Source organism: Mus caroli, unplaced genomic scaffold (genome assembly GCF_978045245.1).
Source record: "Mus caroli unplaced genomic scaffold, Mus_caroli_1 scaffold_17, whole genome shotgun sequence".
NCBI classification, from domain to species: domain Eukaryota; kingdom Metazoa; phylum Chordata; class Mammalia; order Rodentia; family Muridae; genus Mus; species Mus caroli.
In genome coordinates, this window is record NW_028227272.1 from 54,024,475 (window position 1) to 54,096,563 (window position 72,089).

The 72,089-nt window shown below is 40.1% G+C and overlaps 1 protein-coding gene and 1 pseudogene across 1 annotated transcript; both read right to left on the bottom strand.

The window, feature by feature from the left end:
* Positions 1-5,846: 5,846 nt before the first annotated feature.
* On the bottom strand, positions 5,847-35,543 carry LOC110312113 (transmembrane protein 45A-like). The gene is made up of 7 exons (XM_021185658.3): positions 35,428-35,543; positions 35,114-35,279; positions 17,292-17,484; positions 13,840-14,046; positions 12,353-12,540; positions 7,865-8,010; positions 5,847-6,271 (listed from the first exon to the last, which is right to left on the bottom strand). Exons 2-7 carry the CDS (start codon positions 35,153-35,155, stop codon positions 6,178-6,180), a joined length of 870 nt encoding a protein of 289 aa, XP_021041317.1. The 5' UTR covers positions 35,156-35,279; positions 35,428-35,543; the 3' UTR covers positions 5,847-6,177.
* Positions 35,544-63,021: 27,478 nt separating this feature from the next.
* Positions 63,022-63,140, bottom strand: LOC115029674 (5S ribosomal RNA; annotated as a pseudogene).
* Between the last annotated feature and the right edge of the window lie 8,949 nt (positions 63,141-72,089).

Genomic DNA, 72,089 nt, shown 5'->3' on the forward strand with positions numbered 1-72,089 from the left:
TATTCTTCTGTTCACAACCAAATCTGAAACCTTTTCTGAAAAGTTTTGAATTTTTTACTCTGTTTACATGCCAAAAATATCCCGTCTAAGATATTATCTTCGCTCTTCATAAGAATACCTGTGGGAGAATTAATAGAAGGCAAAATGACTAAGATACAATCAGTGCTTTAAATCCAAGTGACTGACATGTGCATCCTATCATCTCTTTTCTACTAGAGCCAATTATCTCTCAAATTTAGCTGATAATTATCTTGGATTATTTAAATCCAAATCACCTTGTAAAGTTTGAAATAAATTACTTAGCTCTTAAATGCTTAATCCAGTGGTGGAGCATAGCCAGTTAAAATCTCCTGGCAATTTTTGAAAATCATTAGGAGTTTGCAATCTCTCTCTTCTGATCTGTACTTTTTTGTGGATGAATTTTCTGTGGACCTATCTTATACTCTAGATTATTCCTAGAGTTTCTTCCCTGTATTTTTTCAGGAGCAATTTTAAATCCTTAACAAGGCAATACAGAAATAACTGTTTTATTGTATTGTATTATTCAATACAATAATTGTATAATAATTGTATTATCCAATGGTTGTTGTACAAAATATTGACACAATGTGGGACTCTTTAACACTCCTTGTGATAAGACCTTTCACTGGTATCTTTTAATAGGCTGTCTATGGTTGAATATAGGGATATTGAAAAAAACAATCTTTTAAATCAATCACTATATTAAGCCATGACTCAGGTAACAAAGAATTTAAAGGGATTCTCAACCAAAGAGTTCCTTATAATTAATAATTAAATATTTAATCATTATAAACACCTTACTATTTGCTTGTAAACCATTTATAATACTCCATTTTCCAGATTTTTCTCTAATGATAAATTAGGAGAATTCCATGGGCTGGTGGACTCTTCTATTTGTTGAGCCTCTAGTGGTTCTTGAACCAGCTGTTCAAAGGCCTGTAACTTTTCCCTACTTAAGAACAATTGCTCCATGCAAACAGGTGGGCAGTTGACCCTCCTTATAAATTTGGAGGGCCAACACCTGCTGTGTCCTGCCGTTGGACAGCCTGTGTGGTCTGTAACTGTTTTTCATAACAATTTTTAATATCTTTATTGGACACATCTTCTATTTCATAGCTTGTCCATGAAGTTGAAGGATGCTAATCTGTTTCTCATTGTTGAAATATGTAGATCTCTTCCCCATAAATTTATGGCTATATCTGTCACTTACAGCCTTCATCTCCCTATCAGACCTTCTGGGCCTATACATTTAATCTATTTTAGATTTTTGTTTTACCTGAGACAATGCCCCCAATCCCTAGGAGCTGGGTAGATACTTTTCAAAATAGTCAAGTAGGATACCAAAATCTTGTGAAATTATTGTTCCATCTTTCCAGGTATCCACTTGGCCTTCAATCTTAATTACATGTAATTGTAATTTAAACTTTGGTCTCTGTCTTACTTAGATTTTTTACTGCTGTGAACAGACACCATGACCAAGGCAAGTCTTATAAAAACAACATTTAATTGGGACTAGCTTACAGGTTCAGAGATTCAGTCCATTATCATCAAGGTGGGAGCATGGCAGTATCCAGGCAGGCATGGCACAGGCAGAGCTGAGAGTTCTACATTTTCATCCAAAGGCTGGTAGTGGAAGACTGACTTCCAGGCTACTAGGGTGAGGATCTTAAGCCCACACCCACAGTGACACACCTATTCCAACAAGGCCACACCTCCAGATGGTGCCACTCCCTGGTCCAAGAATATACAAATCATCACATTCCACTCCCTAACCCCCATAGACTTGTTCAAAAACATGAGTCTATGGGGGGGCCATACTTAAACAGAGCATAATGCAAAATGCATTTAGTCCAACTTTCAAAGTCCTCATTGTCTATAGCAGTCTCAACAATGATAAAGTCCAAAAGGTCTCTTCTGAGATTTATCCAATCAATTAACTGTAATCCCCAAAGAAAGACAGGAAACCAACTGGGCAAACTCCAAACTCAGCATCTCCATTCCTTTTTCATCTTTGTTGACTGCAACAAACTGCTTTCTCCTGGGCTTGTTCCACTCCCTGTTAGCAGCTTTCCTCAGCATGTATTCCATGACTCTGGCATCTTGAACATCTTTGAGTCTCCAAGGCAATTTCAATGTAGCACACTAAGCTCAGGTTGATCCACTCCACTACGGCTGCTGTTCTTGGTGATCATCCCATGGTACTGACATCTCCAATACACTGGGGTGTTCCACTCCAACTAGGTTTCACCAATAGCCTCTCATAGGCTGTCTTCATGGTGCCAGGCCTCAAATCCTTTGCATGGTCCCTTCAGTCCTGGGCCATCAACTACAGCTGAGGCTACACCTTCTCCAATGGCCTTCCATGGTCTCTCACAGTGCAGAGCCTCAGCTGCTCTGCGTGACCCCTTCATGCCTTCAAAACCAGCACCACCTGGGTGACTCTTACACATTACCAAGTCCAGCCACAGCACAAGGTACAACCTTGGCTATCTCTAGAACACAGCCTCTGTGCTTTCAGAAAACACTTCCCAGAAGATGTCACCTCAATGATGCTGGTCTCTTCTTAATCACCGCTAATTTCTTAGCTCCAGGTAACCAGCATCAATAGTCTCAGTAATGCAAAGTTTTTGCTTTAGTAGTTCTGGTATCTTGCTAATCACAGCTGATTCTTCAGCCCCAGCTAACCAGAACCACAGAATCTTCACAACTAAAGTAACAATGACCCTGAAAAGAGTCTTTAATTTTCCCTCTGAAATTTCACAAGCCAGGCCTCCATCTTCTGCACTGTTTTCAACATTATCTTCCAAGCTCCTACACAACATCTGACAAAGCTCTTAACACCAAATGGAGCTTCTAGCCCAAAGTTCCAAAGTCCTTCCACAGTCTTCCCCAAAACATGACCAGGTTGTCACAGGAATACCCCACTCTGCTGGTACCAATTTGTCTCTGAAGAGAGCCTATGAGAGGCTATTGGTGAAGCCTAGTTGGAGTGGAACACCCCAGTGTATTGGAGATGTTAGTACCACGGGGTGATCACCAAGAACAGCAGCTGTAGTGGAGTGGATCAACCTGAGCTTAGAGTGCTACAGAGGGCAGAGCTGAAAAGTGATGCCAGCCCTTAGGAGGAATCCAAAAGATAAAGTGGAATCCCAGACACTGAAACAAGAAGCTGTAACATTGAAATTGCCTTGGAGACTCAAAGATGTTAAAGATGCCAGAGCCATGGGATACATGCTGAGGAAAGCTGCTAACAGGGAGTGGAACTAGCCCAAGAGAAAGTAGTTTGTTGCAGTCAACAAAGATGAAAAAGGAGTGGAGATCTGAAGACCACGTTGACATCAGCCATGGAGATGCAGTTTGGAGTTTGCCCAGCTGGTTTCCTGCCTTGCTTTGGGGATTACAGTTAATTAAGTTGAATGAATCTCAGAAGAGACCTTGAACTTTGGACTTTTAACACTGTTGCAACTGCTATAGACTATGAGGACTTTGAAAGTTGGACTAAATGCATTTTGCATTATGCTATCTTTAAGTATGGCCCCCATAGACTCATGTTTTTGAACAAGTCTATGGGAACCAGGGAGTGGAATGTGATGGTTTGTATATCCTTGGACCAGGGAGTGGCACCATCTGAAGGTGTGGCCTTGTTGGAATAGGTGTGACCTGGTTGGAATGGGTGTGTCACTGTGGGTGTGGGTATAAGATCCTCACCCTAGTTGCCTGGAAGTCAGTCTTTTAGTAGTTCTGGTATCTTGCTAATCACAGCTGATTCTTCAGCCCCAGCTAACCAGAACCACAGAATCTTCACAACTAAAGTAACAATGGCCCTGAAAATTTTGGATGAAGACATAGATCTCTCAGTTCATCCTGTGCCGTGCCTGCCTGGATACTGCCATGCTCTCACCTTGATGATAATAGACTGAACCTCTGAACCTGTAAGCCAGCCCCAATTAAATGTTGTTTTTTGCCTTGGTCATGGTGTCTGTTCACAGCAGTAAAACCCTAACTAAGACACACATCTAACAAATATTGAGTGATTGTATTTGGTATGGGCATATTGAAAAGCATTGCCTAAAGCGAATTTTCTGAAGCCAGTTTTAGAATTTAAGACATTCAATATTTGTGCTATAAAGTATTTGCATTATTTCAGAAAACTTATTGTAATACAATCTTTCATAAAGTGAAACTATCAATCATAGAAAAATTCTATTGATCAAAGGCCAAAGAAAAGTTTCTTTGCCAGTTCATAAATATGTTATAAGGTGTCTGTTTTCCTGGGGCCGTTGAAACACTGGTCACACTTTGACCAAATTAAAAAGAAAATGGTTTTATTCAAGTGGTTTGGTTGATTAAACAAAATTCTCTCTTCTTGTGAATTAGTTTTACTTTTGCTATAGCTGGTAGTCAGAAGATCCTTTAGCAGTTTTGTCCCATTGAGTCATCAGTGGGGACACTGTCATAAGTCACTTAGTGCCACTTTTTGACAATCAAGAATTTTTAAAAAATGTTCAGATAGACAGAATTCTATGGGAAAAGAATAATCTTTCATTCTGACCCAGGGATACCATGGTATTCCACCACCTTCATATGGGCTCTCCTCTTCTTGAGTACAAAGACAGAAGAACACAGGAGACTAGAAGTAAAGAAAGTCACACATGCAGGTGGAGATCATGCTTTCTCACTATTCACAGATGTGAGAGTGGTATGTAAGATGCATCTAGGATAGCAAACTTAACACTTAAATGATATGATAGTGAGTCAATTCAGTGTAAGTGACCTGTATTAGGTCTACTCAATGAAGGTCAGTGTCCAGCACCTAGCTGAAGAAATGAGGGCTATCTCAGAACCCATGAGTGAGGGCAATCCAAGAAGAAATAAAGGCTATCTCAGAATCCCAGGTGAGAGCAATACAACTAAGCTGAGACTCTGCTCTGGTGTCAGGGTCCCCCCAAGGGGATGGCAGAGAGGTCATGAGAACCTGGATGCAAAGGCAAGTGGGTGATGAAAGCATTCTTGACATCTAAAATGGTAAACTGAAAAGTAGAGGAGAGAGTCCATGCCAGGCACCAAACCATGAAAAGAGATCATTTTCCTATGAGAATCATAGAAGCTACTTTCTGAATTTGCCTGATTTCTACTATGTTTTTCAGTATGCTTTTGTTCAGTGATCATTTTTTACTTATCTAGTTTTTTTTTTCTCCAAGTTGTAAGATAGTATGTAAGAAAAAATAGCCATAGAAAAATAATGATGTAACAAGTCTAAGCTCTATTAGGACTGCCCATTTCATAAGTGTACATAGCTATATCACTCTTACCATACCCGCTCTCATCTGTCATAAATTAGCATGCACCCTGTCTTTTGGAGTGTTTATAAATCTCTAAATGCAATAAATTTTCTATTAGTTTTCTATTTTCTATTCTATTTGTAACCATACACCCCAGGGAACAACCCTCTTATCCTTCAAAGAGTTCTGGTCAGCTTTTCCTCTTGGAGAACTGAAGTAATTGAGCAAAAATAACTTTTTTGACAAAACTTAGTTTTTCTGTTTTTAGCTGCAGTTAATGTTTGTTTGTTTGTGTTTCCTATCAGCCTGCTATTAATTCTTTTCTTGCCAACTAAGAGTCTCCCAGATCCCTGGGTCTGATGACAGTCTTAGACAGAACCAAATGTTATTCTTACAAGAACTCCCCAGCTTGTATCTTGTTTGAGTGTGTGTATTTAGAGATTAGATGTTGTGATAATTCCTCCCCTTGGAAGATATAAATAATATCAGATGAGACACCAGAAATAAACCAAAGAAACCAAAGTATGGACTAAAGTCCATCCTGGAGAATGAGTTTATTGGGCTTATTTATATATTGGGGGTAAGATTTTCCTCACAGGGACTACACCAGAAGATCTTTACCCTGCATAGATGATGGCTTCTAGTATAACAAGCAGGTTTTTCATGTGTTAATCATTCACCTGCTTTAACAGTGTAGGGGCAATAGTGGCTTTCAATGCTGCGGTAGCTTTCTCCTCTTACAGACACTGCTCTGATGCTCCTTTCACAGTGTCTCAGCGTTGTTACTATACACTCCAGGAATCATTCCTCTTATCCTTTAGAGAGATGTGGTCAACTTTTTCTCTAGGAGAACTGAAGTAATTGGGGACAAAAATCACATACCATCTTCTGAGTCTTCTTGATGTTCATAATCTTTCAGAAATTGAATTTCTGATGGATAAAGCTTGCTAAGTTTCCACTTAATGAACCTGAGGGAGAAAGAAAGCTATCCATGGTTAGATGACATGAAAAATCAAACCTTAAAGCAATGTAAATCTATAATAAAGTGAACTCCAGATTATTTGTGTAACTGTGGATACAACTCCAAAAGGAAAATAATTTCTATTTGCTTTTGAGCTATTTAAAATTTGTATAGATTAAAGTAAGGTAAAAGCAAGCAGATAAATTATGGGCTTTCAAATTTATTGTATTAGGACATTATTTAGATAATTTCTAACACAAACAGGAGAATCTACAATCTGTGGAAAGCCTAGATGAAATCTCTATCAGTGGAGTTTCCACAACATCCTATGAATTACAAGAAGATGGCTGCTAACTGAAGAAAGTACATAAAGCCATTGCCTTTATTATAGTTAGCCCAAGTTAACTTTAATGCCACGTCAAGTGTAGGCTGACTTTCAACTCTTCCTTGTACCTTCAAAGAAGTACTTTTGTAAGCAGGGCACTGGCTGTTTACAGGTGACACCCATATACACAACAAATTGAGAAGTTCAGAAAGGTGTCAAGTTCCTTTCCAGTAGATGTCCAGCCTTAGAATCTATGGGTATATGAGAACCAATAAACACAGTGAGTGCGTATTTTAAAAGAAGAGGTCATGAAGTTGAGAAAAGGGGGTGTCTGGAGAGGTCTTAGAAGAATTAGAGATGAAAAAATGAAAGTGGATGGTGAAAATGCATTATATACATGTATAAAATTCTCAAAGAATAAATCTGTTTTTAAAGTAGATAGAAGTGCCCCCATCCTATGCCCAATGTTAGTAACTTTGAAATAAACTCAGATCAAGGTTTGGAGGAAATGGTGCTTACAATGTCCCAACACTCCAAGGTATGAAGCTTCTTAGTGGCAAAGTTGAGCAAGCTCTCTACTTCTATGATCCAAAGGAAAATATCAGTGTGAACCATGCACCTTTTTTCCTACATATGACTATCATAAGGGCATTGTGTACAGTGACCACATAAGTAGAACATAATTTCCATAAACCACAGAAAACTATATATAAACAAATATGGTAAATGAAATAACCAAAATCATTCTCATTTTATGAGAAACTTCTCTAAGCACCTATATCTTGATTTCAATTTTCTGCCTTCCATGGTCTGATGAAATTTGGGCCTGTCACTATGAAGGGATTAGGAATCAAATAGATCCCTAAAAAGTAGACAGACAGGGAAGAGGGACTTTAGTAGATGAATATACTTAATATTTAAGATGGCAGACTTCCCGTTTCTTCTCCATCTCCAAGACAAAAACTTGGGCCTTTTTCATCAGAGGGAACTGTTCTAGAGGACATTCAAATATCCTGCCAGGAAGGCTCAGGTAAATGTGCTGCAGGATGATGTATTTGTCAGAGGCACATCAGAGACACCTATTCCAAGTTAGAGTCAGCATTTACTGTTTTTCTGGCAATTTCTGTGCTACCAGAGAATTTTCTGCTATACTGTTTTTTTTCTTATAGAACAGTAATAGAAGAAACCAATTTGTGGTAAGGATTTAAATTTTAAGATTAACTATTCAGTAATATCTTGATGATCATATTTGATGAGTGCAAGTCATTAACTTACCAGCTAACAAGAACATAATTAAGTCCAATGATGACATAGGTTGATGCATAATAAACACCAAAGTATGTGGAAAGAATTATAGTGTTGTTGACATCATTCAGGTCCCATGCATGCTCCATATCTTTGGGATATAGAATAAAGCCAATCTGTGTTTTAAAACAAAACAAAATCACACATAAAATAACCAGGCACATTACCAAACACAGTTATTCCAAGTGTTTGACAACTAGATGATTGCCAACATATGAGAGAGCACAGATAAGTCATGCCTTTCTACCTAGTTTAGTAACATAGACAGCATCTACCTAGTCATCTTTCTAAACTCTCTTGAAAGAGTGTTAATCCCTAAATGGGTCATCATAATTCAGATGTCTTCTTGCCCTGGTTAGTATCAGTTCCAAGGCTCAGGGAACATCTTAGAAGATTAAGCAGAAGGGGTATAAGAGCCAAAGGAGAGGGAGGATTGTTGTGAAATGCTGTCTTCTGAATATGATAACATGGCTGTCCCACTCATAAAATTCAAGGAAGAAGTAGTTATATGTCCCAAACTAGCCACAAAATAAAGCCAAGGATAGTTCTGTTATAGATGAGAAAGGTTCTCTCCAGGCCCTGACATTTCCTGATGAGCTATTAAAAGTTGATAGATATGGAGAAGAAAGAGTCATTCTCTTTAGAGGACGTGGCCTGTTGTAGATTCCCCATGTTATGGATGATCCCACACTATGTGCATATGGGAAGCACTAATTTGAATTAGGTTTCAAGAAAGAAAAGATGTGAAGTTGGGAGAGATGGGTTGGGGAGGGATTCAGAGACTAAGAGAGATGAAATGAGAGAATATTATGATAAATTATATGGTCATAATTCATTGTATACATAAATGAAGTTCTCATGTATAGAGAAAATTGTTCTTTAATATGAAAATGGTCAATAGTCATACAGAAGGTGAACAACATCATTTGTAGTGTGATTTATTTTGCTTGCCTGGCCCTCTAAAAGATCCTCAGTTGTTGTTAACTGTCCCTTTGGGAATATATAGCTGTTAGAACAATTGGACCCTATGACCTTCAGTGTCGATTGCTTCTTGGACTTTTGAGAACATAAGAGGATATAAAAAGCTAGCAGAGGCTGAAAGAGAGGAGTAGAATTGGAAGAGGATGAGAGTAGGGTCCAGGTGGTGGAAGATTAGGCTCAGAGAGTAGAATTAAAGAAGATACTTGATGCAGGAAGAAAGAATAGAAGACAGTGCAGAAAAGAGTTTGAGCAGAGAGACAATAGGAGACTATTGAGTGAGGAGACTTTTGAGCCAGAGAAGATATTGTTATGAGATAGGAGAAGAGCCCACAAAGTAGCAAAAAATAAGAAAAGTTATGATAATTGGTAATTAGAGAAAGGTAAATCAAATGGCAATGGGAAACCACTTACTAGAAGGGCAATCATAATAATAAATAAAATATTGGAAATGTTGATGAAGATGCAGGGGGATTGGAATCCATAAATGTGTAAAATGAAACTAGAAAAAGGTTGACAGTTTCTCTTAGAGTCGAATTTTGAATTGCTATGTAACCAGGCAATCTACTATTAGGGATGTCTCCAAGAATTCAACAAAAATAATGTGTACAGAAAAGTTCATAGCAGCATGATAATTATCCAAAGATGAAAAAGTGAATTATTAGCATATTTAATAACATGGATAATACTTGAAGATATATTGAGTAAAAATGAGCAGAAACAGTAGACCGTGCATTGTCCACTTTAAAAAAAAAATATATCCATTATATGTGGGGTGAGGAAACAAATTAGTGCTTGGCAAAGCCTGGGAGCAAAGACAAAGGAAAATATCTGCTAATTGAGCACAGGGTTTTCTTTGTAGGCATGGGAATGTTTGGGAGGGCATTAGAGGTAGTAATGTATGGCATTTGGAATAGGATAAAGGCTGATGAATTTAATCCTTTAAAGTTGTGTGTCATAAACTTTATCCCAATAAAATGGCAGATAGTAGACTGATAGATTTCAGGTCTCTAGAGCAAAATGAAATATAACAAATCTAGATTATATCATGGATAACTATATAAATGCTATGGCAAGCTGGCCATATATTTATGGCAGTGCTTTCAAGTTCTTTCCAATGACCTCTTTGTAATGTATTATCACCTTTAATCTGTAATCTTCATTTTACAAATAATGAAATTTTATAGAAAAATATGCACTTAGTCTATATTGAGTAAAGACTTAATTTCATTTCTTTCTTAAATTTTAAATATTCTGAGTTAATCAGTAGAAACTAAGATGATTTTTTATTTATTTTTTTTGCTTAAATCACTTGCTCCGGTGTATATATTCCCTTTGGTTGAAATGAGAACTCCAACTTTTATTATCTCATATATATGACCAAGTAAAATATGCCATGTGCCAGGCAGTTTATCCTTATATATGCATAAACTGTCTGAAGTAATCTTTAGTCTTAAAAAGTAACTTCAATAAGGAGGTCTCATTATCCCTCCTATTATAAAAGGAAGTCTGGAACTCAGAAAGTTCAATAATTTTGACACCAGTCAAAATTTCTGAATGACCCAGACAGCATTCCAAAGTAAGAGTGCCTGGATTCTTCCTTCTGCTGCATTCTCCATCAATATATATTCTTGCCATGATGGTCAATATGGAAGGAATGTGCACTGAACAACCAGGTCAGTCTGGGGAATCTCAGCAGTTTGAATGATCACAGCTAAAAATGAAGTTGGACCCATGAAGATATGTTACTATGTTACCCCTAGACCACATATTTCCTATTTTGTTGGTCATGATACTGCCCCTTTCCCTTACCTGACAATGTTATTTCAAGTATTTGTATTTCACACAAGTTATAAGAAAGCATTGTCAAGTGACTTTCTGATAACTAAAAACCCCTAGGATGGCCTATTTAAGCAATGCACTGCTTCCATCCCAAATATTCTTTGCATCTTTAAGTGTATACCAAAGCACAATTTATCAGACATCATAAAGTATGTATATAATCAATCACTGATTATAATTCTGCTTTTAATAAAATATTGAGGTCAGAGAGTTGACATCATCAAATAGAGATAGCCTAAGGGTTAAAATAAGATAAATTTAGACTTAGATCCTGCTTCACTCTGTTTGTGTCACTGGATAGTTGGTTGGTTGGTTGGTTGGTTGGTTGGTTGGTTGGTTGGTTGGTTTTTAGTATAGTAGCTTTGTAAACCACAATGTAAGCCCTAGTAGCAATGTAAACCACATTGGTTCTCAACCTGTGGGTCACAACAACCCCTTGGTGGTCAACTGACCCTTGTGCGATCTGCATATCAGACATTTATATTACAATTCATAGCAGTAGTAAAATTGCAGGTATGAAGTAGCAAGAAAAGAACAATTATGGTTGGAGGTCACCACAACACAAGGAATAGCTTTAAGGAGTCACAGCATTAAGAAGGTTGAAAAACTACCCTAGAGGCAGTAAGTGACCTGAGGTAGAGGTAAGAGGCTACTGGGCTTTCTCCCTAGTCTGATGGCCGAAGTTTCGATATGGTATATATTGCATTCAACACAGAAAGATGCATAACACTGTTTTCATCCTCAGCATTTAACATTTTTCCAGGCCCCACATATATTAACAGAATGGCAAATGGATGGGGCAAAGCTGCTGGTTTGGGTGAGGGTGCATATTCATTGTTTCGACCATGTGTCAAGCATATCCACCTCTTTGACCCTATTCATCCAAGATTCCTGTTTGAGTGCCCATAATATCCTGTATGTGGTGGCATTGCCTCCATTAACATGGATGTGTGCCTCTTAAGCTAAGCTTATAAAGAAAATAATTTAACAGAGAAGTGCCTAGTTTCATTATTGTATGAACCTTGCAAAATAGCTTAATCTTCTTGATCTTCCTACTAATCCGTTGGAAATGAAAATGCCTAAATGCACATTATCATAAATTGGAAAAATTGGATGTTCATAAGAATCCAGTAAAAGATAGACATGGCATACACCTAAATTCCAGCACTAAGGATGCTGAGGCCTTGGATTCTAGGATTCTAAGTTCAAGGTCAACCTGGGATACATAATGAGATACTGTCTCAAAAATTTATTTTTCAATACAATGGCAAACAAAGTTTCTCAATAGATAACTGACTCCTGGCTTTCTTGCTTTCCATATATTTCTGGAGCTCACTACTAACTAGGCAATATGCTGTCTTATGATCAAGAATTGTTGATGACTAATATCATCAACTCAGGGTTTCTATGTAGTGGAGAGTCAGATGCATGATAACTGGCACATCCTACATCCTGCTCAGTTGCTCTACTGGTGTTCCTACTAGGAATATAATGTTATCTCCCTTAAAGATGTAAGGGCCTAAAGACCAACAGTTCCACTATAGGCAGTATGTCTCTGGAGCCTAGAGGAAAATATCTCAGCCACTAAGGAGAGAAGTCACAAGTAGAAACAAGATAAATCCAAAGGTGTCAACTCACCTGAACAAAACAAGCCCCCTGTAGCATGGTGAGACTTGACCTCAGGAGCTCCATAACCACATTGTTCTTTGTGAGGAGGAATTCTATAAAGGCAGCCAGACCAGCCAATAATGCACTGAACTTCAGCAGTTGATGCACATAGCTGTCCACCACTATCAGGCTTTTAGGGTGGTTGTGAATGAGGAAAGCTAGAAGGGTAGGGGGAAATTTGAGCTTGTTTTTTTTTTAATAAAAACAAAAGAGAATCAACTTACCACTTCTTTCTCGTGCCCTCCTTCCCTCCCTAGCCACAGAATTTTACACACCTATACAGCTGATAAGTCTCACAGCAATGCATCTTGGCTTTTTCTTTTTCAGTTACCACTGCCTATTTAGGATGGAATTATTGAGATTCAATCCTGTTTCCTTCTCTAACCTTTCTTTTCTCATTTAACATGGAATTTTCAACTAACTGATTTTAAAAGCATTATTATGCAGGCTGATGGATAATAAATACGAGCAGAGAGCTACAATTCAGTGAATATGCAGATGATTAAGCTGAAGCCAGACTTGCCTTAAATTCAGGCCCCTGAAAGAAAGTAAACACCCCCATATATCACATCTTAAGAAGTGTGACAATATTAGCAGCAGGTAGCATCTGTGATATTTCATTACATAAACATATTCCACTTTCAACTTAGTGGTTCTTATTAAGCTAGAAGAAAAGGGTGTTCATTAAAGATATGAGAACCAAGCTATTAGTTGTTGCAATTTTTTTTTCTGGTCCTTGTCCTCAGAAGGCAGCAGGCAAGAACTATTTTCTTTAGCCGAGATGAAAGGGGCAGCTGCCTCCTAGCCATTTGTAGCTTTCAGAGATTCACAATCAATCTACATTCTCACGTCTTCATTGAAGACCTCTTCCTCGCCCACCACAGTAGTTTTAGAAAGCAAATGAACAAAACTATGATTTCTTTTGCATTAATCTCTCAAAATTCGGACTTCCAACTCTAAATGATTGAATTTTACAGAATCTATTTTGCACATGCTAGCAAAGTTTTACTATATCAGTGATTTAAAAGGTAGCGGGTTGGGGGCAGAATATGTTAACAGCTGGCTACCCCATTTGAGGATTCATGCCTTCATTACTCTGGGTTTAATCTTCTTTCATTGTTAAAAATATTTTTTAAAAAGATAATTGCTAAGAAAGCAAAGGAATAACAAAGATATTAGTGATTCTTCAGGGCAAATGCGAAACACTAGTGAATGACATTAAATGGTTGTATACGCCCAATATTGCAGGATGAGTCAGGAGAGAAGAAAAGCCACTGGCATTCTACAGAGCATACCCAAATATCTTAATAAGGCTTGGATACTTTGCCCTGTCAACCAATACTAAGAAAACAAAAATATTTTATTATATAAGACTTATTATTGCCCATGTACTTACTATTAGAGACAAGTACAGAAAGAAAGGGGCGAAGCAAACAAACCTCCTCCCGCATACGAACCTTCCACAAAGAAGATATTTGACGACATTAACGTGATCAAAGAGACTGGCAGTGAGCTAATGGTGAAACATAAGATCTTGGTCACACCCAGCATTGCAAGGACCACGTACATGACGATATGTTGCCAGTTCTGCAGTTGGGCCTCCTGCATTTCTTTATGCGATGATGGTTTTATGTTTACAATCCCATAAAATTGGCCAACCATTGCTGCAAAAAAAAAAAAAAAAAAAAAAATCATGTCACAGTTTTGGCAACATTCTACATGATTTTTTACCTGGCATGCACAGACAGGAAAATATGAGCATTACTGAGTTCTGCTGTGTCCTCTTAAAACATTACTTCCCCTCTTGGTGGTTCACTAACAGCTGTGTAGAGACACCTTAGACTTCCTTAGAGGATCAAATGCTCACTAAGATAACACAGTTTAGTCTAAATCAATGCTCATGACTTTGCTTCAAGTGTCTATTCTAATCTAATGTCCAAGGTTTATGATACTGTCCTATAGTTGGTGACTGTTCATTTCTTAGCTACTAAACCTTTGGATAGCCATTAGGTAAAAGACTGGCCCTGGTTCCTGAGTTCAAAACCAAAATTAAGATTTAGCTTCCTCCAGCTGAAGATAAGCAAGACGCCCCAGCCAATATAGCATACGGTATAATCAGTTATACAAGCACTTGAACTTTCTCAGAGATGGCTTGCTTACTAACATATATAAGTTTGCAGATAAGTTATTCTCTTTGGAGACAGTGTGAATCATATTTTAAAATGTAATGGAAAATAGAAGGTTTTCTCCTTTACAACTGACAGGTTACAACGAAACTAAAAACAGACCATTTTTAGGGAATTCCCAAAAGCAATGAGAAGACCTCATAAATTATGTGGCCCAACTATTTTCTCTAATTCAAGACATTAGAAAAAAATAAAAGGGTGAGATCATAAAACAAGGCTTTCCTCAGCCTTGACTCCCCTCCATAATCTCTCAGCAACGATTTACTGAAGCTTTTAAACAACCACTTGATTATCTTTCCATCACTTGCAAATTAGTTTCTAAAAGGGTATATTCTTTCAGAGACCAGAAAAAAATTGCTATAAAATAATTTCAGAGGATCCAAACAATTTTACAAAGAAAATTCACCATGATTAAATTAGGTAAAATAAATACTACAATTAATTTATTAAGAAATAGGCCTTCCCTACTCAGCTATTAAAAAGAATGAATTTATGAAATTCCTAGCCAAATGGATGGACCTGGAGGGCATCATCTTGAGTGAAGTAACACAATCACAAAAGAACTCACACAATATGTATTCACTGATAAGTGGATATTAGCCCAAAACTTAGGATACCCAAGATATAAGATACAATTTGATAAACGCATGAAACTCAAGAAGAATGAAGACCAAAGTGTGGACACTGTGCACCTTCTTAGAATTGGGAACAAAACACCCAGGGAAGGAGTTACAGAGACAAAGTTCATAGCTGTGATGAAAGGATGGACCATTTAGAGACTGCCGTATCCAGGGATCCATCCCATAATCAGCTTCTAAACGCTGACACCATTGCATACATTAGCAAGATTTTGCTGAAAGGACCCAAATATAGCTGTCTCTTGTGAGACGATGCCGGGGCCTAGCAAACACAGGAGTGGATGTTCACAGTCAGCTATTGGATGTATCACAGGGCTCCCAATGGAGAAGCTAGAGAAAGTACCCAAGGAGCTAAAGGGATCTGCAACCCTATTGTTGGAACAACATGATGTACTAACCAGAACCCTGGAGCTCTTGTCTCTAGCTGCATATGTATCGAAAGATGGCCTAGTCGGCCATCAATGGAAAGAGAGGCCCATTGGACTTGCAAACTTTATATGCCCCAATATAGGGGAATGCCAGGGCCAAAAGAATGGGAATGGGTGGGTAGGGAAGTGGGGGGCGCTATGGGGGACTTTTGGGATAGCATTGGAAATGTAATTGAGGAAAATATGTAATAAAAATATTAAAAATCAAAAAAAAAAAGAAATGCAACGTCCCACTTAAACGAAAGAAAGAAAAAAAAAAAAAGAATACAACTCAGTATGTTTTAATATATAGTCAAAGAATTATGCATTGTAAGGGTCCGAAAACTGCTGAAAGAAGACCCCAGACTCAGTATGCAAAAACAAAGAGCATTTATTCTGCAGAAGCAACCAACATGTGGGGATCAACTGAAAGTCCCCCGAAGGGAGACCCTCACAAAAAAAAAAAAAAAGAAATAGGCCTTCCAATCAAGGACACTTGAATCTCACTTAGAAAGGGGAATAAAAGTCATAAGAGGCAGATAGAGGAAGGCATCTGGGAGGGATGGGAATGGGAAGGGGGATGGGGGGTTCAGGATCAGGTGTGGGGAAGGACAGGAGAGATGGCTAAAAGGCCATGAAAAGGAGTGGAAATCTGCAACTGACAGTGGTGAGGAGGTGGGGGGCATCTCCAGGAAGAAACAGAGCCCTGGGATAAGGGAGGCACCCAAGAATCAGTGGGGATGACTCACTATACTACACTGGGGCTATGGAACTTGAAGAGGCCAACTTGGATCCAGGCAGGAACTCTAGTGAACTTATAGAGACACCAACCCACCCAAAAATTTTCAAGAAAAAAAATTATCCTGTCTACAAGAAATTCAAGCATGAAGGATGGAACAGAGACTGAAGGAATGGCCAACCAAAAACCAGCCCAACTTGAGACCCATCCCACTGGCAAGCACTAATCCCTAATACTATTAGTGATACTCTGTTATGCTTGCAGACAGAAACATGAGAGGCACCACCCAGCAGCTGACTCAGACAGACACAGATACCCACAGCCAAACAGTGGCTGGAGCTTGGGGACTCTTATGAAAGAATTGGAAAAAGGATTGTGGGCCCCAGTGGGGATAGGAGGTCTATAGATAAACAGAGTCAACTAACCTAGACCCTTGGAGCTCTCAGAGTCTGAACCACCAACGAAAGAACGTACATGGAACATACTCTTTGCACATATGTAGTAGATGTGCAGTTTGGTCTACATGTATATCCCAAACAAGTAGAACAGGGGCTATCTCTAAGTGCCAGGGTGGGGGAATACTCAGTGGGGGACACCTGCTCAGAGGAGAAGGGGAGAGAGGATGGGGGAAGGATTATAAGAAGGGGTGACTGGGCAGTGCAGGGTACAGTGGGTGGCATGTAAAGTGAATAAGTACAATAACAATAATAATAATAACAATAATAATAACAATAATTTAACTAAAAAATAAACCTTTGTATAAACATAAAATGCCATCTTTCTACCAAATTATATTACATGGAAATTGTAATTAGAATATTTAATAAATATTTTTTAATAAGACAGTCAGCTTTGGAGTTCCTTGATTTTGTAACAAAATCTTTTTATGCATATGAAAACGACAAAATTGAGAAAATACAACACAATAAGTCAGCTTACCTATTAATACCACGACAATAATCACAATTCCCTCCAAAATTTCTGCTCGAGATAAAAATTGGGGAGTAATAAGGGAGGAAGACCTTTTTTGCTGTTTACAAATATACTTCAAAATACTCTTTGTACTCCACCAGAGACCTATGGTAACTAAAAAGAGTCCAGGAAGAATGTGGCCTCCAGCATCCCCTGAGACCTACAAAGAGAAGAATATACAGATGATAAGACATTTCACTTGTGGAACATCTCCAAATCATTTCTCATCCCCAAACAGCAGAGTGGCTCCTGATGGTTATTAGCACTTAGTAGATCATATTATAGTATCAGCTATGCCCATAGAAAGTTAAAATTCGCTCTGACACTTGATCATGCACACTGTGGGGGATGTTTTAAGTGCCATCTCTAGCCAAAGGGATTGCTATTGCATTTTCAATTGAGGTATGAGTTTACAGGAGTTAAATCACCTCCCCAGATCTCACAAGTATTAGGCAAAATTTTGTCAGTTTTAATATAAAACTCAACAAGATTTCTTTAAAAGACGGTATGCAGTTCATCAACCACTTGCTTTTTAAGCATAAAGGGAAGTCATATGAAACCTTGATCTGTTTGTTTAGAATTTGAAATGATACAAAGTTGTCTATGCTTTTTTTTTCATGTACATGATTTCAAAGTATCAAGGACCAAGTGTGTGAGAGGGGCTTTTTGCATCCATCTAACATTTGCCTGTTCTTCCACACACATTTTAAGCCCTTCATGTAGGTGGACTGGGGCTATGGTTTCAGTTCTAGCTAGCTGACTAAGCAATTAGCACATCACTGAAGGTTGAGTCACTGAAGTCTATGTGTTTCCCTCAGCTTTCTCTTCCTCAGCCCTCTCTTCTGCATTGGGAACTTTTGCATGGCCTGACTGCAACACAGAAGATTGGAAACATACTGCCTCAGATTTCCAAAGAAATAACCTTTCCTTGGTCAAAGAATTGGTCTTGAACAGTATGATTATCTATTTTGTGTGCAGCCCTTTGTTCAAATCTATTGGGACATCAACAGAACAATGATGACACATTTTAAAATCATTCTATGAATCTAACACTAGGTAAGAGCTAAACACAATGAGGAAAGAGGATTTCAGAATATCCTCTGATCAGAAAAGTAGAATTTCCCCAGTTCCGGTCAGTCCCTGTGGGTTACTGCTCTGTGGTGCTAAGGGAAGCACTGGGAGAAACCAGGAAGCCGACCTAAATACTCCAGTATAATTCCTCCAATTAAGACCCCAGATTTTCCTTTCAATGTACCCTTAAATGATACACACCATCTAACAGTCAGGCCTAGTATATCTCACAGAACTGAGCATAGGTTCTTGTCCAAACTCTGAGGAATGGCTTGAGATCTGTCTTTTGACTTCTCTTATCGGTAGTTCTTAATAATGGAGAAGTTATTCCCTGCTAATATTAAGTATAAATTGGCGCAACTTCTTTCAAAAGTAATCTGACAAGTTAGTGGAATAGTTTAGAGTTCATATACCTCACAGCACAACAATTCTGTTTGTAATACATGCCCTAGAAATTTGTTATACACGCCTTCCTCTCCTATGTATATGTGAAGAATTGCATTGCTACATCAAGAGTGGAAAATAAAACACAAGTAATATTAATATTCACCAATAGATGAATCAATAAGTAATATGTTATATCATACACATATATAAGTATAGATAATATGTTTTATAGATAAATGAATGATCCCTTCCGAGTTTGGCAGTTATGAATAAAAACTGCTGTTAACACTCATGTTCAGGCCCTGGTATGACTAAAACTGTCCTAATTTATTTGAATAAGTAAGTATATTTAGCAATATGTATTGATTCTTAATGTTAAGGGTTTTATATTTTAATATCATTTTAATTTATTTATTATTTATGTATAAATTCATTTTATTATACACTCCTAAACCCCCTTAAACTCCTTCCAGCCACTCCTATATCCACTTGGGAATCGCATGTTCCTGTTTTTAAATAGCTCATTGAGTGCAGTTACTGAAATCCTTAAATGCCTGGGTCATCCACCACCTTCATTCTAAATAACTATCTTTATATCAACAGATAAGTGTAGCACTCACCCCTCACCAAAATAAATGGGTTTTTTGGCAGCAGATGAAAACAACAGAAATTGGCAACTTATCAAAATGCAAAGAACAACTGGGTGTTCGTGGGGTGCCCACCCCTAACTGATGCCTCTACAACACAATCCCTACACCTAAGACTCATGGAGCACTGTTTTAAAAAAAAAAAAAAGCTGTAAGAGCTAAAACAACAAAAAGCACACATACACATGGAAGCTGAACAACACTCTACTCAATGATAACTTGGTCAAGGAGGAAATAAAGAAAGAAATTAAAGACTATTTAGAATTTAATGAAAATGAAGATATAACATATCCAAACTTATGGGACACAATGGGACACAAAGCTGTCTCCTAAGAGGCTCTGCCAGTGCCTGACAAATACAGAAGTGGATGCTCACAGTCATCCATTGGACAGAGCATAGAGTCCCCAGTGAAGGAGCTAGAGAAAGGATCCAAGAAGCTGAAGGGGTTTGCAACCCCATAAAAGGAACAACAATATGAACTAACCAGTATACCCTGAGCTCCCTGGGATTAAACCACCAACCAAAGAAAACACATGGTGGGACTCATGGGTCTAGCTGCATATGTAGCAGAAGATGGCCTAGTCGGTCATCATTGGGAGGAGAGGCCCTTGGTCCTTCGAAGGTTCTATGCCCCAGTATAGGGTAATGCCAGGGCCAGGAAGCTGAAGTGAGTGGGTTGGTGAGCAGGGGGAGAGGGAGGGGATAGAGGATTTTTGAAGGGGAAAGTAAGGAAGGGGATAACATTTGAAATGTAAATAAAGAAAATGTCAAATTTTTTAAAAAAGCATAGAAAGAAAGAAAGAAAGAAAGAAAGAAAGAAAGAAAGAAAGAAAGAAAGAAAGAAAGAAAGAAGTGCGAAGAGGAAAACTCATAGACTCATAGCCCTTCAAAGGATAATAAAGAGAAAACACCAACACAAGGACAGAAATTATGCCCTAGAAAAAGCAAGAAAGTAATCCTTCAACAAACCTAAAAGAAGACAGCCGCAAGAACAGAATCCCAACTCTAACAACAAAAATAACAGGAAGCAACAATTACTTTTCCTTAATATCTTTTAAAATCAATGGACTCAATTCCCCAATAAAAAGACATAGACGAACAGAGTGGCTACACAAACAGGACCCAACATTTTGCTGCTTACAGAAAACCTACCTCAGGGAAAAAGACAAACACTACCTCAGAATAAAAGGCTGGAAAAAATTTTTCCAAGCAAATGGCCAAAGAAAAAAGCTAGAGTAGCCATTCTAATATCGAATAAAATTGACTTCCAACCCAAAGTTATCAAAAAAGACAAGGAGAGGCACGTCATACTCATCAAAGGTAAACTGTTCAAAGATGAACTCTCAATCCTGAATATCTATACTCCAAATGCAAGGGCAGCCACATTCATTAAAGAAACTTTAGTAAGCTCAAAGAACACATTGCAACTCACACAATAATAGTGGGAAACTTCAACACCTCACTCTCATCACTGGACAGATCCTGGAAACAGAAACTAAACAGAGACACATGGAAAGTAACAGAAGTTGTGGAACAAATGGATTTAACTGATATCTACAGAATATTTTATCCTAAAACAAAAGGATACATCTTCTTCCCAGTATCTCATGGTACCTTGTCCAAAATTGACCATATAATTGGTCACAAAACAGGCCTCAACAGATACAAAAATTTTGAAATTATCCCTTGCATAGGATCCCATGCATCCTATCAGATCACCACGGGGAAAGGCTGATCTTCAATAACAAAATAAATAATAGAAAGCCAACATTCACGTGGAAGCTGAACAACACTCTACTCAATGATACCTTGGTCAAGGAAGAAATAAAGAAAGAAATTAAAGACTGTTTAGAGTTTAATGAAACTGAAGCCACAACATACCCAAACTTATGGGACAAAATGAAAGCAGTTCTAAGAGGAAAACTCATAGTTTTGAGTGCCCCCCAAAAGAAACTAGAGAGAGCATAAACTAGCAGCTTGACAGCACACCTAAAAGCTCTAGAACAAAAGGAAGCAAATTCACCCAAGAGAAGTAGAAGGCAGGAAATAATCAAACTAAGGGCTGAAATCAACCAAGTGGAAACAAAAAGAACTATTCAAAGAATCAACCAAACCAGGAGCTGGTTCTTTGAGAAAATCAAAAAGACAGATAAACCAGACTAACTAAACTAACTAGACTAACTAGAGGGCACAGGGACAGTATCCTAATTAACAAAATTAGAAATGAAATGGGAGACATAACAACAGAACACGAGGAACCCCAAAACATCATCAGATCGAACTTCAAAGGGCTATACTCAACAAAACTGGAAAACCTGGATAAAATGGACAACCTCCTAGACAGATACCAGGTACCAAAGTTAAATCAGGATCAGATTAATGACCTAAATAATGCCATATCCCCTAAAGAAATAGAAGTAGTCATTCAGAGTCTCCCAACCAGAAAAAGCCCAGGACCAGGTGGATTTAGTGGAAAATTCTATTAAACCTTTAAAGAAAACCCAATACCAAAACTCTTCAAACTATTCCACAAAATAGAAAAAGAAGGTGCACTACCCAACTCATTCTATGAAGCCACGATTACATTTACACCTAAACCACAAAGACAAAACAAACAAAGAGAACTTCAGACCAATCTCCCTCATGAATATTGATGCAACAATACTCAATAAAATTCTCCCTAACTGAATCTAAGAACACATCAAAATGATCATCCATCATTATCAAGTAGGCTTTTTCCCAGGGATGCAGAGATGGTTTAATATATGGAAATCCATCAACCTAATCCCCTATATAAACAAACTCAAAGACAAAACCACATGATCATTTCGTTAGATGCTGAGAAAGCATTTGACAAAATCCAACCATCATTCGTGAAAACGTCTTGGAAAGATCAGGAATTCAAGGCCCATACCTAGACATAATAAAAGCAATATACTGCAAACCAGTAGCCAATATCAAACTAAATGGAGAGAAACTCAAAGAAATTCCACTAAAATCAGGGACTAGATAAAGCTGCCCATTTTCTACCTACCTATTCAAGATAGTACTTGAAGTCCTAGCCACAATAATTACATAACAAAAGGAGATCAAGGGGATACAAATTGGAAAGGAAGAAGTCAAAATATCACTATTTGCAGATGATATGATAATATATATAAGTGACCCTAAAAATTCCACCAGAGAACTCCTAAACCTGATAAACAGCTTCAGTGAAGTAGCTGGATATAAAATTAACTCAAACAAATCAGTGGCCTTTCTTTACACAAAGGATAAACAGGTTGAGAAAGAAATTAGGGAAACAACACTCTTTACAATTGTCACAAATAATATAAAATACCTTGGTTTGACTCTAACTAAGGAAGTGAAAGATCTGTGTGATAAGAACTTCAACTCTCTGAAGAAAGAAATTAAATAAGATCTCAGAAGATGGAAAGATCTCCCATGCTCATGGATTGGCAGGATCAATATAGTAAAAATGGCTATCTTGCCAAAAGCAATCTACAGATACAATGCAATCCCCATCAAAATTCCAGCTCAATTATTCACAGAGTTAGAAAGGGCAATCTGCAAATTCATCTGAAATAACAAAAGTCCTAGGATAACAAAAAATATTCTCATTGATAAAAGAACCTCTGGGGGAATCACCATGCCTGAGCTCAAGCTGTACTACAGAGCAATTGTGATTAAAAACTTCAAGATACTGGTACAGTGACAGACAGGTAGATCAATGGGATAGAAATGAAGACCCAGTAATGAACCCACACACATATGGTCACTTGATCTTGGATAAGGGAGCTAAAACCATCCAGTGGAAAAAAGACAGCATTTTCAACAAATGGTGCTGGCACAACTGGCAGTTATCATGTAGAAGAATTCGAATTTATCCATTCTTATCTCCTTGTACAAAGCTCAAGTCAAAGTGGATCACATAAAAACAGAGACACTGAAACTTATAGAGAAGGAAGTGGGTAAAAGCCTCGAAGATATGGGCACAGGGGGAAAATTCCTGAATAGAACAGCAATGGCTTGTGCTGTAAGATCGAGAACCGACAAAGGGAACCTCATAAAATTGTGAAGCTTCTGTAAGGCAAAAGACACTGTCAATAAGACAAAAAGGCCACCAAAAGTTGGGAAAGGATCTTTACCAATCCTAAATCAGATAGGGGACTAATATCCAGTATATAGAGAGAACTCAAGAAGATGGACTCCAGAAAATCAAATAACCCTATTAAAAATGGGGTACAGAGCTAAACTCAACTGAGAAATATTGAATGACTGAGAAGCACCTGAAAAAAATGTTCAGCATTCTTAATCATCAGGGAATGCAAACCAAAACAACCCTGAGATTCCACACCAATCAGAATGGCTAAGATCAAAACTTCAGATGACAGCACATGCTGGCAAGGATGTGGAGAAAGAGGAACACTCCTCTATTGTTGCTGAGATTGCAAGCTGGTACAACCACTCGGAAAATCAGTCTGGTGGTTCCTCAGAAAATTGGATATAGTACTACTGGAAGATCCAGCAATACATTTCCTGGGCATAGACCCAGAAGATGTTCCAACATGTCATAGGTACACATGCTCCACTATGTTCATAGCAGCCTTATTTATAATAGCCAGACGCTGGAAAGAACCCAGATGTCCCTTAACAGAGGAATGGATACAGAAAATGTGGTACATTGACACAATGGAGTACTACTCAGCAATAAAAACAATGAATTTATGAAATTCTCAAGCAAATGTATGGATCTGGAGGATATCATCTTGAGTGAGGTAACCCAATCACAAAAGAAGTCACTTGATATGCACTCACTGATAAGTAGATATTAACCCAGAAACTTAGACTACCCAAGATACAATTTGCAAAACACAGGAAACTCAAGAAGAAGGAAGACCAAAGTGTGGCTACTTCATTCCTTCTTAGAATAGGGAACAAAATACCCATGGAAGGAGTTACAGAGACAAAGTTCAGAACTGAGACAGAAGGAAGGACCATGCAGAGACTGCCCCACCCAGGGATCCATCCCATATACAACCACCAAACCCAGACACTATTGCATATGCCAGAAAGATTTTGCTGACAGGAACCTGATATAGCTATCTCTTGTGAGGCTATGCCAGTGCCTGGCAAATATAGAAGTGGATGCTCATAGTCATCCATTGGATGGAACACAGGGCCCCTAAAGAAGGAGCTAGAGAAAGTACCCAAGGAGCTAAAGAGGTCAGCAACCCTAAAGGAGGATCAACAATATGAACTAACTAGTAGCCCCCAGAACTGTGTCTCTAGTTGCATATGTAGCAGAGAATGGCCTACTTGGCCATCAATGGGAGGAGAGAAGATCTTGGTCTTACGAAGATTATATATGCCAGTGCAGGGGAGTGCCAGGGCCAGGAAGCAAGAGTGGGTGGGTTGGGGAACAGGGCAGGGAGAGGGTATAGGGAACTTTGGTGATAGCATTTGAAATGTAAATGAAGAAAATATCTAATAAAAAATTTTAAAAAATTACTGCAGTGGAAACTCCCTGGAATCTATGAAAGTGACCCTAGAAAAGTCTCCAAGTAATGGAGGATATGGAACCTGAACTGGCCATCTTCTATAACCAGGCAAGGTGCATATCAGTGGGTCTGGGACTTCAACCCACCCAGAAAACCTTCTATCTCCAATCTGTCCTGATTGCAAGACATACTGGGGCAATTGTGGTTCAGAACTTGTGGGAGTGGCCTTCCCAAGATTGGTCCAACTTTGGCCCATGCCTGGAGATGGAGCCCTGTCTGACACCGCCTGGATGACTAGGAACTAAAGGCAGGACAGCTCTGAGACCCAAAACAGAACCAAACACAATTGGCATTAAAAAAAATCTCAATAAAATTCTTAATTATATTCTGCTATACTCATAAACTAGTGCCTAGCCCAATTGTCATCAGAGAAGCTTCATTCAGCAACCAATAGGAACAAAAAATACAGATCCACAACCAAACACTAGGAATAGCCAGAAGAACCCTGCAGAAGAGGAAGAGGAAGAATTTTAGAAGGCAGAATGGCCAAGGACCAAGGACAGCACAAGAATGTGGTCCACATAATCAACTAAGGAGGTCTCACAGGGCCTCACAGAGACTGACTTGACAAGCCTGGATCCTGTATGGATCAAAGCTAAGTCCTCTGCATATGCCTTATATCTGTGTAACTTGGTGCTCCTGTGGGAACTTCCAACAATGGGAAAGCGGGTATCTCTGGATTTTTTGCCTGTGCTTGGGGCCCTTTCTTCCTACTGGCTTGTCATATGTAGGCATGACATGAGAGTTTGTGCCCAGTCTTATTTCATCTTATTAGGTCATGTTCAGTGACTATCCCTGGGAGGTCTGCTCATTTTTCTTCCTCTTCTTTTATTTTGAAGGGAGACAGAGGAGAACCTGATCTGGAAGAGGTGGGGGTTGGGCTTGGGAAGAGTGGAAGGAGGAGAAACTGTGGTTGAGATGTACTGTATGAGAATAACAAAAGGTTTTTTAAAATTAAGGAAATAACTAAGCCCAGGGGTGCAGGAAAAAGCCAGAAGATTCCAGGCGCACATCTATTAATCAATGTGCAGTTTGACTCTTGTGTAAAGAGAGCTTAAGGACTAAGAATTCACTTCAAACTAGGCGCTTAAAACTTAAAATGTTTTATGTGCAGTGTCTTATCTGCCCAATTTTAAGGAATACGAATTTCTATTTGCCTCCTGCTATTCAGAGATGATGAAACAATATATTCCTGGGCATGTTTCTCAAGCGAATTTAATAGCGGAGCTCATACTTAAATCTGGTCTGATGACTCCACAGCCTAGGCTCTTGTCAGTATGTTCTCACACATTCCAGAGACAGAGTGGCAGGTTTGAGGGAAAAGGACATTTCTACATGTCTGAGCAATGCAGGATAAAAACATAAATTTGCCACGGTGGCTAGATTTTAAGTTGGGATTTAAGTCTTCTGAATGTCTGCTAACAATCTTGGTTGCAGGGTGTGTCTCTCTATAAACTGGGGAGGAAAAGTCAAAAGAATGAGAAGCACACTGTGTTCCCTCGAACTGCTCCTCAGTCAGGAAGGTATTAAGAAAAGCTTACGAGCAGAGAAGTTACATGATCCAAATGGCACTTCATCAGGACTAACTTGTCAGCCCTGCCCAGAATATATGAAAGGGAAAAAGGCCTAAAGGCAAAGATACAATTAGAAGGCTATTTTTGATGCTAATTTCGCAGATGTCAAGTATGAATTCAAAACAGGATATTGAGAACATCATAGTGCCACACGTAAATGATAGCTTAACACTCACCTATTAAAAACAATGAATTTATGAAATTCTTAAGCAAATGGATATATCTAAAGAATATCATCCTGAGTGAGGTAACCCAATCACAAAAAGAATTCACATGATATGCACTCACCGATAAATAGATATTAGCCCAGAAACTTAGAATACCCAAGATACAATTTGCAAAACACATGAAACTCAAGAAGAAGGAATACCAAAGTGTGGATACTTCATTCTTTCTTAGAATGAGGAACAAAATACCCAAGTAAGGAGTTACAGAGACAATGTTTGGAGCTGAGATGGAAGGAAGGACTATGTAGAGACTGCCCCAGCCGGGCATCCATACCATAATCAACCACCAAACGCAGACACAACTGCATATGCCAGAAAGATTTTGCCAGACCCTGATATAGCTGACTCTTGTGAAGCTATGATAGTGCCTGGCAAATACAGAAGTGGAAGCTCAGAGTCATCTATTGGATGGAACACATGGCCCCCAATGGAGGAGCTAGAGAAAGTACTCAAGGAGCTGAAGGGGTCTATAACCCTATAGGTGGAACAACAACATGAACTAATCAGTACCCCCAAAGCTCGTGTCTCTAGCTGCATATGTAGCAGAAGATGGCCTAATCTGCCATCATTGAGAGGAGAGGCTCTTGATATTGCAAAGATTATATGCCCCAGTACAGGGGAATGCCAGGGCCAAGAAGTGGGAGTGGGTGTGGGTCGGAGAGCAGGGTCGGGAGAGGGTATAAGGGACTTTTGGGATAGCATTTGCATTGTAACTGAAAAAATATCTAATTATAAAAATGTTTTTAAAAATTTAAATTTTTTTCAAAAAAAGTTTAAAAAAAAGAATGATAGCTTAACATCAAGCTCAGAGGAAGAACAGACCAGCCCTAGAAACATCTGCAATTCGAGATATTGTCATCTTTGATGGCCTGAGATGGGAGAAGAAGGGAGCAAATGCACTGATAGTCAGTGACCCTGCCTACTCCCCAAGGCACTGGCCTTATCCACCCTTCTCTGCATGAGAGCCCAAGTTCCAAAGAGTGAGGAAGCCTGCATGGACCTGTCAGCACTATGGGTTTTCCCAATGCTGAGGACAAGTGGATGTTGGGTAAGTCTGTCTCAACTTTCCTGGATACTCTGTCTAGAAGGGCTCTCTCAAGTCTCAGCACGAGTCCTTCTCAGGAGACATTCTTCTCAAGATAGTCTAAATTACATCATTCTATTTAATGTCCACAGAGACTTATCTTCATGGTATATTTTATAATACGGAATCTTTTGGTTTTTCTTTAACTTCTGTTTTTTACCTTCCTTTGCAAGACTGCCAAGCTCAGCTATGTTAGTTTTGCTTCTCACCACAGAATTCCCAGCAGTCAGAAACAAGGTACCCAGCAGAAACAAAGTGTAAACTAAAATTCTCATAACCCAGTTACCAAGATGCCTCTTGCATTCAAGTCTGGTCACCTGACTGGCCTAGGAACTGACATGGTAGGAGAGTTTAGATTCCCAAAGGCTGTCCTCTAACCCCTAAACACATGCACCATGCACATGAATGTGGGCATAAACACACAGCACACACACACAATAAAGAAATGAACAAAAATTAAATTCACCGGTCATCAAATGTAAGAAGATCACTTTTATAAGTTGTGAAATTAAGCTTAATATTTTTGTAACCAAATATTATCATAAAACAATTTTTCTTTTTTTTTTCTTTTCCACTTATTCAACATTTCCAAACTACTATGAAAAACACGACCACAGAGTAGGGAATTGAAAGCCAAACTGTCTTTCATAAAAACATCACTGCAAATTTAAACACACACACATACACAAACCAAAAACAAATGCTCACCCTCCAGAGACCGAAAAGCACATCTAACTCTGACTTTCTATAGAAAAACCCTCCACAGATGCACAGTGCTTGGCTATTCTGATTGTAGGAAGGAATTCCATGAGAATAATGGTTTGGGGATGCAACCATGTTAGTTACAAACTTGTGTGTGTATTTCACACTGAGAACACATCTCAGATGAGCTATCACACTTCAAACTCGGTGTTGGTCAGGCTCTGGCAGAGCCTCTCAGGGGACAGCTATATGAGGCACCTGTCAACAAGTGCTTCTTGGCAGCAGCAATAGTGTCTGGATTTGGTGTCTGCAGATAGGATGGATCCCCAGGTGGGCAGTCTGTGGATGGCCTTTCCTCCAGTTTCTACTCACTTGGTAGCCACATGGGGTTAATGGCTACTTGGAGATCTTATGGGTTTCCTTTACTTGTCTAATAAAGACTTGAAAGAGGAGTAGAAAGAGGAGCAGGGAAAGAGGAGTAGGGAAAGAGGAGTAGGGAGCAGAGAGTATACACTGTTCTGCTCTTTCAGAAGAGTTACACCTTCTCATTCTCATCACAACAACCCTGGTGTCGTAGGTATGAGGAACACCTTTACCTGTGCCCTGAAACTGACAGACAACTTATTCTTGGAGTGAAAGAAGGAGTCAGAATGCCGTCTTCCTTCCACATCTTCTACAACCACAGCAGCCATCCACAAGTTAACTCAAAACAACTACAGATCACACTCTGTCTTGTGGTGACACAGTCTGGCCTCATAAATAAGAAGTTGCTTTAACCTTATAGAGGCTCTCCTTCTAAAGCTTGACCATTGCAGGGTAGTGTGGGGGTCTCCTCCTGCTCCTGTTCTGATCCCTGCCTCATTCTCTGTTCTCCACTTGATAGGACAAAACAAAGTAATTCATGTATCATTCCCCAAATATGATATGCTCCTTAGTGTATCTCTCTGGCTCTACACAGTTTCCCACTGCGTAGAGCCCTTCCCTGTGTTTCTTGACCACTGACTCTTCTGTATCTTCTGCATAGCCGATAAGCATTTTTTCCCATGAAATAGTTGAATGCACTATGGGGTGCTATGGCCCTTTCTAATTTCACCTACTTAATACACATCCTATATTGGAAGGGAAAAGAAAATAGAAGAAGAAAAGAAGACAGGTCACCTCCTCTGTTTCACCCTCCAGCTGTGAGGTTAACTGATTGTTCATGATCCCAAGATACTCCCCTGTTATTTCTTGTGCATTCTATCATTACTTGTTATTCTCTTTGAATAGAGTATGGCCTCCTAGAATTGAGCCTCTCAGGGAACAGCTATATGAGGCTCCTTTGCTTTTAGAGCCTGGGACCCAACTGTTATATATGGTTTTTGTTTGTTTGTTTAATTGATTGTTGTTTGTTTTTAGGTGTTTTGGTTATTTTATTTGTTTTTGAGATTGGTCTCACTATATAGCCCATACTAACATCAAACTTGTGAGCCTCCTATCTTAGCTTTCTAGCCGATGGGTATCTGCCACCATATATGGTTCAGCATTTCCTGAACTGGAATACCTGATAAGTAAATGAATAGATGGAGAGAATGATACCTGGCTCATAGAACAATTTAAAGTTACTAAAAAGTAGTTGGTACTACATAATCCATAATCCAAAATCCCTTGCAATATCTACATCTGACTCACTTATGTTTTATGGCGTGGTTCATGGTTTATGAGCAAAAAGCATCAACTTAGCACCCCCACAACACATTCAACTATTTCATAGGAAGAAATATCATAGGCTATGCAGAAGATACAGAAGAGTCAGTGGTCGGGAACACAGGGAAATTACTAGAAACATGTCAGAAACAATACAAAGGCTTACAGCAATGGTTTTCAGCCTTCCTAATACTGAGACTAATACAGTTCCTCATGTTGTAGTGACCCCCAATTACAAAATTATTTCATTGCTATATTATAAGTGTAGTTTTGCTACTGTTATTAATTGTGATGTAAATATCTGATACATATGATATTTGATATAAAACCCCTGTGAAAGTGTTACTCAACCTTCAAGGGTGTCATGGCCCCAAAGATTGGGAACCACTGCCTTACAGCATGGTCACACAGCCAAGAAGCCTGATCTTACAAGCCTGTGCATGACAAGAAAGTTCAACTTTGATATCCATCTGATCTCCTTCCCTGCCCCCAACACACACACACATACACCCTGCAAAAGGACAGGTAGATTATACCCAGCAATGACCATGACCACAGTATTAGTTCACCCTAATTCACATCTTAGGTGAGAATATTCACCCTGGGCAATCATCAGGAAAGAAGGTTATAAAAGGGACTCTGGATTGTGTCTCAAGAGTATGGTTTGTTAACACAAGAAAACTACAAATTTAACTAACCTGGGCCAGTGGGGATACACAGAGACTGCATTGCCAAACAGGGATCCTGCATAAGACAGATCTAGGCCCTCTGCATATGTTACAGTTGTCTAGCTTAGTCTTCATGTGGGTCTCCTAACAGCAGAAGAAGGGACTGTTTGTGACTCTGTTGCTTTCATTTACAACCCTTTGCTCCAACTGAGCTGCCTCATGTAGCCTCAATAAGAGAAAATGTGCCTAGTCTTAGGACAGATTGATATCCATGCGAGGCTCCTTTTCTCTGAAGAGAAGGAGAAGAGAAGATGGGGTGAAGAGGTGGAGTGGGGAGGATTGGGAGGAGGAGAGAAGACTGTGGTGAAATGTAAAGTTAGTTAATTAATATTATGCTCTGTGCAATATCTTGGGCGAGAGTGTCTTGGCAAGGGCTTTGACTCTCCACAGTGGATAATGATGTGCCAATAGGAACTGCAGATCCTTCTAAGCCCTAGAAACAATTGGCAAAATTTGAAAGGAAGGAGGACCAGTGCTTCCTGGTTAGTACAACCCTATAATCAAAATAAAGAACGCATACAATCCCTGTACTCAAAATCAATAATACATACATAGAAGTGTTCTTTGGTGTGGAAAGGGTGTAAGGCATTGAGTTATATTTTAGAAGCTGACTGAACAGCACCAAGGAATTAGGAGTTTCAAGAAAGACTTCATTTTGCCAAGCCCAAGATAAAATGGACGTGACAGAAGCCAGGCACAGATCTAGAAACCTGGCAAGATTAAAGGCCCTTGCATATAAGCGCAGGCCAGGGCCAGCCTGTTTGTATAAGTGTTTCAATGGGCTCTATGGTGAAGGAGAGCCTAAAGTCCTTAGAACATCAAAAATAAATGAATAAATGTGTAAGATGGGGTTCTCACCATGCTTCACACCTGGAAATATCACGCCCCGTGCCCACTTTTCCCAAATACCTAACTTAGCTAGGCTCCCACCTCGACTTCGCCACCTGGTTGTGGCTCTCAAGCTCAGAACTGTCTAGAGCACAGTTCCCAGCATCACTCATCTTTGACTCCTCATCTGCTTCCCTTCCCCAATCCAGCCATCTGAAAACTGCTCACCTCCAACTCTGCCCAGGATTTGGTGACTTCTCATTATCTCCACTGATGTCACTCCTAGGAAAGCCTTGATTCTTACAATGGTCTCCCATGTGGACTCTGTTCCATCTTTGCCTCTGTCAGAATATTCTCAACCAGCAGGAGCTGGTGCTGCTCTGTTGACATGTAAGTCATTGCCAAGGCCTCAAAGGGGATCCCATGACCCCACGAAAGTTAGCCCAACACATACTTCTCCAACATCCCTTGCTCAAAGTCTCTTCTCCAACACTAGCCTTCCTGCTTCTTTTTGAAGATGCCAAACTTGCTTCCTGCTTAGGACATTAGGGCTTGCAGCTCCTCTGGCTGGCAACACTGGCTTTCTTTTCTCTCCTAAGGCTATTTGGACACTGCTTTCTAAATATGAACTTCTTGCAGTGCTTTCTGTGGACATGCCTAGATAGACAATATCTTTTTTTCCTGATTTCTTGTTTATATGAGACATTGCCTTTTAACATGCTATAGAACATACATGTTGTTGTATTTATTCTCCACTGGGAATCTTGAACCTTGAAGCAAGATTCTACTTTTCTTCACTAATTAATCTCTGGGTTTTGGAAGTATGTCTAGCATATAGTTAAGTGCTGCATAACTGCTGGATAAATGATAAATGATGGCTAATAGAGTATGTGCCAGAAAAACAGAATTATGCTGGTTTCTCCTTTGGTTTAGTCAGATACAACCCCTAATAAGCAGTCTAGGAAGACGTCTGTGGTTCTAAGAATCAGGAGTGCAACCATGCCTCTGGTGCCAAATTGTCATCACATCAGCACATGTCGTTACAAGCTTAGACACTTTTATGATACATATAAATAATGAGTTATGTAAAATTTAGTTTAAATTCAGAAGTGTCACCACTTGGATACAGTTTTCTTCCAGTTTTAACATGAACAGAAATTCTGCATCTATATTGGTTGAAAACACAATTACACACAAGAATCAGATGCATTTGTTCAAAACAAATAATTAAAATAATTAAAAAGAGAATAAAGATTTTCTTTTAAAAAATGGTTTGAAGAAAGAACATATTGACATTGCCAGGACTTTGTATTGAGACATAGAATAGCAGTTAATGTTCACAATTAGTGTTTCAGTCTGAGAAGATAATATCCCAAAGTCCCAGGCAACTAAAGAGGAGTATAAACTTAGGAATAAAAACAGAAAACCCCAGCTTTTAGAGTTGGCAAACTTAAGGTAACTTGCTGGGGTCCTTACAGAGGGTCTTCCCCAGCACAGAGAGGAAAGTCTGGGGGTTTTTGCTGACAGAGTGGCCTGCAGAGCCTATAAGGAGTCAGTTAGGGGAGGGAGCCAGGCACAAAGGTCAGGTAAATCTCTGACTTGCTAGCAATCAGGCAATTGCTTCTGCTCTGGCTAACTAGCAACCAGGTGCTTCTCTGTTTATACAAGAACCACAGAACAAAGAGAGACTGGTGATTACCCAACTGGTACAGAAATGGATTTGATTTTTCATCACATATCCGGGGTGACAAGTTCAGTCACAATTAGAAAATACAACAGAACAGATTAGTCTTATTATTATCAGCCCTTTAACTCCAATTTAAAGAACCTAAAAAAATGTCTCCTCCAAAGCAAACACATTTATTATATGACAGCCTGCTTTTAGGCTGGCAATATTTGCTGTTTGAAAGTATTCCAGACAGAAAATATCGGAACCAGTGTTTTTATGAGCAGCAGATACTAAAACCTAACTTCTTTTACTCTAAGTTTCATCATCTACACTATAAAGTAGGAAAAGTTTGTTTTAGTCAATCTACCTTACTTACTACAGTGTACCCTGTATGACTCCCTATCTATACTACATTTTTAGAGAGGCCTAAGTCTATAATAAAAAGAGACCTGGAATCTGTACCCTATTCCCCTACCCAGTCAGATTTTGTCAATTGTCTCTGTTTACTCTGCATCAATTATGCTGTTTGAGTTTGCTCAGTAGCAGACACCCCAGGAGGAGTCCTAGAGTATGTTCTCAGCTAGCTTTCCTGTGCTTAATGACCTCCAGCGCATAAAGAAGACTTCCAAATAGTGGCCAGATAATTTTAGGATTTTACTAAAAGGACTCAGACATAATTTTTCTCAGGAAAAAGACACAAAATAAGCCATAGTGAAGAAAGTCCCCAGTAACACAACACACAGAGACCAAAACCCCAAAGTGAGAGAGAGAAGGACAGGGACTGCAGCCAGCAGCTCAGCTTTGCTGAATGGTGTCCAGCAGCTGTGCTGGCTTAAGGACTCTTGCCATTTCCAGTGGATGTGGCTGTGCCACTCAACAAGTTTTATTGTGTTCAACCATGTGCCGGCCACTGTATGTTTGCTACCGTGTGGAGTACTGTATACGATTTTGATGTTTTCAGCTAACTGTGTCTCCCTTCACTTCCCCATCCCTGCTCTCATTTGCATCTTGGACTCTCTGCTTTCATGTGACATGTGTCCGTTTGTCCGCTCCCCTCTGCTAGAACCTCTTTGGACACTCTCTTTGGCTCTTTTATACATTTTTAGGCTTTAGCCATATTTATAATCACTTATAGATGGACGGGACACATATAGGTTCTGCATATGCAAGAGGACATATAGTTTTGCTCTTTGAGCCAAATTGTCTTAGGATTTTCTTTTCCAGTGCTGGAGAGTACACCAAAGAGCTTTGTGGATATTAAGTGAGCGTTCTACCAACTGAGCTATATATCCCCAGCATGACACGCACCTTTACCTAACTTTATCTCATAAAAGCCTAAGAAAATGATGTTAGTCCACCCATTTTACAAAACAGAAATGATGGCTTGTACTATGTCTCAAATACACAGCCTAGAATCAAGTCAGATCTAGAGTCCAAGTGCTTGGAAGGAAAAGGCAGAAGGAGCAAGAGTACAAGGCTAGCCTCACAAGATAGTGAGCTTGAGGCTAGCTCAGTTATATGCGACCCATCTCAAGGGGGATAGGGGGATAGGCTACAGGAAGCATTTTTTTGTTGCTCTTCCTATATTATCAAACCAAGGTTATTCCAGAAGGAGAAAACCAACCTTTGGGTGATGTGGGCCGATTCTTGCTTCCGAGCCATTCATCTTGCTTGGTACCAATAAATCAAACACTTTAGAACTGACACAACAGGGAGAAGGGAAAAAAAAGCAGCTACAGTTTTGGTTTTGTTCCTCACTTAAGTGAATTTCACTTTAAAGCTGAAATTTCCTAGAATGAAGAAGAAGGAAACAGTAAGCTGAAACTCGAAGTCTTACAGACAGCTTTACACAGCCATACACCTGTTTGCATATGCCAAAGGCAACTAGCATGCAATACTAAAACTTATCACATTTCACCTTTGCCAAATATTACTTACCAGACTTAAGCAATTTCGGATACTGCTCATGGAAAGAGAAGTCAGCTTAGCAGGCATCAGCCTTGCAACAGCCCAGAGGAGTGCTATGCTGTTCCTTTACTCTTGCCCTTTCCCCTGGAGGTTTTAACTCCGCCCAAACTACAAAAAGTCCAGGCCCACAAATTAGTGCCATTAATCATTAAAAAAAAAACTTCTCATTAATCCAGGGCTCAGATTACCTCAATTGTTTAACCTGCCAACTCTGCTATTTAGAGTGTAAGACTCTGTTGCAGAGTTGGCCCTCCCAAAATCTTGCTTCTCTCACTTGAGCCAACCTGTTACCTAAGCATCCACACTCATTTCAAAATCAAACAACAGAGCAGAAAAATACTGAAGAAACCTCTCTCACCTGAATTTCCTATAAAGCTCGAACTTAGGAAGAAATAGCCACAGTTGTGGATGCTGGCTTCAGCATTTGGGCTGAACAGCCAATGAAAATACCTATTTGTCCTTTGCTTAGAAATGAGCCCTACTGGAGAAAGGCTTTATGGCACAGGTCTTTAATCCCAGCACCTGGGATGCGGCAGAGGCAGAGGCAGAGGCAGAGGCAGAGGCAGAGGCAGAGGCAGAGGCAGAGGCAGAGGCAGAGGCAGAGGCAGAGGCAGAGGCAGAGGCAGAGGCAGAGGCAGAGGCAGAGGCAGAGGCAGAGGCAGAGGCAGAGGCAGAGGCAGAGGCAGAGGCAGAGGCAGAGGCAGAGGCAGAGGCAGAGGCAGAGGCAGAGGCAGAGGCAGAGGCAGAGGCAGAGGCAGAGGCAGAGGCAGAGGCAGAGGCAGAGGCAGAGGCAGAGGCAGAGGCAGAGGCAGAGGCAGAGGCAGAGGCAGAGGCAGAGGCAGAGGCAGAGGCAGGAGGATCTTTCTGAGTTCAATTGAAGCCAGACTGGTTTATATAGTGAATTCCATCTCAGCCCAGGTTACATAGTGAGAGTCTACCTCAACAAAGCAAAGCAAAACAAAAACAAAACACAGAAAAGCCCTAATAGAGTAAATATAGAGTACATGCATGAAATGTAAGGATGTTTGTCATGTTACCAAAAAACAGAGCAAGATATTAGAAAATGATTTCTGTTCCAGGCTTTGGTTATAGCTTAGTGAACGAGCATGTCCAGGACCTTGGCTTCACTCTCCAGCACTGGGAGAAGAAAGTGCATTAGAAAATCAACTTTTTTTAATTAGGTATTTTCTTCATTTACATTTCAAATGCTATTTCAAAAGTCCCCCGTACCCTCCCCCCACCCACCCCCCTACCCACCCTCTCCCTACTTCTTGGCCCTGGTGTTCCCCTGTACTGAGGCATATAAAGCTTGTAAGACCAAGGGGCCTCTCTTTCCACTGATGTCCAACTAGGCCATCTTCTGCTACATATGCAGCTAGAGACATGAGCTCTGGGGGTACTGGTTAGTTCATATTGTTGTTCCACCTATAGGGTTGCAGACCCCTTTAGCTCCTTGGGTATTTTCTCTAGCTCCTCCATTGGGGGCCCTGTGTTCCATCCAATAGATGACTGTGAGCATCCACTTCTGTGTTTGCCAGGCACTGGCACAGCCTCACAAGAGACAGCTATATCAGGGTTCTTTCAGCAAAATCTTGCTGGCATATGCAATGGTGTCAGCATTTGGAGGCTGATCATGGGATGGATCCCCAGATGTGGCAGTCTCTAGATGGTCCATCTTTTTGTCTCAGCATCCAGTGCAAAATAAACTTTTAAGGAGCAGTTAATAATGGATTCAAAGGGAAGGCAAGCCCAATGGGAAGGACAAAAAGATGTTCCTCTAAACCAGAGTCTTTCTTAAAATGATGCCACAAAAGACCTGCTTCCTATGGTCACCAGCATCATGATGCCTGGGTACAATGCTCAGAGGGGAGAGGAAAGGCAAGAAATGTCTTCTTTTCCAAAGAGCAGTGCCAACCCACGCTGTGAAGATGTAAACCGTTCTTTTTGTGTGGATCTCTAGTTCAGGAGCTCACTGCCTCTTCAGTTGTGCTTAGAACACCAGGAAAATGGCACACTCATCTCATCTTAATTTCTCTCTAACATCCACAGAAGTGGCCTCTACAGATTGCTTCTAAAATAATATACACTGCAACAATAAAGAATGCCAGCTTAAAAGACACCATCAATAAGACAAAAAAAACACCAACAGATTGGGAAAGGATCTTCACCTATCCTAAATCAGATAAGGGACTAATATCCAATATATATAAAGAACTCAAGAAGGTGGACTCCAGAAAGTCAAATAAACCCATTAAAAAATGGGGCTCAGAACTGAACAAAGAATTCTCACCTGAGGAATACCGAATGGCAGAGAAGCACCTGAAAAAATGTTCAACATCCTTAATCATCAGGGAAATGCAAATCAAAACAACCCTGAGATTCCACCTCACACCAGTCAGAATGGCTAAGATCAAAAATTCAGGTGACAGCAGATGCTGGCGAGGATGTGGAGAAAGAGGAACACTCCTCCATTGTTGGTGGGATTGCAAGCTTGTACAACCACTCTGGAAAACAGTCTGGCGGTTCCTCAGAAAATTGGACATAGTACTACCGGAGGATCCAGCAATACCTCTCCTGGGCATATATCCAGAAGATGTCCCAACCGGTAAAAAGAACACATGCTCCACTATGTTCATAGCAGCCCTATTTATAATAGCCAGAAGCTGGAAAGAACCCAGATGTCCCTCAACAGAGGAATGGATACAGAAATTATGGTACATTTACACAATGGAGTACTACTCAGCTATTATAAAGAATGAATTTATGAAATTCCTAGCCAAATGGATGGACCTGGAGGGCATCATCTTGAGTGAAGTAATGCAATCACAAAAGAACTCACACAATATGTATTCACTGATAAGTGGATATTAGCCCAAAACTTAGGATACCCAAGATATAAGATACAATTTGATAAACGCATGAAATTCAAGAAGAATGAAGACCAAAGTGTGGACACTGTGCACCTTCTTAGAATTGGGAACAAAACACCCAGGGAAGGAGTTACAGAGACAAAGTTCGTAGCTGTGATGAAAGGATGGACCATTTAGAGACTGCCGTATCCAGGGATCCATCCCATAATCAGCTTCTAAACGCTGACACCATTGCATACACTAGCAAGATTTTGCTGAAAGGACCCAAATATAGCTGTCTCTTGTGAGACGATGCTGGGGCCTAGCAAACACAGGAGTGGATGTTCACAGTCAGCTATTGGATGTATCACAGGGCTCCCAATGGAGAAGCTAGAGAAAGTACCCAAGGAGCTAAAGGGATCTGCAACCCTATTGTTGGAACAACATGATGTACTAACCAGAACCCCGGAGCTCTTGTCTCTAGCTGCATATGTATCGAAAGATGACCTAGTCGGCCATCAATGGAAAGAGAGGCCCATTGGACTTGCAAACTTTATATGCCCCAATATAGGGGAATGCCAGGGCCAAAAGAATGGGAATGGGTGGGTAGGGAAGTGGGGGACGCTATGGGGGACTTTTGGGATAGCATTGGAAATGTAATTGAGGAAAATATGTAATAAAAATATTAAAAATTAAAAAAAAAAAAGAATGCCAGCTTATTCTGCTCAACTATTCCTAGAACCACATGGGAGGAAAAATACAAAAGTCTTAGCTTTTGAGGATAGTGAAGAAGAGAATACTTATAAACACCATTTGCCAACTCAGGAGATAATCTGGTAGATCTTGGTGAAAGAAAGATAGTATGCTCCAAGCCTGTGGGTTCGCTTAAAAAAAAATCATTAGGAATTTTGGACTACTCTAGCCCCAAATATGGAAATATGCCAGATCAATCAACATCATCAGTGACTGATGGAACCCTGAAAGGAACATCTAGTGGCTTAATGAGGCTCATTTCTCATATGAAAGTCAATCCTATTTTCTGTAAAACAGGAGGCCAAGTTCACACAGCATAGGAGTGGGCACAACCTTCTGTTCTCTTAAGAATTAAATTAATGCCACGTTTATAATGCCTCAAAATATTCCCTCTGTTGACCTCATTCCATCACACACTTTTCAAAACCTACCCCTTTAAAAAGGCAGTATGGGGGCGGGGGACAGGGGAAAGGCTCTCTTGATTTTTGGAAAACTGAAGAATTCTTACATTATTACATAAATTGTATTTCTATGCCAAATATAAGATCCACTGATACAAGGAGCTAAAGTTGCTCATCAGAGCTTCTTCAGAATTATGTGAAATGTCTGTACCAATAAGGACCTTCAGGGATTGCTGACAGAAGGACCCTGAAAGATATTAAAACACAGCATGAGATTATAGGAAACAGAAGATCATGGAAAAGTGAAAAATACAACTGAGACAGAATAGAATGCACTCAGCGGGACTGCAATGGTTGAATGTTGTTGAGCTAATGTTCTTCTAGTTGGTAAAACGTATCTCAGATACAAATCAGTACAAAACATTCCCATCATCATCTCCCAGAAGCAGTTTCACAGTCTCCTCATGCCACCCTGTCACACATCACTGCCACAAATGAAAACAGCTACAAATATGAAGTCAATATAGTCAACAACCTCTTCTCCTTCTCCTCCTCCTCCTCCTTCTTCATCTCTTTTACCTTTTTTCTTTTTCTTCTTTTCTTCTTTAGTTTATTAAGCCCAGTGTCTGTTGCCCAAATCTCCTGGATGTGGGTCCTGCCCCAGAGTATGTTTGATCTACTAGGGCAGGGATCATGTCCTTAAAGAAAACTGACTTTATCCTGTTCCACAACCATTAAATGCCAATAACTCACCTGTCTTTTTGGAACTCCTCTGTGTCTTTCTCATTGAAAAACACAGAACAGAATCCTCTTTAGTTTGTGTTGACACCAAAAAAATAAATGAATTCACTTATTCATCTTCTATGTGGCTTTTGGTGTTTGTTGTTGTCATGAAATGTTGTAAGCTACTCTGATCCTGGAAGCCAAAGTGATGTCCAGGATAATACTGACTGAGATCTACCTTATATTCCTACATCCAGTCACCCAACCTCTAATACTCACACCTGACAATAGGGTAAAGTATTCCAGGACCATTGAGGGACAACCTTCGTCCTAGATTAAAAAAAAAAAAAAAAAACAAAACAGTGATTTGAATCAGCCTCTCTTCACATGAAAAATCAAATGAAAATGTCTCCAAACACTTTTCCAACCACATCTCCCAAAGAAAGTAAACACTTGTTAAAATAATGGTAATGATATTCTGTTATGATTTTACATAAGATCTGTAACATAAACTGATACAGATAAAATTTTTAAAGAAACTAATTCTTTTCCCGTACCCAAAAGCTTGATAAATTGCACGAAGAAATCCCATGCTGCTACATAGGCAGAGTGGGAACAGATGTCTGGATGCTTAGTACCAGCTGATTGATCCCAACACTCTGGCCACAAGTGGCTAAGATAGGCAGAACTAGAGTATCAGATGGCCCTGAGAGTTGTGGAGGTGGTGAGGCAGACCACCTCCACATACCACCATAAACATACCTATGGAGCACATTAAAATTGTCAAACTCACAGCAGAGACATGCTGGCTCAAAGTGCAGAGCTCAGTGGTGGAGCCCTGCATAACCTCTGACCTCACCTCCAGCCTCTGGGGATAAACATGACTGGGATCTTTAGCCCCTACAATAAGCTTGGTTCTCTCCACTCCTAGCATATGCCTCATGTACCTCACATGCATTCAGAAACTTCTGACTATGGACTGTGGCTTATCCAGTTTGTAAACCTGTCTGAGATTTTTTTTTCTCTCTGGTGTGGCCCTTCATGCGTTTTAATTTGGCATCATTCATTAACCTCTGAAAGATAGCACCACCTCATATATGCACTCTTCACAGTCCCATGTTCTGAATTCCATTAGAACACATCATATCACTGCATAATATTTCAGCTTGGCTTAGCTTCTTATAATTCAATATGGAGGGACCAAACATAATGAAAAACATTTTAAAATAGTAATGAGTACCAAAGTATGACCACCTAAGAGACTAAAGGAATATCAACACGGGTAATGGTTTGGCAATTTCTGGCTTGTTATATACAAAGTATTATACTGAAAGCACTGAAGAAATGATTAAAAATGCATGTGGAAGTATTTCTCCAGAACAATTTGGGGTAGTACACTTCAATTTTAATTTTCATTCACTTTTTACTAGTTAGTACAAAGTGTTTTGATCATATTCATTGCTCTCCCACAACTCTTCCCAGGCCCAGACTCTCTACTTACTAACCTAACTTTGCGTCCTGTTTTGTTTTGTTTTCTGTTTATACCATTCAAGGCCAACATGTGGTGCCCAGATATTCTAGAATATGTGATCTTCCACTGGAGAATGGTCAGTGTACTCTCAGAAAAACAACAACAACAACAACAACAAGAAAAAAACTGTCTTTTCTTCTCCCAGCAGCTAACGACTGCCAAATAGCTCCATGGTTAGGGGTAGGATTGTATGCCCAATGCCTGTTGCAGGAAACATTTAAAACATGACTGGCAAGCTTCCCACACTACTGCCCGTCACCAGCAACTCTGCCCAGTGGGGCTGACCGGCCATGCACTGGAAGGAATGGCTGATCTGTTATTATCTCATGGAGACTCTGAGTCAGAGCTCCAAAATCTCTCCACCCAGCTGGCTAGGTTCCTACAGCAGCCCCGTGCTTTAGTACCCGCCCCCCCATGGCCTTGGTGGTGCACATCGGGCAAACCCATGCTTTGCCGCCAAACCTTTCTCTCTGGAACCCAGATGAGTCACCTCGAGAAGAAAAACACCACATAAACTTAGTTCAGAAGCACCAGTAACTCAATCGCTGGGCACAACAACTAAAATCCTAATTTTGTAAGACTTATTAAATCTAAATCCTCCAGTAGCGAATCCTGACGATCTGCCATTGAAACCAGGAGACACTCTTGGCTACATCTTGGCCTCACACTAGCCCTATCCAAAAAGGCTCTAACTAGCGCCTGCTTCCTCTCTTCCTCTGTCCAACCCAGAAGTCCCTCCTCCTTGCTCAATGATTGGCTACTTTATTCATTAGGGGATTGGTTCACAAGAATTCACCTGAGTACATGACTCACTCCTTGTCTGCAGCCCCTCCTAGGAGAGCAGAATTAGCATCAAAATACAAACAGCACTAGGCCCATCCACAACAAATACCTTTCTCCATGCTGTGTGATTTAGACTTAGTCTCAGGCATAGTGTCAGAATCACCGTGAGTTCACATGTGCAGTTCTTGTGTTCTGTCCAAAAGACACCATTTGCTTGTAGCTATCTACTGCCTTTCAACTTTATACTCTTTCCAAGCCCCTCTTCTGAAGTGACCCCTAAACCTTGGAAGTAGTGGGGATAAGAGATATATATTCACTTTAGGGCTGAGAATTCTTCAGTCTCTTATTCTCTGTACCTTGACAAGTTGTGGGTCTCTGCATAAATCACCATTCACTGTAAACAGAAGCTTCTCAGATGGGGGTTAAAAGATACATCAATTTCTGATCCAGTGGCAAGTCACTAGGAGTCAGTTTAACCATGTGTGCATTTACCAGCATATTAAATACAACTGCTTTACTCTTTTGAGAAGCCAGGCATTGTGGATTTTTTTTGGCCATAGTACTGGGTTTTGTATATTACTACAAGTGTGTGAGTATATATAAATGTACATGTATACATACATGTAAAACACTCATTTTGGATTGGGGGGGGGGAGAAGTCTTGCTATGTAGCTATAGCTGGCATTGAACTCATGACCCTGATGCATCGGCTTCCCAAGTCTGGTGGTTTGAATATACTTGACCCTGGAAGTGGCGCTATTAGGAAATGTGGCCTTGTTGGAGTAGGTGTGGCCTTGTTGGAAGAAGTGTGGCCTTGTTGGAGGAAGTGTGTCACTTTGGAGGTGGACTTTGGGACCCTTCTCCTAGCTGTCTGGGAGACAGACGTTTCCTGACTGAAGTCAGATGAAAATGCAGAGCACTCAGCTCCTTCTACAGCACCTCATCTACCTGCATGTCGCCATGCTTCCTGCCATAATGCTAATGGGCTGAACTTCTGAAATTATAAGACAGTCCCAATTAAATGTTGTCCCTTATAAGAGTTGTCTGGTAATTCCATTGTGTAGATATACCACATTTTTTTATCCATTCTTCAGTTGAGGAACATCTGAGTTGTTTCCAGTTTCTATTATGAATAAAGCTGCTATGAACAGAGTTGAGCAAATGTCTTTGTGGGATGGTGGAACAACTTTTGGATATATGCCCAGGAATGGTATAGCTAAGTCTTGAGGTAGAAATATTCCCAGTTTTCTTAGAAACTGCCAAATTGATTTCCAAAGTGGTTGTACAAGTTTGCACTTCCACCAGCAATGAAAGAGTACTTTAGCTATTAAAAACAAAGGCATCATGAATTTTGTAGGCAAATGGATTGAACTTGAGGATATCATCCTGAGAAAGGTAACCCAGTCCCAAGAGGACATGCACAATATGTACTCACTTATAAGTGGATATTAGCCATAAAGTACAGGATACCCATGATATCCTCCACAGACCCAAAGAAGCTAAACAGGAGGGAAGGCACAAGCTAGGATGGCTGACTCTTACCTAGAAGAGGGAATAAAATACTTGTAAGAGACAGATGAAAGGAAGAAGCTGGGAGGGAGAGGGGATGGGAGAGTCAGGATTAGGTATGGGGACATTAGAGATGGCTAGATGGCCATGAAAATGAATGGAAATCTGAAACTGATGAGGGTGTTAAGGTGGAAGCTTCTTCAGGATGAGACAGCGCCCTGGGAAAAGGGAGGCACCCAAGAATTAATGGGGGTGATTTTAGCTGTGACTCACTACATTAGCGATATAGAACCTGAAGAGGCCACCTCCTGTAGCCAAGGCAGGATCCCCAGTAAAGCAATAGAGACACCAACGCACCCACAAAACTTTCAAGCCAAAATTTATCCTGTCTACAAGAAATACAGGCACAGGGGATAGAACAGAGACTGAAAGAATGGCCAACAAAAACCAGCCCAACTTGAGACCCATTCCATGGGCAACACCAATTCTTAACACTATTAATGGTATTGTTACACTTATAGAAAGGATCATGTCCTCTGAAAGACTCCACCTAGGAACTGACTCAGATAGATACAGACACCCACAGCCAAACAATGAATGGAGCTGGGGGACTCTTATGAAAGAATAGGAGGAAGGATTGAGGTCCCCAAAGGGAATAGGAACTCCACAGGAAGATGAAGCAAAAGTCTATCCTGCTCCTTTGCTAAATAGACAGGCTTTCAGATTCATATTCACATTCATTAAACTACTGGTACTCTCAGATTTCAACAGAGACACTTTCTTCTGTGGGGCAACAATAATGAAAAGATTTTTAACTGATTAAAGTCCTAAGAATAAATAACTATTTGGCGATCTCCTTGATAAGACACATATCAGTCCTGCTAATTCCCATAGGAAACCACAAAAGAGAGGGATGAAAGACTTGTCAGAGCTTGAGAAACAATAACAGCTTTGGAAAACTTCCTGATATGTCATGGTCATTGCAATCATGAGCACACAGCTGCTATAGCTGCTGTACAAGGTTGGGACTTTTAGCAGTTCATCATAGATTATGAAATGTGCTTTTGAGGTCCCACTCCTAGTAGAGGAGCTTTTGGCATTTAATGGTTGTCAGAGATTGTGTCATTGTCTTCAATGTTGTGACCACTGGTAATGTAAGTATGTCCCAATAATATAATTCTGTACCTATGTTCATACAAACAGTTGTAACTAAACAAAATGAGAATCAGTTGAGGGGAAATGGGGGGGCTTCAAAGGGAATGTGAGGGAATTGAGCATAAATGTTTCATCTCTAGCTGAGAGGATACTGGTAATTAATAGCTTCTAGAAAAAGAAGAATTTGTCTTCTCTACAGATATAATATAAAGTACTACTACCTGGTAGCACTAGTAGTAGGCCTAACTATCTATTCGTAGATCTAACGTGTTCCAGTGGATGGCTACACACCCAACAGTATATAAGTCATGCTAACTGTACTTAAAGGAAATTAGAGAAGGAAATGGAGGATAAATAATACATTGTGTACACACACACACACGAAATTATCAAAAATATGTGTTTGTGGATGTAAGAACACATTTTCACCTTCCAGTCTGGGCCAAAGCCCTGAGCAGACCTTGGGCACGAACTCTGCACCCAGTCCCACAACACGCAGAGGAAACTCCAATCCCAGGTGCTCTAACACTCCAAGGATCATAGGATCAGAGGTGAGGAGGACACAACATCTGTCCCAACCCCAACAGGAGTATCTGGGACCAGGGGGATCCAGGGACACAGGAATCCTGCACAACCAGTGGCACCAGTTCCTTCCAGTCTGAGCCTGAGCCCTGAGCAGACCTTGGGCCGGAACTCTACAGCCAGTCCCACAACACCCAGAGGAGGCTCCACTCCCAGGCGCTTGAACAGACCCAGGATTCCAGGATCCCAGGGTCTTTCTCACACCTGAATCTCAGAGTCCCAGAGGCAGCTTTACTCCCAAGAGCTCTGACACACCCAGGATCTCAGGATAACAGAGTCCCAAGATCACAGGGACAGCTGGGCTCTGAGGAGTTCTAACACAACCAGGATCACAGGAAGGACAGGCTCCAGTCAAATATAGTGAGGACAGGTACCACTAGTGAGAACCACATGGCAGGAGGCAAGCAACAGAAACCAAGGTTACTTGGCATCACCAGAACCCAATTCTCCCAACATAGCAAGTTCTTGATACACCATCACACAGGAAAAGCAAGATTCAAATCTAAAATCACTTCTCACGATGATGTAGAGGACTTTAAGGACATAAATAACTCCCTTCAAGAAATATAGGAGAATTCAGGTAAAACAGCTAGAAGCCCTTTTAAAGAGGAAACATAAAATTCCCTTAAAGAATTACAGGACAACACAATCAAAGAGGCAAAGGAAATGAACAAAACCATTCAGGATCTAAAATTGGAAATAGAAACAATAAAGAAATCACAAAGTGGGCTGGAGAGATGGCTCAGCGGTTAAGAGCACTGACTGCTCTTCCAAAGGTCCTGAGTTCAAATCCCAGCAACCACATGGGAGATCTGACACCCTGTTCTGGTGTGTCTGAAGACAGCAACAGTGTGTACTTAAATATAATAATAAAATAAATCTTTAAAAAAAAAAAAGAAATCACAAAGGGAGACAACCCTGGGATTAGAAAAACTAGGAAAGAGATCAGGAGTCATAGATGCAAGCATCACCAACAGGATACAAGAGATAGAAGTGAGAATCTCGGGTGCAGAAGATACCATAGAAAACATTGACACAAAAGTAAATAAAAAAAAAACAATAACAACAACAACAAAAACAAAAGGCAAAAAGCTCCAAACCCAAAACATCCAGGAAATCCAGGACACAATGAGAAGACCAACCTAAGGATAATAGGTATAGAAGAGAGTGAAGATTCCAAACTTAAAGTGCTATTTAATATCCTCAACAAAATTATAAAAGAAAACTTCCCTAACCTAAAGGAAGAGATGCCCATGAATATACAAGAAGCCCACAGAACTCCAAATAGACAGAACCAGAAAATAAATTCCTCTCATCACATAATAATCAAAACACCAAATGCACTAAACAAAGAAAGAATATTAAAAGCAGTAAGGGGAAAAGGTCAAGTAACATATAAAGACAGGCCTATCAGAATTACACCAGACTTCTCACCAGAGACTATGAAAGCTAGAAGATCCTGGACAGATCTCATACAGACGCTAAGAGAACACAAATGCCAGCCCAGGCATACTATACCCAGCAAAACTCTCAATTACCATAGATGGAGAAAACAATATATTCCATGACAAAAACAAATTTACATAGTATCTTTCCACAAATCCAGCCCTACAAAGGATAATAGATGGAAAACGCCTACACAAGGAGGGAAACTTGTTGCGCCCACCTCGTCCGGCAAGGAAAACGCAACACGGTCGGATTCTTCTCAACAGCTTTATTGCAGGAAAGCCTCGATGCTACGGGAACCCCGGGAACCCAGGGAGGACTCCTTATATACACCCCAACACAGGGAAAAGCTTTGTGTCCTCCTGGGATTGGTCAGTCTGCCGGCACCTTAATTTGCATGCACCCACCCAGGAGGGGTTGGGGCCAGATTCGGGCTAGCTAGTGCCTGCGCAGTGGTGTTGTTTACAGGGAGACCAGCGCCGTCTTTTAGGCATCGGCTGTCTACAGAAACTAAACCCTAGAAAAAGCAAGAAAATAGTCTTCTTTCAACAAACCCAAAAGAAGATAGCCACACAAATATAATTCTACCTCTAACAACAAAAATAACAGGAATTAACAATTACTTTTCCTTAATATCTCTTAACATCAATAGACTCAACTCCCCAATAAAAAGACATAGACTAACAGACTGAATACATAATCAGGACGCAACATTTTGCTGCATATAGGAAACTCACCTCAGTGACAAAGACAGGCACTACCTCAGAGTAAAAGGTTGGAAAATAATTTTCCAAGCAAATAGTCCCAAGAAACAAGCTGGGGTAGCCATTCGAATATCGAACAAAATCAACTCAATAGAAACAGTTGTATAAAAGTTGGGGTCATAGACAGGTGCACTTAACACTTAAAATTAGCAGAATGCATAGAAACAAACACTTATCTAGGACTAACTGGCTATTCTGGGTCTTTTGTTGTTTCATATCAAATTGAGGATTTTCTTTCTATTTATGTGCAGAATGAGATGAGGATGTTGATTGTGATTTCATTGAATGAGTAAATTATTTTGGTAGGAAGGTCTTTTTCACAATGTTAATTCTACCAAGCTATACGCTTGGGAGGTCTTCAAATTCTAGTATGTTTCTTAATCTCTTCATACATTTAAAGTTTTCATTGTAGAGGTTTTTACCTCTTTTGTTATGTATATTCTAAATATTTTATTTTATTTGAGAAACTGGGAAGAAGAGTGTGCCCATGATCTCTTTTCCAGCATGCTTGTTACTCACATGCATTAAGACTGGTAAATTTTATAAGTCAGTTATGTATCATCTACAATTTTCCTAGTCAATTTTTGGGACTATTGGGTATAAGATAATAATCTTCAATTGGAAATAAAATAAAATGCCAGGTAATAGTGGCACATGCCTTTAACCCCAACACTTGGGAGGCAGAGGCAGAAGGATTTCTGAGTTTGAGGCCAGTCTGGTCTACAGAGTGAGTTCCAGGACATCCAGGGCTACACAGAGAAACCCTGCCTTGAACCACCCCGCGCCCCCCCCCCCCCGGAAAAACAGAAGAACAAAAAACAGAACAAAACAAAAAAGCCAAAACAAAACAAACAAAAAAGAAATTTTTAAAAATGTGTGTGTTTTATGAATGTGGAATGTTCAGATGTGAATGTGAACATTGATGCAGGTGCATGGGCACATTTATGTGGAGACCAGAGGCTGACATTGAGTTTCTTTCTCTATTACTCATTATCTCATTTATGATGTATGTGTGTGGTGTTTGTAAAGCTTCCTTTTGCAGTTAACACAGAGATCCATAACTGGTTGCAGTACAGAGAATAAGCACTCCAGAGTGCTCACTCTAAATGGGCCATCTGTATCACCCTTCTCCTTTCAAGGCTCGGGGAAGGACTATTGCGAAAGAGGAAGAAGAAAGAATGTTAAGTGCCATAGGCAGTGAATGACTTACAGAGAAACCATTTCCCAATACAAAAGGGCAATCACACATATGAATCCAAAGAAGTTGTGATAACCTGCAAAAGACTTTGTAAGCTCAAGCTAAACAAAATCCCAGCACAGAAGGGACAACAGAGTGCAAATGTCCCATTTCTAGCTGAGAGGATACTGGTGATTAATAGCTTCCAGAAAAAGAAGAATTCATTTTCTCTACAGATGTAATATAGAATACTATTACCTAGTAGTACTAGTAGTAGGCCTATCCAGTAGTAGGTCTAACATGTTCCAGGGATGGCTACACACACAACAGTATATAAGTAGTGCCAATTGGACTTGATGAGTCTGAAGAAAATGAGGACACAAAGTTGGATAGGTATGAAATGGGGATAGAAGGAATCTGGAAGGAGTGGGAGGAAGGGACAGAATGGGATTACAGAACAGGGTATAAAATTCTCAGATAATTAATTTAAAAAAAAACCCTAATGATATAAAATTAAAATCCAGTCACTTGTTTTTCCTATCTAAAATTTCTATCATATCAAATGTCAGTCACCTGTACTCTGTTTTAAGCTCTCTTTATCTTCTGGTGTCTGAAGCCAGTACTGATAGGTCATAAAGATTGCTAAATATTTACTTTGCTTAGTAAACATGTGAGAGTCTTCACAGGAAATGCTACAGTACTGTTCTTTCTATTGGAAAATGTTGGTGACAATTTCCCCTTTAGTGAAAGAGAGAGTCAGACCAGTGTCTGTCCAACTCACAGCTCAGGTCTGCCCCTCCAGACGTCAGTTACTAGAGTGCTTTGACTCCAGAGCTGAGCCACATTCTTGACCTTCCTGCAAGGTTGGCATTTTATATTTCATATGCTTCTGCATTTCTCGGAAGCATTGATCATACTTCTTTTGTAAGCAAGTAGTTTTCATTTTATGACAGAAATGTTAACTATAAATACAATTTCTCATGCAAAGAGTAATATATGATAATGGATTGCCTAAAGTAGGCAGAATTAGACCAAGTTCTTTGGCTCTGGCTCTTTATAGTAATTGTCTTAAACCACATTATATATGTTACAGAGAGAGAGAGAGAGAGAGAGAGAGAGAGAGAGAGAGAGAGAGAGATGTAGATGTAGATGTAAATGTAGAGAGATAGGGATATTTATAGAGATAGAGATAGAGACAGAGATAGAGGTGAAAAAAGGTAATTATTTACCCCAGAGAGGTCATTGAAGACCAAATAAGGAAAAGAGTCCTGGACCTACATATAAGGTTCCATGAGTTCTACTGCTTGCTGCACTGCCATGAAGACCTGAGTTCTAGCCTCTAGCAGCTAAGAAAAACAATAACAACAACATCAACAAAACATGTATTATTGCTCTCCATTCCTAACTCCAGAGTTGAAGATGAAGGCAAGATCAGAGGTGCTTGGTGGCCACCCTAAACATCAAACAGTGGGCTACAGGTTCAATGAGAACCGTGTATCAAGGGAGTCAGGTGAAGAGTGGAAGAAGATACGAAATCCTTGCTGGCTTCTGCACATTCATAATGGATATGTACACTGACAACCACAAGTGAGCGCACACACACACATATCACACACATCACACACAAAAATAATTCAAAGAAAAATTTCCACCCATGTCTAATTTAGTGAACCAGTAGGCTTATTGGCTCACTAGTGTGTTCCTGTCACAATGAAAGTGCTTATAAATGTTCAACAGCCTTAATCATCAGGGAAATGCAAATCAAAACAACCTTGAGATTCCACCTCACATCACTCAGAATGGCTAAGATCAAAAATTCAGGTGACAGCAGATGCTGGAGAGGATGTGGAGAAAAAGGAACACTCCTCCACTGCAGGTGGGATTGCAAGCTGGTACAACCACTCTGGAAGTCAGTCTGAAGGTTCCTCAGAAAATTGGACCTAATACTACCAGAAGATCCAGCAATACCTTTCCTGGGTATAGACACAGAAGATGTTCCAACTGGTAATAAGAACACATCCTCCACTATGTTCATAGCAGCCTTATTTATAATAGCCAGAAGCTGGAAAGAACCCAGATGTCCCTCTACAGAAGAATGGATACAGAAAATGTGATATATTTACACAATGGAGTACTATTAAAAACAATGGATTTATGAAATTCTTGGAAAATGGATGTATCTGGAGGATATCATCCTTCGTGAGGTAACCCAATCACAAAAGAAGTCATTAGATATGCACTCACTGATAAGTGGACATTAGCCCAGAAACATAAAACACCCAAAATACGATTTGCAAAACACAAGAAAATCAAGAAGAGGGAAGACCAATGGGTGGATACTTCATTCCTCCTTAGAATAGGGAACAAAATACCCATGAAAGGAGTTACAGAGACAACGTTTGGAGCTAAGTCGAAAGGATGGACTATCCAGAGACTACCCCACCCAGGGATCCATCCCATAATCACCCACTAAACCCAGACACTATTGCATATGCCAAAAAGATTTTGCTGAAGGGACCCTGTTATAGCTGTCTCGTATGAGGCTATGCCAGTGCATAGCAAATACAGAAGTGGATGCTCACAGTCATCTATAAGGTGGAACACAGGGCCCCCAATGGAGAAGCTAGAGAAAGCACCCAATGAGCTGCAGGAGTCTACAACCCTATAGATGGAGCAACAATACGAACTAACCAGTACCCTCAGAGCTCATATCTCTAGCTGCATATATAGCAGAAGATGGCCTAGTCGGCCATCACTGGGAAGAGAGGCCCCTTGGTCTTGCAAACTTTATATGCCCCAGTACAGGGGAATGCCAGGGCCAAGAAGTGGGAGTGAGTGGGTAGGGGAGCAGGGCAGAGGGAGGGTATAGGGAACTTTCGGGATAGCATTGAAATGTATATAAAAAAAATATCTCTGAGCATCAGCAACAGACATCTTGGTTCCGGGTCCCCGCCGAGTGTATTCTGCACAGAGGTTAGGGATCCAACCGGCCTGAGAACGCTTTGCCTGAGCATCAGCAGCAGACATCTTGGTTCCGGGACCCTGCCGGGTGTATTCTGCACAGGCCCCAGACTTCCAGCCACCTTCCGGCCAGAGGAAAGGGGTCTGAGCGGAGAGGGAGCGCCTAGCCTGAGCATCGCAGTAGACATCCTGGTTCCGGGACCCTGCCCGGTGTATTCTGCACAGGTGAGAGTACGGAATACAGAAGCTAAAAGCTTCTGGGATGGGGGGAGCCACAGAGCTTCTAAGGCAGCCCCCTTTTCGGGCCCCTGACAGCTGGCCACTTTTCTGGCCAGTGGTTAAGGATCCCACCGGCCCAGGAAGCTTTGCCTGAGCATCAGCAACAGACATCTTGGTTCCAGGACCCCGCCGAGTGTATTCTGCACAGGCCCCAGACATCTGGCCACCTACCGGACAGAGGAAAGGGGTCTGAGCAGAGAGGGAGCGCTTTGCCTGAACATCAGCAACAGACATCTTGGTTCCGGGACCCCTCCCAGTGTATTCTGCACAGCCCCAGAGATTACCAGATGGCGAAAGGAAAACGCAAGAATCCTACTAACAGAAATCAAGACCACTCACCATCATCAGAACGCAGCACTCCCACCCCACCTAGTCCCGGGCACCCCAACACACCCGAAAAGCTAGACCCGGATTTAAAAGCATATCTCATGATGATGGTAGAGGACATCAAGAAGGACTTTAATAACTCACTTAAAGAAATACAGGAGAACATTGCTAAAGAGGTACAAGTCCTTAAAGAAAAACAGGAAAACACAACCAAACAGGTAGAAGTCGTCAAAGAAAAACAGGAAAACACATCCAAACAGGTGATGGAAATGAACAAAACTATACTAGACATAAAAAGGGAAGTAGACACAATAAAGAAAACCCAAAGTGAGGCAATGCTGGAGATAGAAACCCTAGGAAAGAAATCTGGAACCATAGATGCGAGCATCAGCAACAGAATACAAGAGATGGAAGAGAGAATCTCAGGTGCAGAAGATTCCATAGAGAACTTCGGCACAAAAATCAAAGAAAATACAAAACGCAAAAGGATCGTAACTCAAAACATCCAGGAAATCCAGGACACAATGAGAAGACCAAACCTACGGATAATAGGAGTTGATGAGACAGAAGATTTTCAACTTAAAGGGCCAGCAAATATCTTCAACAAAATTTTAGAAAACTTCCCAAACCTAAAGAAAGAGATGCCCATGATCATACAATAAGCCTACAGAACTCCAAATAGACTGGACCAGAAAAGAAATTCCTCCCGACACATAATAATCAGAACAACAAATGCACTAAATAAAGATAGAATATTAAAAGCAGCAAGGGAGAAAGGTCAAGTAACATATAAAGGTAGGCCTATCAGAATTACACCAGACTTTTCACCAGAGACTATGAAAGCCAGAAGAGCCTGGACAGATGTTCTACAGACACTAAGAGAACACAAATGCCAGCCCAGGCTACTATACCCGGCCAAACTCTCAATTACCATAGATGGAGAAACCAAAGTATTCCACGACAAAACCTAATTCACACACTATCTTTCCACGAATCCAGCCCTTCAAAGGATAATAACAGAAAAAAACAAATACAAGGAAGGAAATCATGCCCTAGAAAAAGCAAGAAGGTAATCCCTCAACAAACCAAAAGGAAGACAGCCACAAGAACAGAATGCCAACTCTAACAACAAAAATAAAAGGAAGCAACAATTACTTTTCCTTAATATCTCTTAATATCAATGGACTCAATTCCCCAATAAAAAGACATAGACTAACAGACTGGCTACACAAACAGGACCCAACATTCTGCTGCTTACAGGAAACCCATCTCAGGGAAAAAGACAGACACTACCTCAGAGTAAAAGGCTGGAAAACAATTTTCCAAGGAAATGGCCTGAAGAAACAAGCTGGAGTAGCCATTCTAATATCGAATAAAATCGACTTCCAACCCAAAGTTATCAAAGAAGACAAGGAGGGACACTTCATACTCATCAAAGGTAAAATCCTCCAAGAGGAACTCTCAATGCTGAATATCTATGCTCCAAATGCAAGGGCAGCCACATTCATTAAAGACACTTTAGTAAAGCTCAAAGCACACATTGCACCTCACACAATAATAGTGGGCGACTTCAACACACCACTTTCTTCAATGGACAGATCCTGGAAACAGAAACTAAACAGGGACACAGTGAAACTAACAGAAGTTATGAGACAAATGGACTTAACAGATATCTACAGAACATTTTATCCTAAAACAAAAGGATATACCTTCTTCTCAGCACCTCACGGGACCTTCTCCAAAATTGACCATATAATTGGTCACAAAACAGGCCTCAACAGATACAAAAATATTGAAATTGTCCCATGCATCCTATCAGATCACCATGGACTAAGAATGATCTTCAATAACAACATAAATAATGTAAAGCCAACATTCGCATGGAAAGTGAACAACACTCTTCTCAATGATACCTTGGTCAAGGAAGGAATAAAGAAAAAAATTAAAGACTTTTTAGAGTTTAATGAAAATGAAGCAACAACATACCCAAACCTATGGGACACAATGAAAGCATTTCTAAGAGGGAAACTCATAGCTCTGAGTGCCTACAAAAAGAAACTGGAGAAAGCACACACTAGCAGCTTGATAACACATCTAAAAGCTCTAGAAAAAAAAAGAAGAAAATTCACCCAAGAGGAGTAGATGGCAGGAAATAATCAAACTCAGGGGTGAAATCAACCAAGTGGAAACAAGAAGAACTATTCAAAGAATTAACCAAACTCGGAGTTGGTTCTTTGAGAAAATCAACAAGATAGATAAACCCTTAGCTAGACTCACTAGAGGGCACAGGGACAACATCCTAATTAACAAAATCAGAAATGAAAAGGGAGACATAACAGATCCTGAAGAAATCCAAAACACCATCAGATCCTTCTACAAAAGGCTATACTCAACAAAACTGGAAAACCTGGACGAAATGGACAAATTTCTAGACAGATACCAGGTACCAAAGTTAAATCAGGATCAAGTTAACGATCTAAACAGTCCCATATCCCCTAAAGAAATAGAAGCAGTCATTAATAGTCTGCCAGTCAAAAAAAGCCCAGGACCAGATGGGTTTAGTGCAGAGTTCTATCAGACCTTCAAAGAAGATCTAATTCCAGTTCTGCACAAACTATTCCACAAAATTGAAGTAGAAGGAACTCTACCCAACTCATTCTATGAAGCCACAATTACTCTGATACCTAAACCACAGAAAGATCCAACAAAGATAGAGAACTTCAGACCAATTTCCCTTATGAATATAGATGCAAAAATCCTCAATAAAATTCTTGCTAACCGAATCCAAGAACACATTAAAGCAATCATCCATCCTAACCAAGTAGGTTTTATTCCAGGGATGCAGGGATGGTTTAATATATGGAAATCCATCAACATAATCCATTATATAAACAAACTCAAAGACAAAAACCACATAATCATCTCGTTAGATGCGGAAAAAGCATTTGACAAGATCCAACACCCATTCATGATAAAAGTCTTGGAAAGATCAGGAATCCAAGGCCCATACCTAACCATGATAAAAGCAATCTACAACAAACCAGTAGCCAACATCAAAGTAAATGGTGAGAAGCTTGAAGCAATCCCTCTAAAATCAGGGACTAGACAAGGCTGTCCACTTTCTCCATATCTATTCAACATTGTACTTGAAGTCCTAGCCAGAGCAATTCGACAACAAAAGGAGTTCAAAGGGATACAAATTGGAAAAGATGAAGTCAAAATATCACTTTTTGGAGATGATATGATAGTATATATAAGTGACCCTAAAAATTCCACCAGAGAACTCCTAAACCTGATAAACAGCTTCGGTGAAGTAGCTGGATATAAAATTAACTCAAACAAGTCAATGGCCTTTCTCTACACAAAGAATAAACAGGCTGAGAAAGAAATTAGGGAAACAACACCCAAATAATATAAAATATCTTGGCATGAATCGAAGGAAGTGAAAGATCTGTATGATAAAAACTTCAAGTCTCTGAAGAAAGAAATTAAAGAAGATCTCAGAAGATGGAAAGATCTCCCATGCTCATGGATTGGCAGTATCAACATTGTAAAGATGGCTATCTTGCCAAAAGCAATCTACAGATTCAATGCAATCCCCATCAAAATTCCAACTCAATTCTTCAACGAATTAGAAAGAGCAATCTGCAAATTCATCTGGAATAACAAAAAACCTAGGATAGCAAAAACTCTTCTCAAGGATAAAAGAACCTCTGGTGGAATCACCATGCCGGACCTAAAGCTTTACTACAGAGCAATTGTGATAAAAACTGCATGTTACTGGTACAGTGACAGACAAGTAGACCAATGGAATAGAATTGAGGACCCAGAAATGAACCCACAAAGCTACGGTCACTTGATCTTTGACAAGGGAGCTAAAACCATCCAGTGGAAGAAAGACAGCATTTTCAACAAATGGTGCTGGCACAACTGGTTGTTATCATGTAGAAGAATGCGAATCGATCCATTCCTATCTCCTTGTACTAAGGTCAAATCTAAGTGGATCAAGGAACTTCACATAAAACCAGAGACACTGAAACTTATAGAGGAGAAAGTGGGGAAAAGCCTTGAAGATATGGGCACAGGGGAAAAATTCCTGAACAGAACAGCAATGGCTTGCACGGTAAGATCAAGAATTGACAAATGGGACCTCATGAAACTGCAAAGCTTCTGCAAGGCAAAAGACACCGTCAATAAGACAAAAAGACCACCAACAGACTGGGAAAGGATCTTTACCTATCCTAAATCAGATATGGGACTAATATCCAATATATATAAAGAACTCAAGAAGGTGGACTCCAGAAAATCAAATAACCCCATTAAAAAATGGGGCTCAGAACTGAACAAAGAATTCTCACCTGAGGAATACTGAATGGCTGAGAAGCACCTGAAAAAATGTTCAACATCCTTAATCATCAGGGAAATGCAAATCAAAACAACCCTGAGATTCCACCTCACACCAGTCAGAATGGCTAAGATCAAAAATTCAGGTGACAGCAGATGCTGGCGAGGATGTGGAGAAAGAGGAACACTCCTCCATTGTTGGTGGGATTGCAAGCTTGTACAACCACTCTGGAAATCAGTCTGAAGGTTGCTTAGAAAATTGGACATAGAACTACCGGAGGATCCAGCAATACCTCTCCTGGGCATATATCCAGAAGATGTTCCAACCGGTAAGAAGGACACATGCTCCACTATGTTCATAGCTGCCTTATTTATAATAGCCAGAAGCTGGAAAGAACCCAGATGCCCCTCAACAGAGGAATGGATACAGAAAATGTGGTACATTTACACAAGGGAGTACTACTCAGCTATTAAAAGGAATGAATTTATGAAATTCCTAGGCAAATGGATAGACCTGGAGGGCATCATCCTGAGTGAGGTAACACAATCACAAAGGAACTCACACAATATGTACTCACTGATAAGTGGATATTAGCCCAAAACTTAGGATACCCAAGATATATAATACAATCTGCTAAGCACATGAAACTCAAGAAGAATGAAGACCAAAGTGGGGTCACTGTACCCCTTCTTAGAATTGGGAACAAAACATCCATGGAAGGAGTTACAGAAACAAAGATTGGAGCTGTGACGAAAGGATGGACCATCTAGAGACTGCCATACCCAGGGATCCATCCCATAATCAGCTTCCAAACGCTGACACCATTGCATACACTAGCAAGATTTTGCTGAAAGGACCCAAATATAGCTGTCTCTTGTGAGACTATGCCGGGGCCTAGCAAACACAGAAATGGATGCTCACAGTCAGCTAGTGGATGGATCACAGGGCTCCCAATGGAGGAGCTGGAGAAAGTACCCAAGGAGCTAAAGGGACCTGCAACCCTATAGGTGGTACAACATTATGAACTAACCAATACCCTGGAGCTCTTGACTCTAGCTGCATATGTATCAAAAGATGGCCGGCCTAGTCGGCCATCACTGGAAAGAGAGGCTCATTGGACACACAAACTTTATATGCCCCAGTACAGGGGAACGCCAGGGCCAAAAAAAAAAAAAAATGGGAATGGGTGGGTAGGGAAATGGGGGAGAGGGGGGAGGGTATGGGGGACTTTTGGGATAGCATTGGAAATGTAATTGAGGAAAATATGTAATAAAATATATTAAAAAAAAGAAAATATCTAATAAAAATAAATAAACAAAGTGCTTATAAATATCTCCTCAGTGGATAAGCAGGGCTCAGGACACATGAAGAGCAAAGTGCTTTGTTTTTTGTGAGTGATTTTTTTTTAGATCAATTGAAGCATAGGTGAGAGGTTATTCATAGGTGGGTGGATGACTCAGAGGCCGCTGCATCATCCTGACAAGTGATGGAAGGACAAAAGCTGCATCTCTGGAATTCTCTGAATGACTTGTAGGCAGCAGGCCAGCTTTGCCACTCACTATTTCCCTCCCTCCTTTCCTTGTTCTTTCTTGTTTTCCCAACAGTTACTGCATATCTGCATACATAATCTTGGAGAGGCATTGTTAATGTTGTAACTTTCAGGAACTTTGTGAACCTCATAAGTTTCATTCAGTTTCTGGGACTTACTTGTTTCTCTTGCATCCTAAGTCATCGTCTTCTCTCAAGGAGAGAATATTTTCATTTGGAAGGAATGTCTGCACAATGCCATTTATACCAAAGTAACACCTAGGATAATTAAATTACATAATATTTATGTTTAATAAAAGAAAATAAAATTTAAGCAATAGAAATAAAGGGTTGACAGAAAATAGCTGTCCAATAGAAATACTGTGTGAGATACATAGTAAGGTTCATTTTAAAGTAATTACAGTTATAAAAAGGGAAAAGGTAGACTGTGTTGATAATATAATTTATATCAGAAAATATGTCTAAAACATTATTGCTTTGTGTTGTTGTTGTTGTTGTTAGTTTTCCCATACAGCCTAGGGTAGCCTAGAACTCATTACATGCCTCAAACTGGCCTCAAATTTTTGGCAATCTTCATGCCTCCCATGTGCTGAGATTACAAATGTGAGCCACCATACATGACTTCTTATTGCTCCATTTGTCAGAAGTGGGATAAGACACAAAGGGCTAGAAATCAAGCAGTGGATAATAAGACTGAGTAAATTCAAGTGACACTTGAAAACAAAAACTTGGCAGACTTTAATGATTGATTGGACAGGGAATGGGAGAGATACAAGTGACATTAAACCAAACAACTGCTTATAGTAAGCAACAGTTAAGGGTTGGTACCATCCACAGAGGCAGGCAATGGTTTACTCTAAAAGCTATTGGCTGGAGACTAAATCAAGGACAGGCAGGGTAACAAATAGTAAGTTCCCTTTCCCAAGGCAAGTTTCAGATAGACTGAACCCACAATAGAGTTGAATGACTGAGAAATATCTAAAGAACTGTTTAACATCCTTAGTCATCAGGGAAATGCAAATCAAAACAACCCTCAGATTCTCCCCTTCACACCAGTCAGAATGGCTAAAATTAAAAACTCAGGTGACAACAGGTGCTGGCAAGGATGTGGAGGAAGAGGATCACCATTGTTGGTAAGATTGCATACTGGTACAACCACTCTGGAAATCAGTCTGGCAGTTCCTCAGAAAATTGGACATAAAATGGACCTGAGGACTCAGCTATACCACTCCTAGGTATATACCCAAAAGATGCTCCAACATATAACAAGGACACATGCTCCACTATGCAAATAGTAGCATTATTTATATAGCCAGAAGCTAGAAAGAACTCAGATGTCCTTCAACAGAGGAATGGATACAGAAAATGTGGTACATTTACATAATGGAGTACTACTCAGCTACTACAAACAATAAATTCATGAAATTTGCAGGCAAATGGATGGAACTAGAAAATATCATCCTGAGTGAGGTAACCCAGTAACAAAAGACCACACGTGGTATGTACTCACTGATAAGTGGATATTAGCCCAAAAGCTTGGAATACCCAACATACAATTCACAGACCACATGAAGCTCAAAAAGAAGGAAGACCAAAGTGTGGGTGCTTCAATCCTTCTTAGAAAGGGAAACTAAATACTCATGGGAGCAAATACAGAGACAAAGTGTGGAGCAGAGACTGAAGAAAAGGCCATCCAGAAACTGCCCCACCGAACAAAACACCCAGGGAAGGAGTTACAGAGACAAAGTTTGGAGCTGTGATGAAAGGATGGACCATTTAGAGACTGCCGTATCCAGGGATCCATCCCATAATCAGCTTCTAAACGCTGACACCATTGCATACACTAGCAAGATTTTGCTGAAAGGACCCAAATATAGCTGTCTCTTGTGAGACGATGCCGGGGCCTAGCAAACACAGGAGTGGATGTTCACAGTCAGCTATTGGATGTATCACAGGGCTCCCAATGGAGAAGCTAGAGAAAGTACCCAAGGAGCTAAAGGGATCTGCAACCCTATTGTTGGAACAACATGATGTACTAACCAGAACCCCGGAGCTCTTGTCTCTAGCTGCATATGTATCGAAAGATGGCCTAGTCGGCCATCAATGGAAAGAGAGGCCCATTGGACTTGCAAACTTTATATGCCCCAATATAGGGGAATGCCAGGGCCAAAAGAATGGGAATGGGTGGGTAGGGAAGTGGGGGTGCTATGGGGGACTTTTGGGATAGCATTGGAAATGTAATTGAGGAAAATATGTAATAAAGATATTAAAAATCAAAAAAAAAGGTTGAAAAACAATTTTCCAAGCAAATGGTCCCAAGAAACAAGTTGGAGTAGTCATTGTAGTATCGAATAAAATCAACTTTCAACCAAAAGTTATTAAAACAGATAATGAACGACACTTCTTACTGGTCAAAGGAAAAAATCTACCAAGATGAACTCTCAATTCTGAACATCTATGCTCCAAATACAAAGGCACCCTAATTCATAAAAGAAACTTTACTAAAGCTCAAAGCACACATGGCACCCCACACAATAATAGTGGGAGACTTCAACATCCCACTCTCAGCAATGGACAGATCATGGAAATAGAAACTAAACAGAGACACAGTGAAACTAACACAAGTTATGAACTGAATGATTCTTACAGATATTTGTAGAACATTTCATCATAAAGCAAAAGAATATACCTTCTTGTTAGCACCTCATGGTACCTTCTTCAAAACAGACCATATAATTGGTCACAAAATAGGCCTCAACAGGTACAAGAAGATTGAAATAATCTCATGCACCCTATCAGATCACCATGGACAAAGGCTGGTCTTAAATTCCAAAAATAAACAATGGAAAACACACATACACATGGAAGCTGAACAATGCTCTACTCAATGATAACTTGGTCAAGGAAGAAATAAAGAAAATAAATTAAAGTCTTTTAGAATTTAATGAAAATGAAGACACATCATAGCAAAAGTTATGGGACACAATGAAAGCAGTGGTAGGAAGGACCATCAAGAGACTGCCCCACCCAGAGATCCAACCCATATACAACCACCAAACCTGGACACTATTGTATATGCCAGAAAGATTTTGCTGACAGGACCCTGATATAGCTGTCTTTTGTGAGGCTATGCCAGTGCCTGTCAAATACAGAAGTGGATGTTCACAGTCATCTATTGGATGGAACACAGGGCCCCTAATGAAGGAGCTAGAGAAAGTACCCAAGGAGCTAAAGGGGTCAGCAACCCGATAGGAGAAATAACAATATGAACTAACCAGTACCACACCCCCTGAGCTGTGTCCCTAGTTGCATATGTAGCAGAGGATGGCCTAGTCAGCCATCAATGGGAGGAGAGGCCCTTGGTCTTGTGAAAATCATATGCCCCAGTACAGGGGAACGCCAGAGCCAGGAAGCAGGAGTAAATGGGTTGGAGAGCACAGTTTGGGGGAGGGTATAGAGGACTTTTGGGATAGTATTTGAAATGTAAATTAAGAAATATCTAATTTTTAAAAAGAAAGAAAAGAAAGAAAGCAGTGGTAGGAGGAAAACTCATAGCTCTGAGTGCCTCCAAAAAAAAAGCAACCGAAGAGAACTTACACTAGCAGCTTGACAGAACACCAGAAAGCTCTAGAACAAAAAGAAGCAAATGCACCCAAGAGGAATAGACGGCAGGAAATAATAAAACTCAGGGCTGAAATCAACCAAATAGAAACAAAAAGAACTGTACAAAGAATAAGCCAAACCAGGAGCTGGTTCTTTGAGAAACCCAACAAGATAGATAAACCCTTAGCCAAACTAACCAGGGGGCACAGAGGCAGTATCCAAATTAATAAAATCAGAAATGAAAAGGGTGGGGCTGGTGAGATAACTCAGTGGGTAAGAGCACCCGACTGCTCTTCCAAAGGTCCGGAGTTCAAATCCCAGCAACCACATGGTGGCTCACAACCATCCGTAATGAGATCTGACTCCCTCTTCTGGAGTGTCTGAAGACAGCTACAGTGTACTTACATATAATAAATAAATAAATCTTAAAAAAAAAAAAAAGAAATGAAAAGGGTATAACAATGAAACATATCTTAAAATAATTATTCTGTCTGTTGAATATTAACAGTTGAAAATGTTAAAATCTGTGCAACAAACATTATGGAAATATTGATAATTTTTCTCACTGTGCTTGAAATTAGCATTTTCTTAATGTTTAACTTCAAAGAGTTTTTACTATTTTGAAATTTTTAAAATATACTTACTGATAAAATAACTTCTCTCCTAGAGACACTGATAACCTTTTTTAAGTAAACTGATGGTTAAACAATGTACACAGACATATAATGCGTTTTAAATACTCTTTCACTATGTCAGGTGGTACCATATAAGGACTTTTGAATATATTTCTTCTTTTTTTCTTTTTTCTTTTTTTCTTTCTTTTTTTTAAGTCTACAGCACCTGGTATTCCCAGGCAGTCTCCCAACCAAGTACTAACCAGGCCGGACACTGCTTAACTTCCAAGATCAGACAAGATCAGGCATGTTCAGGGTGGTATGGCCATAGACTTGAATATATTTCTTAATGATTCATTTTTAATATTTTATGCTCTTTTACTAGGCTTAATTCCCAAAGAATATTTTGTATGTTTTGAAACAATTTAGTATTCAACATTAGATATAGGATCTTCAGTTATGGATAGTATTAAAAATTCATTAATGATATTTTTAAGGTATGAAAGGATCTGAATATAAAAGTTGAACAAAAATTTTATATATTATTTGATTCTCAAAATACTCAACATTATTAATATGTTTGATGTATAAAATGCATTTAAATAACAAAAAATTAAGAAAAAAATCATTGCTAGACAGATTCACAGAGCTGAACATTTGCTGAAGATGTGGGGGTAGCGCTCAAAAAAAATCTTTTTTTAAACACTTCAGAAAGTCTATTTAAATACCTTTTGTCTTTTTATTCCCATAGAAGGGTAATAAGGCAGATTGTACTCTCAAATAGAAAGCTAGAAGCACTAAGAATATGATGCGAGTCATCCTGAGAGCCAACCACTTCAACTGCCTACTCCAGTCACTCAGATGCTCTTTGAAATTCTCTTTTCCTTCTGTCAACTGGGGCATAAGCAACTGGCAGCACCCATCTTCTTGATGTAGAACTCAGAACTACTCCTCACTTAACCAAGGGACTCATTCATACTTCTCAGTGTGCCTCCTTTGCACAGTGTCTTTCCCTCTCGGCCTTCTTGTGGGGTTCGTCTGCATGCTCAGATCCTCACTCTTGTTTCTCTCCTTAAATATTCTCATTCCCCCAAAAGAAAATTGTCAGCAGAGGGCAGAAATGTACCAGAAGCTGAACATGCTCCCATGTTTCACCCAACAACCAGACAACAAAGGCCTGGTCAGTTGATAGACTTCCACATCTTCTTAGTAATAATTTCAATAACTCCATTTATCATATGTTAATGGCTTCATTCACAGAGAAAATACAAGGTCTTGTATATCATAGCCACTCTAGGACAGAAGCTCAGTATGCATATGACTGTGACTCTCAGTGTCTGATATAATAATGGGTAGGTTTTCATAGTACGAATATTGATGTCCTGTTTGATTAAAACAATGAGATACACATGGAATGATTTGTAATATCCTTGAGGTTACTCCTACTAATAGTAAGTGGGCTTGCACTACATTTTTTAAAAATTCTATTGTCAGACACACTTGAAGAATAAAATTGAGGAACAATATCCGATCTGGCTGGCATTTCCGTAGTTCTTGGGTTGGGGAAGGGAAAGCCACAAGTATTCAGTGACTTTTAGACACAGACTGTTTTCCTAGGACCAGGACACAATGTCTTAAATAGACTTTATGTTTTAGATATTCAACTTGGTGAACTCATTATGGATTCAGAGGATAGTAAATGTTGTACCTGTGTTGAAAATGTATAAACTGTTATTTGTACATATTCCCTAAAAAATAGAGTAAAAAATGATTTACACAGAATTTGCATTGTATTAAATAGTGTAAGTAATATAGAGGAGGTTTAAAGAATACAGAAGGATATGCAAAGATAATAGACAAATACTATACCATTTTATATACAACAATTGACAGACAATCTGTGGGTTTTTTTTATTAATCATTCCATTAATTTACATCTCAAATGATACCCCCTTCCAAGTAACCCCCACAACACCCCCATCCCACATCTGCCCTCTTCCCTCCCCTTGTCTCTTTAAGGGTGCTCCCCCATGCGGGAAGCAGGGCAGCCGCATGGGCCAAGACGGCGCCCTGGCCCATTGCCAGGCCCCGTGAACCCCACATGTTTGCTGCCTTGCCCGAACATGCACAGTAAAGCTGCATGCATGAGCTGCATGTGTGGGCTGCCTGCCAAGCTAGACTATTCCTCGTGATCTGGCTCTGTCAGCCTATCTGTGACTGACCTGAGCTCCTGCCTGGAGCATGTGTGATTCTGATTGGATGAGGTGGTGTGGAGGGAGATGAGGTCAATTGCCTTGAGATAGAAGAATAGCGCTTGCTGCAAGAGGAGGAAGGGGAAGAAGCTGCTGGGAAGAGAGCTGGAAGTGAAAAAGCTCCAAGTAAAGAAGCTGCTGTGTGAACCCACCTTGGTGTCCATGTCTTTCTTGTCTCTGTGGGTGGGGGAGTGCCGCACCCCCACCCAATCAACCACTCCAGTCCCACTGCTCCAGAATCCCCTATGCTGGGGAATCAAACCTTCACAGGACCACGGTCCTCCCCTACCATTGATGTCAGACAAGGCCATCCTCTGCTACATAAGTGTCTGGAGCTCTGGAGCCCTCCCTGTACACTCCTTGGTTGGTGGTCTAGTCCCAGGGAGCACTGAGTGGTTCATCCAACCAACATTGTTCTTCCTGTGGGGTTGTAATCCCCCTCTTCTCCTCCAGTCCTTCCACCAGCTTCCCCACCAGAGTCCCAGAGCTCAGTCCTCCCAAGGCACAGCCATGCCAGGTACCTGTCAGCAAGAGCCTCTTGGAAACAGCAACAGTGTCTGATGTGCAGTCCCCATATGGCCCTTCCTTCAGTCTCTGCTCCACTTTTTGTACCTATCTTTCCTTTGAACAGGAACACTTCTAGGTTAAAAACTTAGAGATGGGTGGGTGGCCCCATCTCTCAACCCAGGAGACATGCCTTTCTACTGGAGATGGCCTCTACAGGTTCTAGCTCTCCTTTTCTGAGTATTTCAGATAAAGCTGCCCTTGTTGGTTCCTGAGAGCCCATTGCTTCCCTGGCATCTGGGACCCTCCAGTGGCTACCCCTAGTTCCTCGTCCATCACTGCTACATATTTTTATTCAATTTCCTGATGCTCTGTACCTCTCTCCCATTCCCTCTAATACCTGATCATCTCCCCCTTTTTTTCCTCCCACTCCTCTCTCCCTCCCAGGTATCCCTATGCCTCCACCTCCCGCGATCATCCTGTTCCCCCCTCAATGCAGGACTGAAGCATCCACACACTGATCTTCCTTCCTCCTAAGCTCCACATGGTCTGTTGGTTTTATCATGAGCATTGTGAGCTTTTGGGCTAATATTCACTTATCAGTGAGTACATACCATGTGTGTTCTTCATCAGGATGATAAATGTAGTACATTTACACAATAGAGTACTAGTCAGCTATTAAAATCAATGATTTCATGAAATTCACAGGCAAATAGAAGGAACTAGAAAATATCATCCTGAGTGAGGTAACCCAATCCATGGATTTTTGATACACTAAGGTAATTACTAGGATCAATAACTTGGGGATACTGAATATGTTTATTCTAATATTGTTGTTATTCCCACTTTTTATGTAGCTAGCTTTACTAAGGTATATAAATATATCATATAAGAAAGGCTTAAAGGGATCTGTATAAGCATCTGCCCCAACACCAGAAGGAACTGGGACCAGTGGGATCCAGGCACACAGGAACTTCACTCAACTAGTAGCATGTGTTCTTCCTGTCTGGTCTGGTGCCCTGATCAGGCCTTGGATGCAAACTCCACAGCCAGTCCCACAACACCCCGCTCCGCTCCCAGGCACCCTAACACTCCCAGGTTTATAGGATCAGAGCCAGTCCCAGAACACCCAGAGGAAGCCCTACTCCCAGGCACTCTAACACACCCAGGATCATAGGATCAGAGGTGCCTTGAGCAGACCTTGGGTACTAACTCTACAGCCAATCTCAAAACACCCAGAAGAAACTCCACTCCTAGGCACTCTAACAGGGCCAGGACCACAGGATCTCAGGATCCCAGGATCCCAGGAGCTTGGTCAGACCAAGATCTCAGGGCCCCAGAGGCAGCTTGACTCCCAGGAGCTCTGGCACACCCAGGATCTCAGGATCACAAGATCACAGAATTATAGGATCACAGAGACAGCTGAACTTTGAAGAGTTCTGACACAACCAGGATCACAGGAAGGACAGGCTCCAGTTAGATATAGCAAGGGCAGGTAGCACTAGAGATAACCAGATGGCAGGAGGCAAGCATAAGAACATAAGCAACAGAAACCAAGGTTACTTTCATCATCAGAACCCAGTTCTCCCAACATAGCAAGTCCTTGATACAGCATCACACTGAAAAAGCAAGATTTAAATCTAAAATAACTTCTTACAATGATGATAGAGGACTTTAAGGACATAAATAAGTTCCTTCAAGAAATATAGGAGAACACAGGTAAAACAGCTAAAAGCCCTTTTAAAGAGGAAACACACACACAAAAAAAAATCCCTTAAATAATTACAGGAAAACATAATCAAAGAGGCAAAGGAAATGAACAAAATCATCCAGGATCTAAAACTGGAAATAGAAACAATAAAGAAATCACAAAGGGAGACAACCCTGGAGATAGAAAACCTAGGAAAGAGATCAGGAGTCGTAGATGCAAGCATCACCAACAGAATACAAGAGATAGAAGTGAGAATCTCAGGTGCAGAAGATACCATAGAAAACATTAACACAAAAGTCAAAGAAAAACCAAAAGGCAAAAAGCTCCAAACCCAAAACATCCAGGAAAGCCAGGACACAATGAGAAGACCAAACCTAAGCATAATAGGTATAGAGTGAAGATTCCAAACTTAAAGTGCCAGTAAATATCTTCAACAAAATTATAGAAGAAAACTTTCCTAACCTAAACAAAGAGATGCCTATGAATGTACAAGAAGCCTACAGAACTCCAAATAGTCTGGACCAGAAAAGAAATTCCTCCTGTCACATAATAATCAAAATACCAAATACATTAAATAAAGAAAAAATATTAAAAGAAGTAAGGGGGGAAAGTCAAGTAATATATAAAGGCAGACCTAACAGAATTACAACAGACTTCTCAACAGAGACTGTGAAAGCTAGAAGATCCTGGACAGATGTCATACAGACACTAATAGAACACAAATGCCAGCCCAGGCTACTATACCCAGCAAAACTCTTAATTACAATAGATGGAGAAAACAAGATATTCCATGACATAACCAAATTTATACAATATCTTTCCATAAATCCAGACCTACAAAGGATGATAGCTGGAAAACACCAACACTAGGAGAGAAACTACACCCTAGAAGAAGCAGGAAAATAATCTTTCAACAAACCCAAAAGAAGATAGCCACATAAACATAATTCTACCTCTAACAACAAAAATAACAGGAAGTAAAAATCACTTTTCCTTAATATCTCTTAACATCGATGGACTCAATTCCTAAAAAAAGACATAGACTAACAGACTGGATATGTAAACAGGACCCAGCATTTTGCTGCATACAGGAAAAGCACCTCAGTGACAAAGGCAGACACCACCTCAGAGTAAAAGGCTGGAAAACAATTTTCCAAGCAAATTATCCCAAGAAACAAGCTGGAGTAGTCATTCTAATATCTAATAAAATCAACTTTCAACCAAAAGTTACCAAAAAAGATAAGGAAGAACACTTCATACTGGTCAAAGGAAAAATCTACCAAGATGAACTCTCAATTCTGAACATCTATGCTCCAAATACAAGGCCACCCTCATTCATTAAAGAACTTTATTAAAGCTCAAAGCACACATTGCACCTCACACAATAACAGTGGGAGACTTCAACACCTCACTCTCAGCAATGGACAGATCCCGGAAACAGAAACTAAAGTTATGAACCAAATTATTCTAATTGATATTTATAGAACATTTCATCCTAAAGCAAAAGAATATATCTTCTTCTCAGGACCTCATGGTACCTTCTCCAAAACATACCATGTAATTGGTCACAAAGCAGGCCTCAACAGGTACAAGAAGATTGAAATAATGCCATGCACCCTACCAGATCACCACAGACTAAGGCTGGTCTTAAATACCAACAAAAACAATGGAAAGCAAGCATACACATGGAAGCTGAACAATGCTCTACTCAATAATAACTTGGTCAAGGGGGAAATAAAGAAATTAAAGGCTTTTTAGAATTTAATGAAAATAAAGACACATTATAACAAAAGTTATGGGACACAATGAAAGCAGTCCTAAGAGGAAAACTCATAGCTCTGAGTGCCTCCAAAAAAGAAACTGAAAAAAACTTACCTAGCAACTTGACAGCACCCCTGAAAGCTCTAGAACAGAAAGAAGCAAATGCACCTAAGTGGAGTCGATGGCAGGAAATAATCAAACCAAATAGAAACAAAAAGAACTATGCAAAGAATCAACCAAACCAGGAGCTGGTTCTTTGAGAAAAATCATCAAGATAGATAAACCCTTAGCCAGACTAACCAGAGGGCACAGAGACAGTATCCAAATTTGTAAAATCAGAAATAAAAAGGGAGACATAACAATGAAGTATGTCTCAAAATAACTATTCTGTTTGTTGAATATCAACAGTTGAAAATATTAAAATCATGTTCTACAAACATCACGGTTATATTATTGATAATTTTTCTCACTGTGCTTAAAATTAGCATTTTCTTAATGTTTAACTTCAAAGACCTTTTACTATTTTGAAATTTTTAAAATATACTTACTGATAAAATAACTTCTCTCCTAGAAACACTGATAATCTTTTTTAAGTAAATTGATTGTTTGACAATGTACACAGATACATAATGTGTTTTAAATACTCTCTCACTATGTCATGTTGTATCATATAAGGGCTTTTGAATATACTTTTAAATGATTCGTTTTTAGTATTTTATGCTATTTTACTATGCTTAATTCCCAAAGAATATTTTTTTAATTTTTTATTAGATATTTTTTTCATTTACATTTCAAATGCTATCCCAAAAGTTCCCTATACCCTCCCCCTGCCCTGCCACCCTACCCACTCATTCCCACTTTTTTTTTGGGGGGGGGGGATTTTCGAGACAGGGTTTCTCTGTGTAGCCTTGACTGTCCTGGCACTCACTTTGTAGACCAGGCTGGCCTTGAACTCAGAAATCCGCCTGCCTCTGCCTCCCAAGTGCTGGGATTAAAGGCGTGCGCCACCATGCCCAGCTCATTCCCACTTCTTGGCCCTGGCATTCCCCTGTACTGGGGCATATAAAGTTTGTAAGACCAAGGGGCCTCTCTTCCCAATGATGGCCAACTAGGCCATTTTCTGCTCCATATGCAGCTAGAGACACGAGCTCTGGGGGTACTGATTAGTTCATATTATTGTTCCACCTATACGGTTGCAGACCCCTTCAGCTCCTTAGGTAATTTCTCTAGCTCCTCCATTGGGGGCCCTGTGTTCCATCCTATAGATGACTGTGAGCATCCACTTCTGTATTTGCCAGGCACTAGCATAGCCTCATACGAGACAGCTATAACAGGGTCCTTTCAGCAAAATCTTTCTGGCATATGCAATAGTGTCTGGGTTTGGTGGCTGATTATGGGATGGACCCCTGGGTGGGGCAGTCTCTGGATTGTCCATCCTTTCCCAAAAAATATTTTGTATGTTTTGAAACAATATAGTATTCAACATTAGATATAGAATCCTCAGTTATAGATAGTATTAAAAATTCATTAATGATATTTTTAGGGTATGAAAGGATCTAAATATAAAAGTTGAACAAATTTTTATGTATTATTTGATTCTCAAAATACTCAATATTATTAATATTTGATGTATAAAATGCAATTAAATAATAAAAATTAAGGAAAAATATATAAATACTATAAAAAAAGAATCTGTACAGTCAACATTTTACATTTTTATCTTAATGTAAATTTTAAACGATAGCCTATAAACAGTGTTGTAAATAAAATGTTTCATTGTACATTATTTATCCTAATAAACTAGGTTTCATTTTCAAAGCACTAATCTGTCTGGTTATGAATGGAAACCTCCAGCCACCACCATGCAGCAAGGGCCAAGCCGAGATCACTCAGAGGCCTGGGTACCATGAAGATGAGCAAGTATGTAGTGGAGAAATGGGAGAGAAAGAGAAGCAGAATGGTGTGGGCACAGAGATGAGAGGCAGATATGGAGACTTGAGGGTGGCGAGGAACACCCTGATGTGAGTAACTTGCACTGCCACCTGAGGCCATGATGATGTCCCAGCCTATGCTGCCACCAAGGATCATGACTGGGTCTGTGGCCATGCAGCAGCAGGGGTCTGTGTCAATGGCTGTGGCTCATATTACCACCAAAGACCACATGGACACCTCTTGTCTGGACTGGCCCCTGGGTGGGCACCACGTTAATGTCATAGGATTGCACAGAGCTGGCCTTGTCCCTCACCTGGGCATTATGGAAGAGATGGCCCTGAGGGCTTGAGAACAAAGTGAAGAGCTCGTCCTGCCCTTCACCACTTGCAATACCCAGACACCAGGCTGCACATCACCTGAGCCAATAGAGGACTAATATCCAATATATACAAAGAATCTAAGAAGTTAGACTCCAGAAACTAAAATAACCCTATTTTTAAAATGGGGTACAGAGCTAAACAATGAATTCTCAACTGAGGTTATCAAATGGCTGAGAAGCACCTAAAGGAATGTTCAACATCCTTAGTCATCAGGGAAATGCAAATCAAAACAACCCTGAGATTCTACCTCACACCAGTCAGAATGGCTAAGACCAGAAACTCGGGGGACAGCAGATGCTGGTGAAAGAGGAACAGTCCTCCCCATTGCAGGTGGAACTGCAAGCTGGTACAACCACTCTGGAAATCAGTCTGGCAGTTCCTCAGAAAATTGGACATAGTTCTACCTGAGAACCCAGCTATACCAGTCCTGGACATATACCCAGAAGATGCTCCAACATGTAATAAGGACACATGCTCTACTATGTTCATAGCAGCCTTGTTTATAATAGCCAGAAGCTGGAAAGAACCCAGATGCCCCTCAACAGAGGAATGGATAAGAAAATGTGGTACATTTACACAATGGAGTAGTACTCAGCTATTAAAAAGAATGATTTCATGAAATTCACAGGCAAATGGATGGATCTAGAAAATATCATCCTGAGTGAGGTAATCCAGTCACAAAAGACCACACGTGATATGCACTCACTGATAAGTGGATATTAGGCAAAGAGCGTGGAATACC

What these genes read in the sequence shown, in the direction of transcription:
- LOC110312113 (XM_021185658.3), bottom strand. Translation starts at nt 35,155, where the DNA reads ATGAATGGCTCGGAAGCAAGAATCGGCCCACATCACCCAAAG. An exon ending in TATTGTCGTGGTATTAATAG is followed by an intron (nt 14,047 to 17,291) that starts GTAAGCTGACTT and finishes TTTTTTTTGCAG; the next exon opens with CAATGGTTGGCCAATTTTAT. An exon ending in AGGGGGCTTGTTTTGTTCAG is followed by an intron (nt 8,011 to 12,352) that starts GTGAGTTGACAC and finishes TTTAAAACACAG; the next exon opens with ATTGGCTTTATTCTATATCC.